The sequence below is a fragment of the Protopterus annectens genome, chromosome 3.part0 (assembly GCF_019279795.1).
Source record: "Protopterus annectens isolate FY-2018-M chromosome 3.part0, PAN1.0, whole genome shotgun sequence".
In the NCBI taxonomy this organism is placed as follows: domain Eukaryota; kingdom Metazoa; phylum Chordata; order Ceratodontiformes; family Protopteridae; genus Protopterus; species Protopterus annectens.
Window position 1 is genome coordinate 1,615,694,873 of NC_056731.1, and position 72,089 is coordinate 1,615,766,961.

The following is a 72,089-nucleotide window of genomic DNA, read 5'->3' on the forward strand; positions in this document are numbered from 1 at the left end:
GTTAAGTGAGTTAGGGTTGGGGCGTGGGTTAGGCGTGTGTGCGATAATGACAGACTTTAGGGTTAGGGGCGGTTTAAGTGAGCTAGGGTTAGAGCGTGGGTTAGGTGAGTGTGCGATAGTGATGGAACTTAGGGTTAGGGCTTGGGTTAAGGTAAGTGGGTAGATAGTAGTGTATGTTTAGTTTAGTGTAGCGTTAGATGTAAGAATTTAAGTGTATGTGTGTGGTTGCTGTTTGTTTGATGTGCTTGTGTTGTGTGTATGTGTTTCGGAGCAGCGAATCTTTTCCATGGGAAAAAATTTGCTGTTCTGAATGTTCAATATTTTCATGTTTAGATGTTTTGGGGCCGATGAAATAGCATTCGCTATTTTCATCTTTTGATAACGTGATATAAACGCTAATAATCAATACACCCAAATTTTGAACTTGCTGATGTCAACAAAATAACATAAAAATAGTCAACATGGATGCTCTGAGATATAAACTCCCACACCTCGTGCTCCTTATATATTCCAAAGCTGAGACTGCACAATACCTGAGAAAGTGCATATTCCCCAACCCCAATACTGTAAAGATCGTGCCCTTCTGTCTACTAACTTTTCTATATTCTGTTAATGAAATTATGTTGACAAACCGGCTGACAGCTTTAAGTACATTTGACCATATTACTGGCTCTCATATCTATATCAGGTCACTCCAAAGCAAGTACAAATATGACTCCGTCATTGATCCATGCTGGTGTGAATGACCTGAGACGTACCTCCCTGGACTACATGAAAAGAGACATAGAGGAGCTCTCGGATTATGTAGCCCAGGCTGGTATGACCCCGACCCTGAGCAGCATCTTGCCCTCACCAAGAATGATACCCCAATACAAAGACAAGATGATCAGCTTTAACAATTGGCTCAAGTACTGGTGTCATTCTAAGGGGATCCAATGTCTGTCTGCCTGGGATGATATGTTGGACAAGCCACGCTGCTTCACAAGGGATGGCTTACACCTGTCACCACTGGGCTTCCGGATATTGGCTAAGGCTCTTGCCACCCCCATAGTGCCTTTTTTAGGCAAGGCTCAAAAGACAAACCCACCTCCTTAGAAAATAAAAATGGAAAAAAACTAAGGGTAATACTGCTCAACGCCAGAAGTCTAAATCTCAAGATGCAGGCACTTGATGCACTCCTCAGCATGGAGAACATTGACGTCTGTGCAGTAACTGAAACCTGGTTCAAGGCTCCTGAGAGCACCCCAGTGCTACCAGGCTATACCTCGTATCATGCTTTTCAGCCCCAAAACCCAGGCCGAACCACAAAGGGAGGGGGAGTGTCCATATTCATAAAGGACACCCACACCTCCAGGTTAGTAGCAACACATGAAGCATCAGAGACCATACAGGTGCAACTAACCATAGGCAAAACTGCTATACAACTGGTAGCATGTTACAGACCACCCTCCCAATCTCAGGAACCCCACTCAGCCTTCCTGAGGACATTGGAGGATATGAATGTATCACAAAATACCATCATACTGGGAGACTTCAACTACCCAAACATAGATTGGGTACATTATTCTAGCCCTAATACCCTAGACCAAAGTTTCCTGGAATTCATAAATTCAAATGCACTGGAACAACTAGTCACCTCTCCCACTAGCGGAGATAATATACTAGACCTGATCATCACAAACATGGGGACAAAATGCTCCACACCGGAAGTATACCCCTCACTAGTGAGATCTGACCACAAACTAATCACCCTGGATATACATATCCCACCTCCACCCCCAGCACAAAAGACCACAGTGTAAAACTTCTCAAAAGCAGACTTCACTCTTCTTAAGACTGATATGGTATCCTTTAAGCCCACTGTGCCAGTGGATACCACATCCCACAATGCCGAATCCTTCACAAATGCTTTCTATGGACATCTCCAAGAATGCATGGATCATGCAATCCCAAACAAATCCAAGTCCCTCTCCACCAAATGTAAGCGTCCTGTCTGGTGGACCTCAGCCATAAACAAATTGTATAACAAAAGAAGGAAGCTACTGCACGTCAGAGCGAAATCCCATGAAGGGAAGAGATCTCTGATCAACATTAGCAGAAAACTACATTCTCTCATAAAAACATCCAAGGCAAACTTTGAAAGAAAAATCGCTAAGGACACTAAAGATAACCACAAAGCCTTCTTCAGCTATGTTAGAAACCTGGGTGGAAACCCTCAGATATGCTCAGAGTTGGTTCACAACAACAAAAAATACACTGAACCCACAGATATTGCTAACATTCTGGCTGACAAACTAAAGAAAGCAACAAATTCCACAGAAAACTTGTAAAACAAACCACCGAAAGAACTGTGAGAGTCCAGAAACTGATGATAGTATTTTAGGACCTGGTCGTTGACCACTCAAAGACCACCAGGCTGAAGTTTAAACCACCAAAATTTATTTCTTGAAGCGCTTTTCGTCTGCTTCATAAGCAGACTTCTTCAGAATACATTAACAATCCAACCTACTGCATTTAAAACCTTAATTAGTCATCATCTGTGTAACTAATTGCTAATTAAAAACCTTAAAGGCAAAACACTAACTAAATACAAAAATAGTTCATTGTCAATGAATTTGACATTAGTCATATGATGTACATGAAAAGCTGACATACTATTTTGCAAATGTTTAAATACATAAACTACATATGTGCATCAGGTAAAAGTCGAATACATTGTATGTTGTCAATGTTTGAAATGCATACTAGTAAACCAAAAATAGTAAAACTGACAGTTTATAAAATAGAAACTATCCTTATAAAGAAAAAGCTTATAAACATACTAGTAAGCAGGTCTCAAATATAGTAAAATAAAAAGTGTGTAACAATCATTCAACTAACTGTTGAAACAAAGAAATGAACCCAATTCATGATGAATTTTCAGGGTACTGCATAAAAAATGCATTAGTCCAAGTACATTTTAAAACAAATGTAAATACATAGGTACAAATATGAGGGCATAAATACACGTAAATGTCCTTACGTATCACATATTCTCCTAGTTAAAAGACACAAATACAAAAATACAAATACCTACATCTACCTTTTAAGACTTATGATACTCAACAAACAAGATATGGAACATGCTTCATTAAGACCTGGGAAATGGTAAGCCTCCAACCTTATCTGCCAATGCAATTCAAGTGCCAACAACTTCAGTGACGCTGGGCCACCTCTATTGTCCACAACTAACTGGTCTATAGCAATGAATTTGAATTTATGGGTGGGGAAGTCGACTACGTGTTTAGCAAGGGCGTTGGTTAGTTTGTGTTTCTTAATAGCGTACTGATGTTCATAAATACGCTCCCTAAATTTACGTTCAGTCTTCCCCACATAATAAGCTGGACAATTTTGGCATGACGCTAAATATACTAACATCTTTGAGTTGCAGTTGTTCCTATGTTTCAATTTGTACTCTATGTTGTTGACAGTAAATCTACTAGATTCCATGATGTAGTTACAAAAGTTACAGGCATGACATTTAAACATTCCCGAGGATCTTGTGCTGGGAGGTTTCATCTCAAACCAAGACTTGAGATTCTTGTCTTTCCTGTAGGTTACTTTAGGGCATAGTCCTAATTTGCAGGACACCCCTGGGTCCGCCCTAAACAATTGCCAGTTCTTCCTGACTATGTCCCACAAAATATCACTATCTATAGCAAAAGTGGTAATGAATCTGGGTGAGTCCACCTCCAAGCTCCTATCCACAATACCTAGACTCACATTGTTGATGTCAGATGTCGGCAAGATAGGGGCAATTCTATCCTTGGTTGGTAAAAGTGGTACATAGACATTAGACCTCCTTTTAAGTGTAACTTCTTTAATTAGGTCATTGATGAGTTTAGAGGGATAACCCCGACTCAAAAACATCTCTTTAAGAGTTGTACATTCAATTTCAAACATGTCATCTCTACTAATAATTCTTGCTGCCCTTACAAGCTGTCCTTTAACAACTGCACGTTTCTGTGTGAAAGGGTGACAGCTGGTAAAGTGCAGCATAGTGTTAGAGTACGTGGGCTTCCTGTGTACCTTAGATGTATAACATAAAGCAGTGCTGTCCTTTTCTAGTAAGATGTCCAAGTAAGCTATCTGCTTATCATTGAAAGTGGAAGTAAATTCCAAGAATTCTGTTGTAACATTTAGTTGGTCAACGAATTCGACAGCTTGTGCCTCATCTCCATTAAAAAGAATGAAAATGTCGTCAAGGTAACGTGTATAGAAAGCTGAATGTTTGCTGAACAAGGGGTGGTTGAAAACTAACTGGTGTTCCCACTGCACCATTACCAGATTCGCTACACTTGCCCCATAGGGCGAGCCCATTCCAACTCCCACTTTCTGTAAATAATAATTGTCCCCAAACATAAAAAAGTTCCTTGGTAGTGTTAAATCCAACAGTTCACATACTAAAGAGATGTCATAGGTACTGGCCTCCCTAGCTCTCAGTCTATCACCTACCCAGTCAATTGCTATATCCTGCGGAATGCAGGTATATAGATCTTTGACGTCCACTGTAAGGAAATTATAACAATCTTCGTATTTGATCCCATTCATTCTGGACAAAAAGGTCCATGAATCCTTACAGATCTGTGTCTCCATGACGATGTATTTACTAAGCACGTGGTCCACCACTTTAGCACATGCGTAAGATGGTGAACCTCGGCTATCGATCAGGGGACGCATAGGTGGATTGATTAAATTTTTGTGGATTTTGGGTATGCCAAAAAAATAGGGAGTCCTGGGGTGTGAAGTTGTCATGTAATGGTATAGGCCTAGGTTGATCCTTGATTCTAAGAACATTTCCTCAATCTGGTCCTTGATGATTCTGTAGGCACCATTAATTTCATTTAAAGAACTCAATGCATACGAAGGGGTGTCTAATAATGCTGACATACGATCAAAATAGTCGTTATTGTCGAAAATCACCACCCCCCCTCCTTTATCGGGTTTACAGATACGTAAATTGTTGGAGCGCAAAACCTGTATACAATCGATTTCAGAATTGTTGGTAGTGTACCTTCCGCATGGTTTCGTATAGGTACCATGTAACTCTTTTTTTGATTTAATACATCTTATATCAACCTCACAGACCTGCTCAAAGGAAGACAACAGAGGGTGGAGAGGGGGATTGTACGTACTAGGTACATGTAGTGGATTAGGTACATCAGTATAAGCCCCCCCACCCATCATAAGTCTAAAGTTGAGCTTCCTAGTGAAGGTTTTAACATCAATTATGGCTTTCACCAAATCAAATTTATGCTGTGGAACGTATGTATGGCCTTTGGCCATAAGGTCTGCCATTTCAGGGGTAATAAGAGTATTAGAAAAATTATAAACCTTGAAATCACCCAAGGTATTGGTACTGATGACTGGACCTTGTTGGCCCTGGTCCTCATTCGTGCTATTAAGTGGTACAGGAGACAAGACCAATTCCTCACTAGACACTTCCTCTTGTGTAATGGGAGATAAAATATTAGGTGTCAGTCCTACTAACGATTGGTCCTCCTCTGGTTCATTTGATTCGACCATTGACGTTGAGATTTGGGTCTTGCTCCTAAAAAATTCCCCTGTGCGTTGACATTGTTGTTACAATTAGTGTTGTTCCTATTCTGTAACCTTTCACTCCTACGTAGCTCTACTAAAGGAGTACACTCATTAATCAAAGTAGAGTCTTCTTGTGTGATGTTATCAAAGTTGTCGTTTACAATCACGGTTTCACCTACATTAGGAGGAACATTGTGGCTAGTGATATAAGACCTAGGGTTGACCCTTCGTACCTGCCCTAACGGGGGATTAGGATAGGCAGACCCTTCCCTATAGGCTTTAGAGTCCCTTTCCAATTTTTTAACTTTCACTGCTTTTAGTTTAACAAGGTAACTATCAATGCTACTAAACAGTCTAGTGTAGTCAAACCTGTACCGGTCAAAGGCCACATCAGCCTTTATAACATTATCCAAAGCATTGGCTTCCAAATTAAGCTCATCAACCTGTAATGAATAAAACTTGATCATAATATTGAGTAGCTCGAACCCATGCCTATCGTACATAGAAATCAATTCTTGGTGGAAAACTGAATTAATAACCAACCCTGTTGGATATTGAAAGTGCCTTAAGCCCTTTGGCACAATTTTCCGAGCTAAACATTCATTAAAGTAAGCAATTTCGAGTTGTAATTTTTTAATTTTAAGCATGATGTTATCCAAAGTTTTCAACTTACTGGAAATGTCATGTTCAGAAACAGTACATTGGATGTGTGCTGTTGTAAGTTCAGGCTTGAAAGATGGATTGACACAAACCCAGTTGGCTAAATCTGGACAGTTTAAGAAATTGTTACTCACCGATGTCGGTAGATTGGTGGTCCCTGCAACTGCAAGGTTAGAACCAGAACTTTCATGTTGACGGATCTCATAAAACACAGAGTTAAGGCTGGATCCTTCCTGCTGATTATTGTTGACTGTATTATCTGCAAGCAGTCGGCTACTATCCGTATTTAAAGCCCTTGGATGATGGTACGAAGAGCTCTTAGTCTTAGCATCAAAAGCTGGTAAGTGAGGTAGTAGGTCGTTCGCAAGTTGGGAAGAACGCTGTCAGTTAGAGGATAAGTCCAAAGCGTTGTTTTGCTGGTTAACGTTACATCCGAACACCGGAGTTCTCCTCTGCCCTTCGTTTGAAGTGACACCCAAACCTGCTAGTTGTGAGTGAACGTTCGATTCAGGAGCCGGAATTCTCCTCTGCCTTCCTGCTTCATCTTCAAAACTCCCCACATTTGCAGAACCTGTAGCCGGAACACTGTTATCAGGAGTAATGTGCTCCTGATGCACCGGGTTAAATCCGTCATCCATTTCTGGTAAGAGTGTAGCGTTCCTCAGTGGAGCGTGTGCACGGACACCAACAGAAACACCATTGTTAATGATTGTGTTACTAGCCGGTAACTCGAATGTCCCATGCAACAAAGTACACTTAGTTGAAGGATCAGTTCTTGAATACAAATTAGGTTTAGCGCCTTGCGCCTTTTCCAACAGGTCTATTCTATGTAGAATAGAATCGATTTTACTGAGTAGCAAGTCCAAAGATTTTGAGTTGGAACTTAAAGGATCATAAGGTTTTAAAGGTTGGATATTAAGTGATGTAGAAGATGGTTCTTGGTTACCTGGCGAGCCCGATCTAAGGAGCTCTGGTATACCATTTGGAAACTCACTAGCTGGTTCAGTGACAGGATCAGACGACATACTAAAGAAAGCAACAAATTCCACAGAAAACTTGTAAAACAAACCACCGAAAGAACTGTGAGAGTCCAGAAACTGATGACAGTATTTTAGGACCTGGTCGTTGACCACTCAAAGACCACCAGGCTGAAGTTTAAACCACCAAAATTTATTTCTTGAAGTGCTTTTCGTCTGCTTCATAAGCAGACTTCTTCAGAATACATTAACAATCCAACCTACTGCATTTAAAACCTTAATTAGTCATCAGCTGTGTAACTAATTGCTAATTAAAAACCTTAAAGGCAAAACACTAACTAAATACAAAAATAGTTCATTGTCAATGAATTTGACATTAGTCATATGATGTACATGAAAAGCTGACATACTATTTTGCAAATGTTTAAATACATAAACTACATATGTGCATCAGGTAAAAGTCGAATACATTGTATGTTGTCAATGTTTGAAATGCATACTAGTAAACCAAAAATAGTAAAACTGACAGTTTATAAAATAGAAACTATCCTTATAAAGAAAAAGCTTATAAACATACTAGTAAGCAGGTCTCAAATATAGTAAAATAAAAAGTGTGTAACAATCATTCAACTAACTGTTGAAACAAAGAAATGAACCCAATTCATGATGAATTTTCAGGGTACTGCATAAAAATGCATTAGTCCAAGTACATTTTAAAACAAATGTAAATACATAGGTACAAATATGAGGGCATAAATACACGTAAATGTCCTTACGTATCACATATTCTCCTAGTTAAAAGACACAAATACAAAAATACAAATACCTACATCTACCTTTTAAGACTTATGATACTCAACAAACATGATATGGAACATGCTTCATTAAGACCTGGGAAATGGTAAGCCTCCAACCTTATCTGCCAATGCAATTCAAGTGCCAACAACTTCAGTGACGCTGGGCCACCTCTATTGTCAACAACTAACTGGTCTATAGCAATGAATTTGAATTTATGGGTGGGGAAGTCGACTACGTGTTTAGCAAGGGTGTTGGTTAGTTTGTGTTTCTTAATAGCGTACTGATGTTCATAAATACGCTCCCTAAATTTACGTTCAGTCTTCCCCACATAATAAGCTGGACAATTTTGGCATGACGCTAAATATACTAACATCTTTGAGTTGCAGTTGTTCCTATGTTTCAATTTGTACTCTATGTTGTTGACAGTAAATCTACTAGATTCCATGATGTAGTTACAAAAGTTACAGGCATGACATTTAAACATTCCCGGGGATCTTGTGCTGGGAGGTTTCATCTCAAACCAAGACTTGAGATTCTTGTCTTTCCTGTAGGTTCGGTGGTTTGTTTTACAAGTATTCTGGCTGACAAGTTCAGTGCAAATTTCTCACCTCCTTCAACCCCAAAAGAAGAAATACTTATCCCAGCTGAATGTAATCTCCCTGTCATCTCAGATGTCCAAGTGAGAACCATCCTAAACAAAGCAAAAAACACAGCATCAATGGGACCTGACTGTATCCCGGAGTGCGTGTTACGTGAACTCCAAGAGGAGCTAAACCCACACATAAAAATGCTATTTAACCTTAGCCTTACTTCGGGATATGTACCTGAACACTGGCGTACAGCAACAGTGGTCCCACTCCACAAGGGGGGTGCCTCTACAGACCCGGGAAACTACCGCCCCATAAGCTTAACTAGCCTGGTCTGCAAAGCTATGGAAAGAATCATTATGGAACTCATAAACAGAGAAATAGGGGACCTACAGACACTTGACCCCACCCAGTTCAGCTTTGTAAAGGGCAGATCCTGCCTTTTAAACCTGGTTGACTTTTTTGAAACAGTCACTAGAGCCATAGATGAGGACAAAGCAGTCCATACAGCATACCTGGACTTGGCTAAGGCCTTCGACACAATACCCCACTCAGGCATCATAGATAAGCTAAACATCTTAAAAGTAAACCCTTATGTCACTAGATGGGTTGCAAACTGGCTAAAGGACAGAACCCATAAAGTTAAAATCGCTGGAGCAATGTCAGACTCAAAGCCAGTCATAAGTGGTGTCCCACAGGGATCTGTCCTGGGACCCCTCTTGTTCGGCATTTATTTCTCAGATGTTAAAGCAAACATGGGAGGGCTGTGGCTGACAAAGTTCGCAGATGACTGCAAACTAGGAGCCATAGTTGATACACCAGCAGACACATACATCCTACAAAAAGGCCTCACTGAAACGGACAACTGGTGCCGTAGTCATGGCCTTAAACTAAATGCCAAAAAATGTATAGTCATCCCTTTTGGAAAAAACAAAGTACCCACAAATTATCACATAGACAGCAACCCACTGAGTATGGAAAAAGTAATCAGAGACCTAGGGACCCAAGTAGACAGCGACCTCTCATTTGACACCCACGTTGCCAAAGTGGTTAGAAAAACATTCTACCTTGCACACCTCATCATGAAGGGATTCACATCCAGATCTAAGGATGTCATTGTACCCCTATATTCCTCCCTCATCAGACCCATGATTGAGTACAATGCCCCATTTGGTATGTACCTCACCCGGCACTTGCTACAGCTGGAGAGACCACAAAAGTACCTCACCAAAAGGATCAAGGGTCTCCAACATATGTCTTATTCCGCCAGTCTAAAGAAACTTCAGCTCTATTCAGTAGCATACCGCCTGCTCAGAGGTGATCTCTGCCTGACGTACAAGGCCATGTCCAATCAGGATCTGATGGACATGCTCCACCTCAAAAAATCCAAATCCATCAGGACCACGAGAGCTAAAGACTTAAACCTCGGCACAAGTATGAATATTCCATTCAATAAAACAACTAGAACATTTATTGAGTAACATTAAGCACTTTTGTTCTAGTACATCGGACTTCTTCAGAATACTAACCACAAAAAACATTTATCTTAAATACAATTCAATAACCAATATGAGTGAAACATCCATTAAATAATTACCCAATTAATAAAACCAGTCAACTTGTTTAAAGAGACATGTATAAAAATGTTGGAATCAGCTAGTGTATTAGATTTGTCCATGTCTGACATGTTTAAATACAAAAATTAAAAAAAAATGAAGTGAAAAACAGATAAAACAGGGAAGTCTAACTTGTCGCAATTTAGCAAACCTCATTTTCAAAACAGGCAGTATGAAAATGCAATCATTTAGGCCAGGGGGAGAAGAGGCGTCTAGCTTTATCTGCCAAATCAGGCCCCTATATTCAATTCTATTTTCCTACTGTCCCTTTCTAACATCCAAGGTTATTTTTTCAAGAATAGTAAACTTGAATCTAGAAAAAACATTGAATTTACAGGAGTGTCTAAAAAGGGCATTGTCTTGTTCCCTTTCTGGATATCATATATATATATATATATATATATATATATATATATATATATATATATATATATATATATATATATGTGTGTGTGTGTGTGTTTATATATATATATATATATAAATATATATATATAAATCCTACTGCTTAATTTACACTCAGTCTTCCCCTCATAAAATGTCTTACAGGTGTGGCAAATTGCTAAATAAAACAAACCTTTAGTATCACAATTACTTTTTAACAAAACAACTTAAGAAGCACAAATATTCTCTAAAATAATATTTACCTTATTGTAAATGTATTGGCAAGAGTTACATTTCCCACATTTTATAGTGACAATGTCTTATAGTGACAATGTCATTTGTCCCTTTAAAATTTCAATCATCTCTACTCCTGTCACTCTCAAGTATTACTTTAATATTTTTATTAACTTTGTAAATGAATTGCGAGGTTTCTCCTAATGTATTAATAATGTCATCATCAATTTTGAAAATAGCCCAGTTAACTCTTATAACTTTCTTGACCAGTGTACCCACTTCATTGAATTTAATGGCCATAGAATTGGTAAAACTAGGGAGTGGCTATATAAGAGTAATTATTTCAATGTCTTTTCCATGAGACCTTCCTAATAAGGGGATATATCTCATCCCTCTATCCCTAACTACTTCCTCCTGAATATTAAGAAGCAGATTCCTAGGGTATCCCCTTTTTGAAAACATATCAGCCATTACATTTAATTCATCCCTAAAATCGTCATCTCTATAAACCATTCTGGCCACACTAATGTACTGTCCTTTAACTAAATTCTTCTTACAGTACCATGGATGGCAGCTCATATAATGTAAATAACAATTAAAGAAAGTATTCTTCCTATACATCAAAGAAACAAAAGTTCCACTCACCACTTGTATCTTTATGTCTACGTAATGCACAGTCTGATAAGAATATTTGTGAGTAAACATTAAGAAGTTAGTACTGTTAAAAATGTAGTTTAAAAAATTTTCAACTTCTACTACCTCATCTTTCCATATAAAAATATATCATCCAGATATTGACAATATAGGCTCCAGCTGTTGTAGAAGAGTGATGACAAAACTTGAGTTTTTTCCCATGTCAGCATCACTAAATTAGCATAAATGGAGGCACAAGCTGCCCCCATAGAAACCCCTTTAACCTGCCTATAAAATTCCCCCTCAAAAATATAAAATAATTTTCTAGAATCATCTCCATCAGGTCCATTATAAGAATCAATTATTTTGCATCTAATAACTGACAGTCTATAAGGGCCTCTCAAAAATAGTGCAATCCACTTACCCTTTCATTTATTTATTTAACATTTGTTTACCTCTCAAAAATAGTGCAATCCACTTACCCTTTCATTTATTTATTTAACATTTGTTTACCGGGGAAGTCTGACTGGGCAAGTTTGCCGATTTTCAGCAGAGGCCCGGGGAGAAAAGCTCCACATAATAACAACATAACAGTCAGTATTTTAAACAACAGTGAAACAATCAGAGAAATGATAGCAATAAATCACAAAGCAACACATATTATCACAGTAAACGTTAGTAATAAAGCTAGCAGGATCACTTAGTAACACATATTTTGGCAGTTACACTTAGTAACAAGAAATCATTCAGTGGAGTAGTGTCTCAAGAGATACAATAGCTTAATATGGAATGGAGTAGTGTCTCAGCTATGCCTGTTTGGCACTGTAAATTGTTATGCTTTATGTTGTTATACTTATAATCATATATGATCAGTAAGCAAATAGAGATATATTGAAAGTGGAGAATAGGAAGAGAGAGGGTGAGGATCCACTTGATGTGGAATGCTTGAGAACAAGTTGATAACATCCACAGTTAAAAAAACATTGTAATCTTTGCAAAGATCTGGGGTTAATTTCCCCAGAAAAATCCCATGAATCTTCGAGGACATGAGGATAATGTCTCAGGATATTTTTTTAAATTCTAGTCTATGTATAGAGCTAAAGGGTACATCTTTGACCCCTGGGCTGACAAAATCAATCTATATGGGGGGAGGAGGGTTCAACAAATCTTTGTGGGGGTTTAGGTATTCCAAACAGTGCTGGAATCAAGGTGTGCTTATTTAACAAAAACTCCAAAAGATCAGGCATAATTCAGCTATGTAACAGGACATCCTGCAAATATAAATCTGTTATATAAGCAATATTTATTTAATTCTTAGAAACCACTGTATATGTGGAATCATCCTGTAAAATATTAAAAATCCTGCTGACATAATCAATCTGATTGACAATAACAATCCCTCCACCTTTGCTGGGTTTCATCACTCTTACAGTTTTATCAAAAGTTAAACTATCTAACAAGTGACACTCTTCACATGTTAAATTCAGAAACCTCTGTGTTTTTCTTTAAAAACAGTGTATAACTCCTTTCACAGGCTCTTTCAAAAAGTGAAATAGTTTTATGAAGAGGTGGGTTGTATAAATGTCTTAAATACCTGAGTATTTAACATTTCACTCCTTGTCAGGGTCATTTTCCTCACATACAATTTCATATCCAATATTGTATATGCTATATTAGATTTCCTAGTAGGGAAAAATTTAAACTCCTTTTCAAACAAATTAAAAAATGTATATCAATAGAAAGAAGGCTGTAGTTAAAAATATAAAACCCTTTGTGTTTGCCAACTCCACGTAATACATGCTCTGAAAAGTAACCTTGGAAGATGCAATTAAAAAATGTTTTTTTTGTGTGTGTTGGGGGGGAGATAACCCAACTGGACTCCCCAACCCCAATACCCATGCTAATTACACATACCAACTCTGAGATCATACAATACAAGGGAAAGGGCAAATTTCCCAATCCTGGTATTATACAGACATACATACAAATATTTCAAGCATGGGCATTAATGCTCTTATAGCTTGCCAATATACCAAAACACTTGTTCCCATAATAAATGTCCAGGCTGTTCTTAAGAGTATCTAAACCAGTACCTGCTTTAATGTAATTTGGTAGTCTGTTGCAAGCATCAGCTACTCTATCAGAGAACCAATTAGTACATTTCTCATTCCTATAGAATCTTCTACATAGGTTATGTGATGATTCTCTAGTACTTTTTAATTACCCCAAATATTCCAGAGGTAGTTGTCTCTAAATACCCTATAAAATTGCCTATATACTTGAATAAGATATCTTAGATACCTGTAAGAAACACTGTACAAGTTCAGATATTTTAGTCTTTCATAATAACTTAGATTTTCATATCCATGGATGTCCTTGGTATATTTCCGCTATTCTCTTTCCAGTTTACTCATGCTTGTTTTCTTATAGGGTTTCCATATTGTTATTCCATACCCACGTTTGGGTCTAATGTAACTAACAAACAATGACTTCATCATTTTTGATTTCCTAGACTTTATAAATATTTTTATACAGCTTCTATAATTATCATTAACCAATTGGTTGATATGATTAGAAAAACTCATAGCTGAATCTACCCACATACCCAGGTTCTTAAATGAGTCTACAGTTTCAATCACTGTGTGCTGTATTAAATATTCACCTTTCAATTTATGTCTCCCAAATCTCATATGCTTAGTTTTTGATGTATTTTCAGCATATTATTCTCCTGTGCCCAAATGGTCCAAGGTAAAGTTATTTTTCAGACATGCTTTACCTGTAACACATGTAATCAGTTTACCCAATTTCAGGTCATCTGCATATAGACTGTAGAACACATCAGATGAAAAAGTTAGGTCTGAAAGATTCAACCTAAACAAGTAAGGGCCTAAGACAGAGCCCTGTGGGACACCCTGACTGTAACCAAGGATTTTGCCTGCCTTGTTGCTGTATGATACTTGCCATATCCTATTTGTAAGCCATGCAGCTATCCATTTTATCAAGAATACATCAATACCTAGTTGTACTAATTTATTGATCTGTGTTTTGTGTATGACCCTGTCAAATACTGAAGTTCAATCTTTATAAATTACATAACAGCACAACTTTTCATTCATAGCTGTTATTATATTGTTATAGAGCATCATGTTACAGGTGGTAATAGATCTGTTTTCAACATATGCATTCTGATATATGGTTTCAAGTCCCAACCTATCCAGTTCTGACAGTAACTTATCCAATATTACCTTCTCCATTATTTTTCCACAACATGAAAGTAGACTTAAGGATTGACTCTGGGATTGTCTTACTCCCCTTCCCCTTGAAGACAGGTTTAATAAGCTCATGTCTCCAATCTTGAGGAATCTCCCCATATTTATATGGCCTAGTGAATAATAGATATAATGCTACCGTAAGTTCTTGCTGAAGTGTTCTCAGATCATTGTTACTAATTCCGTCTCCTCCTTGTGTTTTGTTTGGATCCAGTTTGTGCAGTTCTTTTTCAATATAATCTAATTTGATTCCAGTATCTGGGGTTACCTAGCTATCACTAGGGCAACTTATCACCCCTTTTGTGGAGCCAAACCGTTTTGCATAAGATTTCGTAAATATATCTATAATCTGTTGTGTCCGGGAATAAATTTTAGAATCTGTACACAGTTTATCAATTTGTGTGTCTTTACTCCTTCCACATCTTATATATCTATAAAAAGGTTACCTATTATGCTCAATATCTTTATATAAATTTTCTTTTTCTTGATCTCACACTATGTTTAATCTGTTTGTCCAGCTTGTTTATTTCAGTTTTCAAAGTTGTAGTTTGACCTGTCTTCCAGTTCTTATAATTTTTCTCTCTCACCTTAATCATTATCCTGTTCTTATGGAAATATATCTCTCTGATGTCGTATGCCTAGATCCTGATGTTAAACATTTTTTTGATTTTTTGCACTCAAACAATTTCTCTTTCAAAACGTTTCACATTCCATCTGCAGATTTTCCACTGAACACCTCACTCCATTTAATTTTACATAGTGACAATTTTGCTTCCACATAATCTGTAATTAACCTTCTGTGTATTAGTTTAAACTTCAGTTTGTCATAATTATCTAGGAACAAATGAACCTTAATAACCCCGTGATTACTGCTCATCAATGGTGGTAAAACTTGACTTGAAGTAACAGTAATTTTTTTTGGAATGCAAACAATGTCTAGTATGTTCCGTCATCTGGTAGTTTTTTTTTTACAATCTGGAGCAATTGTTGTTCCTGAATATATGTTGTGAATAATTTCCTTACTAATGTTGTTGAATTAATATTATTCCAGTCTGTTTCTGGTAAATTTAAGTCACTAACTAATATTATTCTCCCCTCCTGTGTTTCATGCAAGAAATGTATGAATTCCTCTAGGTTATCTGCACTTGACATTGGTGGTCTATGCACTCCAACAATTGTTATATGTTCCAGGGTTGTCTTTATTGTCACAGTTACAAAGTCTACAGTGTATAGTATTGGTGTTTCACTGAATATGTAATAATTACAAATCTCATAATTATCTTTAATCCCTATCATTACACCTCCACCTGATTTTTTGGTAGAATGTCTGTTACAGTAAAAACATTTATACCCTGACAGAACTGGTTTCCAGTCATTGTTCTTTAACCATGTTTCATAAATAATAACAACATCAATGTTGTGGGAACATAGCAAATTTTCCAATAAAAAACTTTATTATTAATGCTCCCAGCATTAACAACCATCAGAGACGCATCAAATGTTGCTATCTGTGAAATGTTAAATTTTCGACCTGGCAAAAATCCTGCCTAGTGTTTGTCAAATATTGCAAAATATCTGTTGCAAAAATTCTCTTCCCTGATCTTGACAAATGCACGCCATCCTATCTGAACACGTGTGCCCAAAACTAGGCTTGGATGCTCTGCACATTTCCATTTTTTTTAAACAGGACATTTTTTCCATGTAGGTATTTACCCAAAAAATATTTTCATTTGCAGTGACCTGACTATCCCTTCTATAGGTGATTTGTGAAAAATACGTCCTAATACCAGTACAAGCTATACTATCCAAGAGGGCTGTGAGTTCCCTACTAACAGTCCGAGAATCCTTGCAGATGACATCATTTATACCAAATGAATAAAAACGGATTCCTCACATTAAGGCATTCCAAGGCTTGTCTCACATCTTCTATTTTTGCTCCTGGCAAGCATAACACTATTTGATGTTCATTATCTTCTCTGCAGATATAAGTATCAGTTCCTCTAATAATTGAATCTCCAATTACAAGAATATCTTTGCTGGCCAGCTCTGAAGAATCTTCAGCTTCTAATACAGCAATATCTGCTCTATCAGTTGTTATGAAGGATAGATCTTCATCATCTTAGTCTTATTAATCCCACTGTTTTCATTGTGTATTAAATTCTCATCCAGCTGATATTGTAAATCCACAGCTTGAGCCATGTAGTCAACATCTGTCTTTCTCTTCTTTTTTCTTACAGTAATTTTCTTCAATTCTTCCATGTTCAATTTTGATTTCTTCCTGTTCACTTGCCCCTTTTCTCTTTTTCCTACATCCTCTGTTGGAAAAATGATGCAGTTTCTGTAGACTGAAGGTTATCTGATAGAAAAATATTATCATTTCCTGTAACCCGTGTGTTACATAACAAAGCAGTGTCCTTTTTACTACTTTATTCTATTTCCTTTACAGTCATTAATCAGTTCTTTTTCTTCCTTGTTATTTGTTGTTTACTTCTTCCTTTCATTTTTTGTTTCCTTCTAAACAAACTGGATCCTCAGATTGCTGAATACTTGCATCCAGAATTCCAAAGCTGTCAGGGGCATCGTCTTGTTTCACAGGGGTTGAATGATCTTTGCAGTCAATAGATGCATCATTTCCTAAATGTGCTCTATTTGCTCCTTGCCTAACATTATTTATCTCATCAGTCCAGTCATTAATATATGAAACAAAGGTTCTCCATGCCATGCCAATTGCACACGTGCAATCATCATCATTTAGTCTAGATTTACTTCTAACAATGGTAAGCAAATCATCCAACGTTTGACACAAGGAACACAGATCACGAGTGTTATCAGCTGTTACCTTTAAGTATGCATAGCATTTATTACACTGTACAAGATATTTGTGCATTAGCAAATCATTAATTTCATACTCATTTAAGGAATCCTTATCCAGCTTCAAACAAATAAAATATTGTAATAGAAAAGAGTAATCAAAAAAAGTAACAACAGAATTCAAAGAGAACTTAAATCAACTTCTATGACAAAAAATCAAACCAGCAATATACAACTAAATTATGAATTATGTACAGTAAAACTGTTCTGAACATATAAGTTCTGAAAGCCAAACAAAAGTTGTAATTCCTTTACGTCACTATTGTTCACAGTTGCACTTCTTTTTAACAGTAAAGATCAATAAATCACAAACCAAGTTAGGATTGTTTACATATGCTCAGGATTTTCCTGTCTGCAGTCTGTGTGAATTTATAGCTGTCTAGGCCCCCTGGGGTGGCTAGAGCATGCCTGTCTAAAACCTATCCCTTTCTAACAACCAACAGTGAAGTTAAAGGTAAAAAAATAAAATATGAATCAAAGTAAATCAGGTTAACAAGCTATCCCTTCCTACCTACAAACAGTTAAAAGCAGTGAAAACAAATACACTATAAATTTAAATAAAATTGGTAGGATTGTTTAGATATGCTCGGGATTTTAGTGATCTCTCACCACTGTTGACAGCTTTCCTTTTGTTCAAATTGGGAGGGCAGTTAACCTGTCAACAATATATATATATATATATATATATATATATATAAATATATATATATATATATATATATATATATATATATATATATATATATATATATATATATATATATATATATATATATATATATATATATATATATATATATATGAAGAAAATCTTTTGATGTCACCCAGGTTATAGATAAAGGTATGTCATCCAGGTTCATGTAAGTTATAGGAACACTCTACTTAGCCCTTATCAGACCCATCACTGAGTATAATATCCCCTTTGGCATGTACCTAACCATACATTTGCAACAGTTGTAATGCCCACAAAGGTTTCTCACCAGGATTGTTCAGGGCATGAATAACCTGTCTTATATGGATCACATAAAGGCCCTTTCTCTGGATTCAGTATCCTACAGGTTGCTGAGAGGTGACCTATGCCTGGTTCATAAGATATCCCCAGATCCAGCCCTGATGGATCTTTTGCACATCTGCAAAACAAGCAGCACTAGAAACACTAAATCCAAGGATTTGAACTTCACTTGTGACATAAATAGAACATGCTGGAGGGATAGATATATGAATTAAAGGATCTCCATGTTATGGAATAGAGTCCCCATCCATGTGAAGCAGAGTTCATCCCTGACCCTATTCAAATGAAACCTTGACCATTGGATGGGAAATCAGAAATTCACCCCCAGTCTGGTTCACATGACTCTGATGGACAGAGGTTATCAGTAAGTAAAATATTCTCCAAGTAACATCCTTCCACCCCAAAAAGTCCCTTAGCTACCTCCTCATTAACATACCCCTCTTCCTAATAGATGCCCAAGGTACTCAGGGACAAACTGGGTTGGGGTGCACAGCTACGCTTATAAAGGCCATAGTGGTTATTAGCCCAGTAACAACCTATGAACCCATGTACATTCAACCAACTTAAGGTAACCTATATATATATATATATATATATATATATATATGTGTGTGTGTGTGTGTGTGTGTGTGTGTGTGTGTGTGCATCTGTTTACATATATATAGTTTTGAGCTGAATCCACAAAATGGCATATGGGTTGATGTCTTTTAGATGGAAGGGATTTCCAAGTTCGGGCCCAAGGTACAACAAACTGTGGTTCATGCAATTAAGTTTTGTAGCTGGTATGTAAAGTGGGATGCCTCAGTGAACTTGTTTTAAACTGTAAGAGGTTGCTTTTGAATGAGTTTGGCTACAAGACAAGAAATTGTGTTGGCATGGAAGATTTTAAACAGCTAATATGCTAGCAGGAGTTCAGCCCTCTGATTAACTGGTAATCATTTGACTTTGTCTATAGTGAGTCAGTAATTTGTTTCTTGGTGAGGTGGCAATGAATATAAGTATTTGTTTGAAATAAATTTGACTGGAATTGCCATTTATTTTGGAAGACTCAATAATAAGGAATTGGTTGTATTCTAGTTGCTTAAGTAAGATTCCTTTGCTAATTGCTGCTCTAGCAACATATGTAAGGAAAGGAGAGATGTTTTTGCACAAAATAGGATATAGTTGATTTTAGGTTCATAGGTATATGCTAGACTAAGGACCACCAAGGCCTTTATAAGCCTAGCTGTGCAGTCCAACCCAGTTGTATCCCTATTTATCATGGGTATTTATTAGGTGGGTGCATGTTAGTTAGGAAGTTTCTAGAGGTTATGGGGGTATGTTAGTTTGGGTATTACGGTCTGCCTCTGTCTATCAGAGACATGACGACCAAACCAGGGGTACATTTCTGATTTCATATCCAATGGTCAGGGTTATGCTTAAATAGGGTTAGGTGTGGACTCTGCTTCATGTAGATGGGGAGCCTGTTACAGAGCATGGGGATCCTCTGAGACATATATCTATCTCATCATGTTTTATTTATTTCGCAAGCAAAATTTAAATCCTAGGATCTAGTGGTTCTGACGTTGTTTGCTTTGTGGATATGCAAAAGGTCCATCAGAGCTGGATCTGTGGATGCCTTATATGCGAGGCATATATTGCTTGTCAGTAACCTGTAGGAGACCAAGTATAGAGATAGGGCTTTAAGGTGATCCATATAGGACAATGTATTTATACCCTGGATTCTCCTGGTAAGAAATGCTTGTGGGCATTTCAACTGTTGCACATGTCTGGTCAGTACATGCTGAGGAGACATTATAATCAATGACTCACTATTGAAAAAGAAGCTGTGATAATAACTGTGTTTTACGTATGCTGATATTTTGTGTAGAGTTAAAGCTGTAGCTGAATCCTGAACAACTGAATCGTGTGCCCTTAATGAACACCACAGTTCATAGTCTGGTAAAATAAGTTTATGGTGTGACATGATATCACTCCAGTGAGATATACTTTTCACTTATAATGACTGACTCTAGATGGAAACAGCCAATGAGATGCCACACATTTCAGAGTAAGCAGTTTTTACTGAAAAAAATGCTGTTTTGTAACAAATGAGTGATTTTATCACTTTCTCAGTCAGTAAGCCCTAAATTAACACAAGTTAATAAAATAATGGTAAATTCAACTGTGACCCATTTTACATTGTAAATCAGTTTGCCTGACCATCATGGTGGCAGAGTTTTGCACATGTTCAAATAGCATCAAAGCTTGACATGAAAAGTAAAGAAAAGTAGTTAAACACTATATTTCATACTGTAGGCAAATAAGTGGAAGCCATTTACAGCTCATTTCCATCTTCTGTGGGCCAAACTGTTACACACGAGTCATTAATAAGTAAGTTCAATGAAAATTTTGTGCAAAACAGAAATGTCATTTATGAAAGCACATGCTTTCACAGATGAGTTCAGGCTAAGTGAAAACCTATGGAAGAATTTGTTAGGTGCTTACATGGACTTTATTAGTATTTTGGCTTTAACTAGACAAAGGATGTACAGAATGGAGAAAGAATAGTGTTTTTGCTAGCTGATATTGAAATGTCTCAAAAATTACAGCTGGAAGTCAATTTAACTTTGAGAAAGGCAATTCAGATAGCTAGGGAGGATACGTTATTAAACAGACAAAAATAAAAATAGTGTAAGTTCAGTCAAAAATGTGTGTGAGATAAAACTCAAAGAAAATGGTAAATTTGGTAAAATAAGCATGATTATCATCAAAGAAAGAGAGTCCATGACAAGCAGCTTGAATACAAGTTGGGCAAATGCACAAGATGTTATCATTCACATAATGGGTCAGAGCAGCATGCTGCTTGCAGCAGAGTCACATAATGGGTCAGAGCAGCATGCTGCTTGCAGCAGAGTCACATAATGGGTCAGAGCAGTATGCTGCTTGCAGCAGAGTCACATAATGGGTCAGAGCAGTATGCTGCTTGCAGCAGAGTCACATAATGGGTCAGAGCAGTATGCTGTTTGCAGCAGAATGTGTAAGAAAAGCATCAGGATCAACACTTTGAAATCATGTGAAATACTAATCTATTAAAACACAGCAAATTGCACAAGAAGCATTTTCTGGGTTCATTATCTGCTATTCCCAACACTGAGTTAAACTCCCTGTACTTGGAACCTGTTACTCTAATCCAGGGTTTGGTGGCTTTTTTTTTCCATTTTACGCCTAAGTGTTTTTTTTGTTGTTAATATGATTATTGAGGTACCACTTTTCGGTGTCTTATCCGGTGATTTTCTCATACTTGGAAGCTCAGTAAGCTTTAAAATTGATAGAGGAACTGTTGCTACTGTAAATTCACATGGTACTTACAGAAGTATCTCAAAGTGTCCGGAGCTACATGAAAATGAAATGGAGATGTGTAGCCCAGCAGGTAAACTCAGCTGTACAGGAAGGTTCCTAGCTGTGCCTGACTGGAACAGGCACAAGTATGTGTTTTGGACTAATATGTTGGAAAGTCCGTATGTGAATTATCTTCTCAGTTGAACTGTGGTGTGCAACTTAGGGCTAATAGCCAGCGGAATCAAAATTAATTTTCAAGTATTTGGGGAAGATGGCCTACTTAACTGTGAGACAGTAAACATAAAGTTGAAGCCAGACACTGTCCTATACGCATTGACTACACCTAGATGGGTACTATTTCCAAAGCTCTCCAATGTACAGGCAGAAATCAGATGCATGCAAACACCTGCAGTGATTGAAAATTTAACTGAACCTACTCCAAGAGACACATAGTCAAATGCTAACAACCTTTATTATGATGACTGGAAGATTTTGTCTTAAAAGTTTGTCATTTAGCATGTGATCAATCTGTAGAAAAGGGCATGGAGGTGTTGTTGTTTTCCATAGATGATGTCTAAGTCTTTGGTCATAATAAAGAGACACATGGCAGAAGAGTAGCAGTAGTATTCCAAACCATTAAAAACTCAGGTTTAAAGCTAGAGGCAAATGCAGTTTTAGTAAGACTAAAATCCAGAATTTTGGCCACAGTATAAATACTAGTGGAATCAGACCAGATTTAAACATTGTTAATTCATAGCATAGCTAATTCATAGTATATCTAATAGATCCAGCATGTATAACAAAGAACTTCAGGCTCTGGACATGATAAATTTCTTGGTTAAGCTTGAAACCTGATGTGGCCAAGTGTTATGCTCACTGACAGATTTACTAAAGAAAGATGTACCCTGGGTATGGAGGAATGCTCAAACCCAAGCTTTCAGCAAATTTAAACAAATGCTGATGTCTACTCCACTACTTGATTACTATGATATCACCAAACCACCATGGTCAGCAGGTACTCCTTTACTCCAGATAGATGGACAAGTCATAAAACCTATTGCCCAGTGCTCCAAAATGCAAAGTAATGCTGAACAAACATATTCAGAAATAAAGAAAGAGTGTGTGTGTGCATGTCAGACGTTCCTAAGATATCTATTGGTGCTAGACAGGTTTGTTTTGCTTCTAACCCTCATACTGAAGCAGCATGTTTCTTGCTTGCTATTATAAATGTTATAGAAGAGCCAGCAAATGTATGTAACAGACTTTGCGAACACACGCAGAATGAATTACAGTGCGAGATGCACAGGCTGTGAATTTTTACTTGATGAATGATTGGACTCGGGGCAGCACAGTGGTGTAGTTGATAGTGTTGTTGCCTCACAGCAAGAGGTTCCCTGGTTCAATTTTCAGCTGGGATACCATCTGTGAGGAGTCTGCAAGTCCTCTCTGTGTTTGTGTGGGTTTCCTCTGGGTGTCCCAGGTTCCTCCTACATTCCAAAGATATGCTGTAAGTGGACTGGACTCTCTAAACTGGCCATAGATGTAAGTATGTGGTATAGAAGAACAGCCACAGCAGGGCTAACCACCTAGTGGTGTGAACCTTAGCTCTAGATGATTGTCACTGTTGAAGTGACACTCTGACCCCATGTGCAAAAAATTGGGAAAAGGGGTTGTGGATGGATGAATGGAATGATTGGACTGCTTAAGTTACAAATGTTACGCAGAAAAGGGATGAACATGGAAGACTATGCATGGCCTGGCATCCATATTGGTAGGCAGACTCTTGTTTTTTACATATTCATATTTGTATCAGAGTTAGGAGGGGATAATATTAACTTTAGGAAACTAAAACAGAAATGTTGATGATATATAAGATTATATACAAACAGCATGGCATACGCTTTTGTACTCCTGATTACCACAAGGTTGATTGGAGATGTTGGCCACATATGGTAGGCATCTGACAGAAAACTACACACAGAGGTATTCAGTGAAGTACTGCCATTTTAGCACAACCAGTGTATATGTAGCTTTTCACTTTGGTTGTTCACCTACCTAGCCATACAATCTACAACTATTTGCTAAAGCAGAGAAATGATTGTAGGACAAAACTGAGGAAGCATATCAGAAATTGCTGCTTACATAACAGCATGACTCCTTTGATGAGGGTGTATTCTCTACAACCAGGTTGCTTGTGTGGACAAATGTAGGGTGATTAATAGTAATGGGTATAAACATGATAGCTACATACCTCTCAACTGTACAGATTTTTGTAGAATGTCCAGCTTTTTGCCTTATATGTTTGGTCCGTTTTTAATAGAATTATGGCATTCTGAAAATTAGTGGCAAATCATTAAAGATTGAAGTTAGAAAATAATGACAGACATTTGAGTCTTAGACTCAAGACCCTTCAGGAAATTCATGCTAATACAAAACCTGTTATTCTATCAACTTTCTAAGTTTGTAAGAGCAATATTTCAAAATTGTCCCTATTGGTACCACTTTTTTATGGCTTTGTCCAGATTTCTTACTCTAAGAGGTTGAGAGGTATATCATTTTGTAAAAATCAAAGACATTATGAAGAATAGGCTTTCACATCTTTCCTGGTTTGTATTATCCTTGCTCTGCTGATAAGGAAATTAAGAAGAAATTAATATTAAATTCAGAATTCATCTGGTTCTGTGTTTCTGCACATGGCAGTGCAATTTCCTATTGGCATAACGGCTAGGGATTTGTTTTGTGCCAGCTTTCTGTGACATGAGAGATGAAGGCAGGAAATGAACTCAGAGCACAAGGCAGTTAACTGGTGCACATTCTGATCTGTGTTTAGGAATATGGATATGGTTGCCCTGAAGTGCAGCTTTTTCAGAAACTCTACAAAACTTCTTTTAAGGCAGGTAAAAACCCATACATCCTCAGTATTATATTGGCACTCCTCCAACCAAGAATATAAAAAAATTGTATTTTTTCAAGGAAATATCAAAAGTATAGCTAGTCTAAAGTTAACTATGTGATGTAAGTTATTGTTAGTAGCAAATTATACACTGCATGTATACTTCTTATAATTTATTATATTGCTTCTAACTTCATAGTGCATTAAACATTAGAAATACATAATTAAGCTTTTAATCTATGCTAAAAATGTCATTATTGTCTGTGGCCCAACAGGCATCACCCTCCTCTCTGATGGTAGAACATCAGAGGACTGTGTGATCTATCCCCCTCCTCACCAGGTGTTTGGACCCCTTTCCCAATACTGACATTGTAGCGCAGCATAAAAGGAATGTAACACTCCTAAACATGTACCTATCTGCTGAGTAGGTTGTGACCCAAGTGGATGTAAAAAAGTCTGTGGCACATATCAAAAAGAGTAGCAGAAATGCCCTGGCCAGATTTCACCTAATCACTATGAATACAACTTGGGTTTCCCCTGAAAAGAGGCCTCTAACCTAATAGGACTAACCTAGCCAACAAAGCACAAATAAATAAATAAAGCATATGTATTTTTAACATTAGTATCCTATTCAGTTATATGTATGTATTAATTGGGTGCACCAGCTAATCTAAATTTATTGTCATGAGTTAGGCCAAGGGGATACAGAGAGATAGTAAAGAAACAGGAGAGCAGGAGAGAGTGCAGCCTTGAAGGATTACTGCACCCACTGCAAGAATACCTGCACTGTAATTATGTTCTGGCAGTTTGGCCTGAGGATTGAACCTTTGAGCTATCATTCCTGTGATACAGGGTTTGATTCCATCAGTCCTCATTTTCCTACTGTGTAAACTTGGGCAAGAAACTTAACCAAGCATTGTTCACAGGCTGCCCCTGAAAAGGGACTGTGTGTCTGGTAGGGCTACCTTGTTAACAAACTGGTGTTATTTTTAAAGTGCAGCAAGCTTCTTAACTCCTATACTAAGGCACAATGTATTTACATACAATTAGATATCTCATGGAAACACTCAATACTAAGCTTATATGACTAGTATGTGTTTTGCAAAGTTATATTTACAGATAAAGTTAATACTTGCTCCATTATGTAAGTTTGTATTAACAGCAATGGAAGCCTTTAAGGTTTTTCTACAAAGATTTGCCATTTAAGAATTTATAGATTTTCCTTAAAGGTAGTTTCTCTAATACTGATCCGGAAGTGTATTCCAATACACAGATCACTGTCATTCAGATTGATTCAGGATATTTAAAAATATTTTAATACTCAAGACGTTTAGTGATTAGTTTTGGTATAACCATCACTTAGTGGGGCAGGGTATAGAGAGGGTCAGAAATAATGCCTCCATGTCAGTAACCACTAGAAATGTGGGGACCTCTAGAGTGAGTGAGTGCCAAAACATGAAGACTGAATGGCCGAAAAAACAACTTACTTACACTAAGTCCGAGATGGCCATTTCTCAGGATTTTCCCTTTTCTACAAAGTATGACAATTTAGGAGTTGGTATATATAAGTTTCACAGGTGTGGGGGACTAAAGAAGTTTAAAGTGAAGAGCAATATTTGAGATTCACTCTTCTCCTACAGTTTCATTTGTTTTGTTTCTTTGTGTCGGCACATGGCATTTTGAGTGCCTATATATCAACAGGGAAAGGTGAAACCACTTTCCACACTGGCCAACTGCCTGACATACTGATCATGTCACAGCTGCGCATTCTAAAGGAAGTGAGGAAGAAATACACTGCCATATTGACTGAAGGGTTCTGAGGATTCTTAAGCCAAATACATTAGATTCAGCTCCTTTAGGGGGAATAAAATGATGTTCTCAAACTGTATTCCTTGTTCTTGCAAGTTCAGAAAGTAAATGCATTTTATGGAGCTTCCAACTCCTGATTATTTTCTCTAATACAAAGAATTTGGTATTTAAAGGTTGTGTTGGAATGAGCCAGCCATAGATATTTAACCTCTTACACAGTTTCCAGTTCAGTACCTTTAAACCCAGTGTCATTCCATCTAGCTTGTTGGGTCTTGAGCCTTGATGACGTTTCTCGAGTCATTTTTTTCTCTTCAAGTTATTATGAGATTTGTGCACCTCAGAAAAGTGATTAATAATTTCTTTGCACAGAATTCTCCAAAACTGGCTATAAGAGACTAAAGAAATCCATATTACTCATTAAAGTGTGGTAGAAATGAGGCACCCCTGTTGTATTCAGTAGTACTGTTAATGAAGTAAAAGTACAACAATGGCCCAGTACTGATTCTTAGGAACGTCCCTAGGCAACACCAATTTGTTAAAAAATGAATTTATAATTTCCAAATAATCTGTTGAAGAAGGATTTTACAATTTCCAAATATAACAGTTTGCTCCACAGGTGTTTCTTAATCAAGTTATCAACCTCTCTGTGGCCTCTTTGTCATGAAGGTTGTTTGTAAGGCTGTGATAGCTAAGATTGCCAAAGGTTCTGGTCAGGTGAACAACAATAGCTGTGGCCTTAGGCCTAGCAGCCATGCTGTCTTAAATAGTGTCTATAAGACCAAGAATATCATTGCATGTATGAGACCAGGCCTATCTGTGCTAATCATAAAACATGATGCCATACGTATGAAACTATTCAACAGCTAGCTAGCACTGATAAGTAGAGGGACAATATTAGTCTAAAGATACTGATAGATTTTGTGTTATCCCCGACCCCTTGGAACCACAGTCTTTGAAATCATTTCCAGTCTTCAGTCAAATGCCCTACTGACAAGGATAACATAGGATAGTATAATGCTTAAGGTGTTTACCTTCTAAACTCAAGTGACAGGCTTTGATTCTCACCTGGGGTAACTGGGATAGCCTTAAAATGGCCTACAAGGGCAGTTAGGCTAGTTTGATCCTTTACATATAAAGATACTAGTGAATACATTGCTGAGTACTTCTATTTTAAGGTTCCAGAACCTATGGTGTCTACTCCAAGGTTCCGGAACTTATAGTGTAGCTCAGCTGCTCATTTGAGGGAAGATGGTACTGGAGGTTTTCAGATCTGTGGTGCAGTGATAAGTAAAACAAGAAATGGGGCAAATCTACTTCTGAGAAATGGATGACCTGGTCTTCCCATCTGATAGCACTGTATGCATACACTTGTCAAAGTATTCATATATTTTACTGTGAAGGGTTCAACTAGTACAATATAAAGTGTTACCATATTCTGTTACCCACCATGAGGCTGAGATCCATGTGCTCTGTACCTCTTCCTACCAAGTGGATAGTCTTTCTTTTTTTTTTTTTTTTCTTTTTTTTTTAAAGGAAGCTGGCTTATCAGGCATGAACTAACATTACGATCACAAATGCTAGTCTTACACTGATTAGTAAGGGCCATAAATCTAGTCTGTCACAGCCTTCATTCTTTGCAGGTGTATCATTTTTCACATTTATGAAATCTAATTTTTTAGTGAGCCATGTGTGTCCTTCACTTTTAACTATCCTTTGTTTCAAGGGGCAGTTATGATTCTGTTAACCTGGCAAGTACACTGGTCTGAAGACTCTTTTCAGGTACAACCTGGGCCAAAAGCCAAAAAGAACACTCTATTTTACATTATGATGAGATGCAAAGAAAAATACTATTAGTAACACAATAATGACACAATATTTATAATAAACTCTGATAATGAATTGTAAAAATGCTAATGAGGTTATAAGAAGGCTGAAACTTGCATGTCCACAGCTAGTGGTATTTGGCTTTGTTGGCCTGAATTTGCCCATAAAGACTTAAAAAGGAAAAAGATAAAAGTCATGGACATTCAGAAACCATTTAGCTGAATCACTTGATGTCCCTAAGGGGTCATGTGTATATATCCCATGGGCCTCTATTACAGGAGGTTTAAGGTATGACACAGTGAAAACTCCAGCTTGGCTAGGGTTTTCTTGTAGTTTTTTTTACTAATTATAGTAGAACCTCAAAATGAAGGAACATTGTATATAACTCAAGTAATGTAATAGATAACAATAGAGAATAGAATCAGGAATGTATTCGGAGATAAGCTGAGGTGCTCAGCAGCCTGAATCATATGTTGATATAGCAGCTCCAGTCAGGAAAAGGGCAGTTCATAGATAGCATTACTCTTTTGAACATGGACATGTCTGGAGAAAATGTTGATTTTTGCTAAACAAACAAAAAAAATTAAGCCTGAGATCACAATAAACGTGTTTCTTTTTTTTATTTTCCCTTCCAAGATGTAGTGATACATGAGTTAATTACATTAGTTAGGAATTTGTGTATATGTGTGACAGAGGTTACTGTCTCCCAAATGAAGAATGCAAAATCAAGGTTTGGTGGCTGGTGGTAGAAAATATTGCTTTTCTTTAGAAAACTTTTCTTCACTAGGCTATTGCCCTTAAAAGTCAATTTAATTGTGAAACAGTTGATCCCTTTGGGATCCATGATTGGTGACCTTTGCTCAGTGCTTAGAAGTCCTCCTCAAAAGACAGTGGTGAAATGAGAGCTGTTTTGTCTCTTCCCTGACTGAAGGCATACAGCAGGACAGTGGTCACAGATGGCCTTCAGGTCCTGATCATTCATGGTTCTTGGTTAGTCAGTGTCAATAACAAGTTGCAAAATCTCACTTCTTTCATACTTACTAATTAACACTAGTTATTTATGAGAACATATGTCACAGAAATAATTATTACACGTCTACAGCTTTCCCGTTAGCAAAAAAAAAAAAAATCTGGGCAGAATATAATACATGCACAGCTAAAATGTACTGATGATTCATTTTTTTATTTCATTTATCCTTTTGTTGATTGGGTGAGTCTCACTAGACTAGTAGCCCATTTTCAAGGAAGATCCAAGGTGTCATTTATACTACTAGGAGAATGCCCAGGGAATCAGGGAACTTCCCCTACTCATAGGATAGCGCTCATTCTATCCCTAGTGCAATGGTGGCTGGGCACTCTAGGAGTTCCAAGATGGTGGAGAGCACAGAGATGAATGCCAATGCAGTGTTTGAAGCTCTACAAGATTCTGAAGAGCTGTTTCACCAAAATTTGTTTGTTTGCTCCATTGGAAGGAAACGTTCAACACAATGATGTGCATGTTATTACAACCCTCCAGTTGGGAGAGTTGTGGGATGATATTTTGGGTATATTGTTGTTACAGAGTGAGCTGGAGAGTGGAACAGATGTTTTATGGGATGCAATTATGGACACAATTCAACTGGAGGAATCAGAAGCTATTTTGAAAGAGGATTGCCAGACAAAGAAATCATATGCCAAGTATATTAAAGAACGTGCAGGGAAAGTGATGAGAGATGAACAGAAGAAAGGAAATGTCACAATCAAAGGAAATGTATGGTGAGAATTCAGAAAAAAAAAATGGATGTGTATGACATTTAGGATAATGTAATGGTCCCATTGGGAGTAAAGGCTGAGGAGGTAAGAGCTTTTATTCTTATTCATACAGAGATGCTTTGTGGCATAATTTTAGTGACTGGTTCAGTTCTTGAAAGTTTTTAAGGAGTGTGAGGAGAAAAAGAACTGTAATCCATGGAATTCTGATGTGGTTATGGCACATCAAAGAGAAACAAAAAATAAAATACATGGTCAAATTTGAACTGAAGTTGAAAAACAGACTTTAAAGAGACATTTAAGCAAATTTGTAAAGAAGCTACAGACATTAACAAAGTCTATGCTAGCACAGGATTACAGACCTGGGGATGGGACTGTCATATTGTACTGAAAATGGAGAAAGAAAAAAAATGTTCATATCCTTAATATGATAAATGCAGAGGATAATAGAGGTGTTGTAAAATATTGAGGTCACCTGAAAACGTATTTTTTTTTCCTGTGGAAAAGATGATCATTTGATAAGTAATTGTAATTACAGGAAATGTTATATTTGTGGGGAAACAGGTTATGATGCAAAAAGTGTGAATTGTAATGTTAGAAATGTAACAAAATTGGGCATTTATAGATGGATTTAAAAAAAAAGGATGAAGAAGAAAACAAAACTGATGACAGTATATAAGGTGAAGAAACAGTCCCAATAAATGATAAAGAGGAAGTAGGGAAGCAGGTAGGGAAGCAAGATCGGGGTAAAAATAAAGATAAGGGTAAAGAGAATAATGAAGCAGAAGATAATGTAGAAGACGTTTCTGAAATAATTGATGAGAAAGCTGTAAACTGGAAAACAGTGAAAGGTAAAAACAATTCCATTGGCAAAAGAGCAAAAGACAGAAAAAGAAAGTTTAAAGAGATGTGTAAAAGAGAAAAAGAAAGTAAATGGATAATGCAAATGAGATAAATACTTCAAATTCACATAATTTCTGGTAAGGTACAATATAGACATAATGACAACTTTAGAGTGCTTTCAGTAAATGTAAATAGTATCAAAAATATAAGGTATCCTAAATTGGTGTAGTAAGAATGATATTGACATAATGATATTAGAAGATGCAAGATTTTTGACGCAGGAAGAGAGATTAGAAACAAAGGAACTTGGGGAAGGAGATACAATATGGAACCTAGGAAAAGAACTATGTTTAGGCAGAGTTGAACTTTGTAGAAAGTCAGTGAAAATATTGAACATTACAATGGCAATGATGGGGAGATTAACTACTGTAGATTTCAAATGGCACAATCAGGTATATAGAATTACAGCACTGCATACCTATCTTACAAGTAAAGAAAGGGACATTTATTTCATAACATTTTGGATTATTAGTAAATAATATGACTATAATATTAAAGGGAGATTTTAATTGTGATTTTATAGGAAAAAAGAGAGGAAGTAATGTTAAAAAATTTTTGAAGTTATAAAATGTGGCAATTTAGTGATTTGGAACAATTTGTAGACATAGTTGAGGTATATATAAGATGAAATAGATTATTTTATTATATTACAAGGTTTAAATACAGCTAAGGGAGCGACACTTGTAGCTGGCTTTTCAGATCACTCAACCATATGGATAGAAATGCAACAAAATAAGAAGTATATCAGTTTGGGAAAAAGGAATAAAAAGAATAAATGAAAAATTATAGGATGAAAGTGGAAAAAATACAATTGAAAAATTACATTTCAACTAGGGTGTGTTATAAAACTGGTCTGAAACGTGGCTAGCTTTGAAAGAAAAGTATAAATTATATGTTTTAGAATGGCTGTCAGATGTAAGAAAAGCAGAAAAATAAAGTAAAAACTATGTGTATGGATGCTTTAAAAGATTTGAAAAGGAACAACAGAGAATATTATGTGATAGAATTAAGAATTTATGAAAAGAATCAAGAGAAAATTAAAGAATTATTATTTACGCAAATATATTATTTGCAAGGTAAAAAAGAAAAGGAATCAGTTTATTTGAGTAGCATAGTTAAAGAAAATACCAGTACAATGAGTGAAATGAAAGATGACCCTGACTATTGGATCAACTCTAAGGGGTGTGTGTCAATATGATAGCTAGCAGGGGTTCATAGGTAGGTACTAGGCCATTGGCCCTTGGGCCTATATAAGCCTAGCCAAACGGTACCCTGGCTTTCGCCACCCAAGAAAATTTATTTTCCTGTGCCCCTGTTGAGCAGAGCCACAGAAGTGATTCCCAGGGTGAATTTCCTATCTCCCATCCAATCATCAAGATTTTTCTTGAAGAGTGCTAATGAGGAACTTTGTTTGATAAAGATAGGTAGTTTGTTCCAGAGTATGGGAAGTCTCTGGGACAGGACTCTATCCCTCCAGCATGTTCTGTTTATTGTGGTGACAAGGTTTAGCTCCCTAGAGCATGTAGCTTGGACAGACTGGGATTTCTTTAAGTGGAGCATGTCCAACATCTTTGGGTTGGACATAGCTTTGTATGTTAGGCAGAGATTGCCTCTGAGGAGGTGATATGCGACAGAGTAAAGCTGGAGTTTTTTGAGACGGTCTGCATAGAGCATATGTTTGAGGCCAGTAATCCTCTTTGTGAGGTATTTCTGTGCCCTTTCCATTTGTTGTAGATATCTTGTGAGGTACGTAAAGTGGGCATTGTACTCTATGATGGGTCTAATGAGTGATGAGTAGAGGGGAACAAAGACCTCTTTTTTCCTGGATGAGAAACCTTTTTTCGATGAGGTGTGCCACGTAGAAGGATTTCCTGACTACTGTGGTGATGTGATTATCAAAGGAGAGACTACTGTCCACCTGTTTCCCAAGTTCTCTTATCACACTTTCAGTTTTAAGTAGACTACTGCCTATGTGGTAGTTCATGGGTACAGAGTTTTTACCAAAAGGGATGACAATGCACTTTTTGGCATTGAGCTTGAGGCCATGGCTTTGACACCAGGCATCTGTTTCAGTGAGGCCCTTTTGTAGGATGTCCACATCATTAGGAGTTTTGATTATGGCTCCTAGTTTGCAGTCATCTGCGAACTTCATTAGCCAAAGACCTTCTGTGTTAGCCTGTACTTCAGAGAAGTAGATACCAAACAGGAGAGGACCCAGGACTGAACCCTGTTGTACTCCACTTGTCACTGGTCTGAAGTTGGATTTGGAGTCTGCTACTTTCACAGTGTGGGTTCTGTCAGTGAACCAGTTGGTAACCATCTTGTGACATAGGGATTTACACCTAGTTTAGTGAGTTTATCTATAATTCCAGAGTGGGAGATGGTGTCAAAAGCCTTGTCAAGATCTAGATAGGCTGTGTGAACCACCTTAACATCATGTATGGCTTTGGTGACTGCTTCAAAGAAGTCTATCAGGATTAGGAGACATGATCTTCCTTTTACAAACCGGAACTGGGTGGGGTCCAGAGTTTGGAGATTACCAATGTCATTGTTTCTAAGTTCCATGATGATACATTCCACAGCCTTGAGACCAGGCTCATCAGGCTAATGGGGCGGTAGTTCCCGGAGTCCGTGGTGTCTTCCCCTTTGTGGAGTGGGATAACCGTTGCTTTTTTCCATTCAGTGGGCACAAAGCCTGAGGTGAGGCTATGACTGAACATGGTACTTAGGTGGGGTGCCAGTTCGTTCTGTAGTTCATGTAGAACGCAGCCCGGGATGTTGTCAGGTCCCATGGATGCTGTGTTCTTGGCTTTGGAGAGTGTGTTTTTTACCTGTGCAGCCGTGATTACAGGAACTTTGCATTCTTCCGGTATAGAGATGAGCCCTTTAGGGGGTGAAAGGGGGGAGTAAAGTTAGCACTGAACCTATCTGCCAGGATGTTGGCAATATCAATTGGTTCTGTATATTTAGTGCCGTTGTGCTGTAACCCAGAGCAGATCTGATTGATTGCCATTGATATTCTTGACATAGATATAGAATGCTTTGTGGTTGTCTTTAGAATCAGTGGTGATTTTGTTTTCGTAACTAGCTTTGGAGGATTTTTTGATGGATCTCAGCTTCTTACTGAGACTGACCAGGGAGTTCCTCTAATCATGGGATTTTACTCTTTTTTGCAGCAGTTTCTTTCTTCTGTTGTAGAGTTTGTTTATGGTAAGGGACCCCCAGGTTGGCTTCCTTTTTTTGGAGGATAACATATTGGTTCTGTTAGGGATTGCATGATCCATGCACTTGTATAAGTGCTTATAAAGTGCATTTGTGTAGGATTCAGCAGTTGTACCTCTATTGTCCATCAGTATGGGTGTCGTGAAGGTTGCCACTTCTGTCTTAAAAAGCATGAAGTTGGCTTTGGAGAAATGTTTTACTATGGTTTCCCTCATGGGGGGTGGGGGCTGGATGTGGATGTCTAGGGTGATTTAGTTGTGGTCTGATCTGGCCAACAAGGAACTGACCTCTGGTGTGGAACACCAGTTGCCCATGTTGGTAATGACCAGGTCTAGGATATTGCTGCCCCTAGTGATGTTGTGGATAAGTTGATCCAAGGCATTGGAATTTAAGAATTCCAGAAAATGTTGAGCACAAGAGTTGGCGCATGAGTAGTTTTCACAGTTAATGGTAGGGTAGTTGAAATCGCCCATTATTAAGGTATTAGGTTCTACCCTAATATTTTCCAGTGTATCAAGAAATCAGGAGTGGGAATCCTGGGGCATGGTGGGGGATCTGTAGCAAGCTACAATTTGGATTGTGGTCTTGCCCAGTGTTAGTTGCACTTGGATAATCTTGGATGCATTATGCTGAGCAACTAGCCTGGAGGTGTGGCTATCCTTAATGAATATGGACACGCCTTAAGTGTTTCAGTCCAGGTTAGGTGGCCAAAAGGGATGACATGAAATATGAAATATAGCCGGGTAATGCTGGGGTGCTCTCTGGAGCCTTGAACAAGGTCTCTGTCACTACACAGATGTTGATGTTCTCCATTTTCATGAGTGCCTCGAGTGAGTGCATTTTGAGGTTTAGACTTCTAGCATCGAGTAGCATTACCCTCAGATTTTACTTACTTGTACCTGTTATGGTGTTGAATTTGTCATTTGAACTGTGACTAAAAAAGGTGCTATAGGGGTTGCAAGAGCCTTTGCCAGTATCCAGAATCCCAAGGGCGACAGGTGCAGGCCATCTTTGGCAAAGCATTGTGGTTTGTTGATCATGTTATCCCAGGCAGACAGATACTGGCTCCCCTTAGAATGACATCAGAAGCTTAGCCAATTGTTGAAGTCAATCATTTTGTCCTTGTACTGTGGTATCATTCTGGGTGATGGGAGGATGCTACTCAGGCTAGGGTCATACCTGCCTGGGCTACAAGATCAGACAGCTCCTCCATGTCTCTTTTCATGTAGTCCAGGGAGGTATGTCTCAGGTCATTCACATCAATATGGATAATGACAGAGTCATATTTGTACTTGTTGTGGAGTGACCTGAGTGCGTGCATTATGTGGCGGATCCTGGCACCCGACAGGCATCTGACAGTAACTTTCTCCTTGTTTAGCCTGATGAGTGGAACATCAGTGTGCCTGACTATAGAGTCACCTATGACTAGAGTGTTGGGGTACGTTGTTATGCTTTATGGGCTGTGGTTGAGTGGCACACTGAGTTTGTGGGCTATGTGTCATTTGGGTTGTGTTGGGGAGTGGAGGTTGCCTGCGTTTCTGCTTTGGAGGTCCTTGTTGCTTGAGTAGATTTTTATTGAGAGCCTTCATGAATGTAGGTGTGTGTTTTGTGTTTCTATGTGTGTGGTTTGGAGGTGTAGATTTTGAGGGACTATGTGATGAGTGTGGTGTGGTGCAAGTGTTTACATTCTCCTCTTGACTCTCTAGTCCAGTCTTGGGTGAAGTGAGCTTTGCTTCCAGTTTGGCTATATAAGTGCATCTCTCACAGGTTGTAGTGTTGGGTGGTAGGAGGAGAGGGTTGTCTGTGTACATGAGGCAATTGCTGCATTGCCCCAAGATGCCCAGATTCATGAGGTTGACAGGAGAAAATGCCGGGAGCTGACCCTTAGACATGCCTGGATAGGTGCTTATTTATTAAGTACTAAAAACTGTTTCCTCTAGACAAGTGAGGATAGCTGAGTGCTGTAGTAATTTGTAGATTATTTAGTGCTTACAATGAGTTCTGAACAAGTGCTGAACTCAAAGAAACAGATCTGAGTGCTGAAACTAAAAAACTGGCTAGTTCTAAGAAACAAAATTAACCTAGAAGTCTTCCCTCCAACACAGAAAGGCTTGCGGGCTCAGAAGCTTAGAAACAGTCCTGGATACAGCAAATATGTATCTGGACTAGACGACTTACAGGAAAGGCAGGAAACAAGCTTAGAATTTTTTTTTGTAAAGTGCAAAGGGGAAAGGAGGAGCAGAAGCTAACTGAGTTGGCCTTCTCAAATGTTCTCCCTGGAATAGGTAGAACGAGGTAATGACACTAGACTGGGAGGAGTGTCCTAGATCAAATTTACAGTAGGGGTGGGCAACTGCAAAGCCACCAAGTATAATAATATGATACACTCCTGGATGACTTCCCAAAGGATACATTATGCATTTCTTGGCATTTACTTTTAGTCCATGGCTAAATGGAATTGACTAATACCACATACAGAATACCAATTTCATCAGAATTTTAAAGACTGGTAGAAAAAGTACTTCTTAAAAGTTATGAATCAGTGTTTATGGAAGATAGCATGTATAGTTTAAAGTGGAAATTATGTCAGGAATTATTATTCATAGTAAACAGGATTGACGAGACCAAGATCATGATAGGAGATTCAAATAAAGCTTTTGATACTGTACACATGAACTTTTGTGGACAATTATGGAAGAGTATAACATTAGTAAGAAAATTAAGAGTTGTGTTGTTCTGCATATGTTGTTGTTGTTTGTCTTTTCTGCTTTTCCCAGTTAGAGGTTACCACAGCAGAACTCTGGTCCGTTAATGATTGGCAGTAGATTTTTATGGTGCTGAGTTGCCAGCCTGATGCCCAACCTTCAGCGAAGGCACGCCCATTCACACATGTCTTTCGAAGGCCACTCGACCACAGGGAGGACATGCAGACTCCACACAGAAGGCACTCCAGCCAAGAATCGAACAGGAGAACCTCTTGCTGTGAGGCAACAATGCTACCACTGTACCACCGTGGCATGATGTGTTGTTCTGCATATAATAAATATAAAGTAAGAATTTTAGTGAATGGATTGTTAAGCAAAGAAATAAATACAACGAATGGTATATGTCAGGGATGTCCTATGAGTAATATATATATATATTCTTTGCATTATTTATAAATGTTTTAGTCAAAGATGTAAATTTGCACATGGGAGGTGCTAATTATATTACTAATGAAGGGATAAAAATTCCAGTTATGTTTATTATACTGATGATAATGTTATATTGATTATGAGGAACAAAGTCTGGATTGAAAGAAATTATATGGTATATGCATCAATGTTTAAGTATAATAGGCATGACTTTAAATAAAGAAAAAAGTAAAGGACTGTGTGATATAGTAAAGATAGGAGGACTATCTTTCTCAATGAAAGAAATCTCTGTTAGGAATAACATTTGGGGGTAAAATGTAAGTAAGGAGCCGTGGAACAGAATACGAGATGAAATAAAGGAGCTTTTTTGTTTTTGGAAAACGTACAAGCTATCTTTTAATAAAAAGGTTTATTTGATTAATTCAGCTATAATGGGAGAGATTGCACATTTAGCTAGTGTCTATAGGTTGCCAATAATCTATGAAAAGAAATACTACAAGTAATTTTTATATGGGGTTCAAGATTGAATCCAGTGAAGAGAGGAGTCTTATACATGGACAAGGAAGATGGAGGTTTAGGATTAATAAACCCAATTGTTTATGCTACTTCTTCAAATTTGTATAAAGTTTTGTTTTGGAGAAATGATAAAAATGAAAAGTTAGTAGTAAATTTACTAAAGTACAAATATAAGCAGCATTGGTATTTGTTAAAAAATTCAAAATAGGAAAAGATGTTTTAAATGAAGTAATGAGATGTTAGCAAGAAAAAAAATATTTTATGAAAAATCAAAATTGATGAAATAGAAAGTGAGATGAGCTGATCCTAGCTTGGTGTAGCTCTAGTACACTCAAGCTCACTTGGCTCCCCTACCCTACCCCCAATCCCACCCACCCCTAATCAATTACTTTTATACTAATCATAACTCCTCCCCCTCACCGTCATTACCCAACCGACACTCCATTTCCAAATTTCTACCATTTAACACCTAGCTACTAATCATTGTTACACTAGAATGCTCTCTTCCCCAAACAGACTCACCTAATAAAATAATTAATATCTTCTATCTATCTATTACTCCATCTTATCCTGCTATAACCACACTACTGTCCCTAACCTCTTCTTCCTGCTCTCCACATCTAACTTCTTTTTACTGTATCATATTACATGTTACCACCTACACATTCTATCTTCATAATTTCCTTAACCATTTCACTCAGTATACTGACACAAGCCACATCCTCAAATGTACTTTAACAGCTACACCTGTAAGAACATCCACTTTGTCTTTATACTTTGAAGCACGCACAGCTTCTCAAATATATCTGCAAGCCTAACTGAGCTCAACCCTATACACCTTACTAAACACCAATTCCTTTCCTTCACTACTAAAACCAAATTAGAATTTTACACAACCTCGAAGCAGACTAAAAAATCCACCCAACTTAACCATTTCCTTAACTGCATCCTAAAACATTCCCATTGCAGAGATATTCATCCCAACCCTGGACCCCCACAATCATTCACCTCTCTTTAATCACCCCTCTTAAAAACCTGCTACTAGTAACAGTAAATATATGTAGTATTTGAAGCAAAATTAAAGAATTTCATTCATGGCTAACACAATACTCCCCAGACATATTAGCAGTTACTGAAACTTGGTTAAAACCTCACATTCAAAACACAGAAATAGTCCCTACAGGATTTAATATACTAAGAACCAACAGAACCCATAAAAATCAGGCAGAATAGCATTAATACTTTGTAACACCTTCACAATATTGCCCTTCTTCAAACCTGTCCCATCCTTTAGTAATGGAGAAATGTCTATGGCATCATTACAAATAAATAATACCAAACAAAATATGTATTGTAGCAGTGTACATACCCCCTGGCCAAAATATTCTTATATTAGAAGACTTTCTTTCCTGGATAACTGAAAACATCACCAGTGAAACAATTATCAAGGGTGACATTAATAACAATTTATTTATTATTTTATTTTTTACATTTGTTGAATGGGAGTGTCTGACTTAATAAAAGCCCTTTTTCAGCAGAGGCCCAGGGAGAAAAGCTCCAAACACATATATAGGACAATTAACAATAGTAATTAGACATTCAATATTAGAGAGAATAAATAATCAAGAATTATTTAGGTATACAAACATCATTACAATTCAATATTTGAGAAAAAGAATAAGCCAATAATTATTTATGTATACAATCATCATTACAATCATTTTCAAGTTATATAATATGTAAGCAAGCTGGATGACCAACAATTTAAGCGTGTGGTGTAAGAGGAAGTGGTTTGACAGGAATATGCTAATTAGAAGGATTTTTTGGCAGCATACAGTTTAGTAAAGGGATTTGACTGATAGTAAAGGAAGTAGGTTGAGTAAGGATCTAAATTGGTTATTTTGAAGCTAAGAAGGTAGGATTTTGGTCAGGGAGGGTGTGAGCAGAGCCAGGTCCAGCATTTTTTAAAGTAATCTTTGGTGGCTATTTTAAATTGTTTAGGGTTTGTCAGATTTCTTATTTCTAGAGGGGGTTTGTTCCATGCAACGGAGAGGTGGTAACTATATAACTTTCTAACAGTTTTGATTTTTGGTTTGTGAACCTTTAGTAAGTGTTGCACATCTGAGATGTCTGGTAGGAGAGTAATGTGAGATGAGAGATGATAGAGCTGAACAGAAAGATGGTTGATATAGAATGGAGTGGATTATTTGTAGTTGAGATTGGAGTAGCAGGTGGGGTAGTTCAAGCCAGTTTAGGAATTTAAGGGAGAGGCAGTGATGAGATTTACATGAGTTTTGGGCTGTGAATCTGACTACCTTATGATAGTTTGTTTCTAGTTTGGTAAGTAGAGATGAGTTTAGATTAGCAAGTATTTGGAAGCAGTATGTTAGACAGGGAAGAAGACATGGGTTAGAGTATGCCTAGCTTCAGTGGTGAGGAATCTGCTATTTCTGTACAGAAGTCCTAGCTTCTGATGGGTTTTCCTGATGCAATTGTTAATATATAGATCACATTTTAGTTGGTCATCTATGGTGATGCCAAGTAGTTTTGTGTTGGTATTGACTTCAATAGGAGTATTGTTTAAGGATGTTATGGTAAAGGAAGATTTGATTTGGTTAACAGATTTAGGGAGAAAGAGAAGAAATTTTTTTTTTTTAGGGCTGCGGATAAGCTGATGTTTTTTGAGCCAAGTCTTAACAGAGTTGAAGGATGTCTGGGTAATTGATAGGAGTTCAGATGGAGAGTTTGCAATAGTGATAACTGTAGAGTCGTCTGCATATTGAATGGTGGTGGACTGAGGACAAGAGGAGTAGAGTGAGTTGGTAAAGATATTAAAAAGTAGTGTTCCAAGTATGGATCCTTGGGAAACACCAGTTTTTACATGTAGGGGGAGGAAAGTGCAGAGTCCCATCTGACTGACTGCTGTCTGTCAGTGAGATAGCTGATGAATCATGCTACTGTATCAGAAGTCAGTGAGTTTGTTAAGTAATAGGGTGTGTGAAACAGTGCCAAAAGCCTTAGGGAGGTCAAGTAATAGGCAAGATATGGGTTTGTGATTGTCTTTGGCTAGAGAAATAGTATTGAGAAAGGATAAGACAGCAGTGGTGGTACTCTGCTTAGGACGGAAACCATGCTGGGTAGGAGTGAGAAGTATTCCTTGTAGGAGATGATGCATTTCTTGTTTGTGTATACATTTCTCAAGTATATTTGAGAATCAGAAGAGTATAGAACTGTTTGCAGATAGCTGGAACTTTAGATTATAATCACTGACTCACCATCAAATAGAATCAACCTTTATGGTTTCACACAACTTATCACCAGTCCTACTAGAATGCAAACTAATAATCACCTAGGAGCTACCCTAGACTGGATCCTGGTCTCTGATCCCCATAAATATTCCAATTCCAGCACACTTAATAGGGTTCATATATTCAGTATTATTAGTACTGCCCCCTTTGAGCCATTTTAAGCCTAGCCAGTTATCCCCTGTGAGATTCAAACCCTGTACTTTGTGTTTTCAAGGCAAACACCTTAACCATTAGGCCATCGTCCTATATCTTAAATGACCACCTACCAGCATATACTCATAAGACCTCCCTTCAAGTACCCAAACCCCATACCTATAAAACATCTAGAAATTGATATAACTTCAAATTATTTAATAACATCTTAAACCCCATCAACTGGTCTCCATTAAAAACATTACCACCAGACAATGCCATCAGCAACTTCAACAAACTCTTTTTGGACACCCTTAATAGCTTAGCCCCTGTTAAAACTAGAACAAAAACAAACCATACACCCTGGTTAACTAAATCCACAAAACAACTATTACAAACCAAAGATTGAGCTTGGAAGGAAGAATAAAAACTACACCAATCTACTTATATATAAGCAGGTACGTAATAAGCCAAAAAAAAATAGTCATTGCTGACAGGAAAAAAATACTTATTTCAACAAATGTCCAGCTACATAAATAACCCCCAAAAATTCTGGAAATCCGTCTCAGTGCTCTTAACACCTAGGTCCACATAAAACCCTTCACCTGCCCCAGATAAAGTACCATCCCAAAGAGATGACATGTTCAATGCTCACTTCAATGTTAGTATACTTTAACTTGTAAATCTCCTTCCAATACAAACTCTATCTCTACAGATAATCTTATTCCTCACCTCCCTGAAACATCCAATTACTATATTACCACTTCTATTACTATATTACCACTTCTACCTCCCCTTACCAAAGTACATACTTTTACATCTCCTACTTTCTCACTACAACCCTTACCTACTTCATTGGTACATAAGCTTCTTTGCAAACTAAAACCATGTTCTCTTTCTATTGAAATTTCTTCCATCAGAGTATCTAAAACTTGCTGCAGAAGCAATTGCCTACCCTGTCAGCTTTCTGATAAATTGATCCATAATGGAGTTTTAAGTCCGTAACCTCTGGAAGAAATCTATCATAATCCCTTTACACAAGGGTGGAAAAAACAAGGAACTAAGAAATTATCAGCCCATCTCTATCCTCTCTCCTCTATCCACATTGTTGGAGAAATGTATGCACGTACAACTACTAAACTATCTTGCTAATAACAATCTCTTTGCAATTAACTTCAGTAATCTTACTAGATCTGTCAAAGGCCTTTGACACAGTATCACATCATAAACTCTTACATCAACTTTCTACACTGGGTTGCTCACAATTCTCCCAGAAATGGTTTGCTAATTACCTAACCAATAGACAGCAATGTGTAAGGTGGCAAACTAGTCTGTCTCAATCCCAGGTTAACAAAACAGGTGTGCCACAGGGATCCATTCTTTGATGCTTACTGTTCAATAGTTTTATTAATAACCTACAGACTGCCTCCCTTCAAAGCTCACTTCTCCAATATGCTGATTCCACCATTATCTCCTCCTCAAACAACCTCTGACACCTTTTCAAAAAACACAAGATGCTTTTGCCTCAATTGAATCTTGGCTAAATGGAGCACAATTACTACTCAATCCCAGTAAGACAAAACTTCTATTTTTCTCACCTAAATCACTCTTATATGATTTCAAAATATGCTCACAAAGCAACACAGAGATTGAAATTGTAACTTAGGTTAAGCTATTGGGCATCACCATAGACAATGAACACACATTTAAACAACACATACCTAACGTAATTAAAAAACACATTTCAAACTAGGAAAATTATACAGACATAAACATTTCATGGATAAACACACCAAAAACACTTGCTAATACCTTTTTGCTCCCCTCCCTTCTGTATGGTTCTCCCATATTCACCAGCCTACATATGTTCTTAAAGAACATAGGTCGTGCTGTTATAAGATAACCAAATTTGCTACAGGTACAGCTTATCACTCTCACCACTGTTGAACTGGCTCAAATTCCTCCATCATCTTGACTTTTTACAACTATCTTTTTCACACAAAATAATATACACACCAGATAGCTGCCCTGCCTCAAAACCTATCTTACATTCCTAAACTCCAGCCAGAATGCTCCATTCCAAAAACAGCCTATAACTGTTTACAAAACTAACAAAAGAGCCAGTCATAGTCTTTACTCCTATAGTATTAAAAAACTATGGAATGCCTTACCTACAAATATCAGTGCCTTAGAAACATTTAAGACTTTCAAGCTTACACTAAAGCACTACCTTCTCGACACTCATATCTGCCTTTTGCTCATTACCAAAAGGATAACTACGTTTAATTTCCTAATCTTTCAACTATCTTCCTTTTCCACCTATTCATACTCTATCCTCACAACTTCTTAATACCTTACTTCCTCACCTCCTCTTCCTCTCTCACCCTTCTTTTTCTCTCCTGTCACCCTTCAATTCTGTTCTTGGACCCAGTTTCTATCTCCCATTTCTGCTCTTCTCCCTCCTTTTTCTCTGTTATTCCTCTCCCTACTGATTTCTAGAGCCATTTCTAGTTTATACACAAATTATAATTTACTTCTCCAAAAAGTAAATATTATACAGTGAAGTATTCCCAGACTACATAGTTCAAACTATCATGGTAACCTCTATTTTGTATAACTCTTATACTTGAATTTCCTTTTACATCTCCTATGGATGATGCAGTTGTACAGCAATTGTTGTCTCACAGCAAGAGGTTCTCCAGTTTGATTCTTGGCTGGGGTGCCTTCTGTGCGGAGTCTGCATGTCCTCCCTGCGTTTGTGTGGACTTCCTCTCAGTGCTCTGGTTTCCTGTCATGTTACAAAGACCTGCATCTGGAGCATTTCTCATCAGGCCTCTGCTGAAAATTAGCTCGTTCCCAGTTGGAATTTCCTGGTAAACAAATGTTAAATAAATAAATAAATAAATTGTATTACTCTTACTATCCTTAACTAACATACTTCCATACCCTTATTTTTAATTTTCCTCTGCTCTACCACCTTATGCTTAAACTTTTTTTCTATTCTCTTCAACGTTAATATAAAAAACATAACTACTACTTCTTCTTCTGGCTTTTCCCAGTTAGGGGTCACCACAGCAGATCACCTGTCTGCTCATGATTGGCAGTGGAGTTTTACATTGTCGAGTTGCCAGCCGGGGGCCCGACCTTCCACAGAAGGCACACACACACACATGCATGCACTCACACCTAGGGCCAATTTAGAGTGTCCAATCCACCTGCAGCATGTCTTTGGGATATGGGAGGAAACCAGAGCACTCAGAGGAAACCCACACGACTACAGGGAGGACATGCAGACTCCGCACAGAAGGCATCCCAGCCGAAGATCAAACCGGAGACCTTTTGCTGTGAGGCAACAATGCTAACCACTGCACCACCATGGCCGCCCATAAAAACCATAACTACTGATACTATATTATTATGTTTGACTATTGGATGTTTTTTTACTATTGTATAAAACCAACCTTTTGAATTTTAGAAATGTTTAAATGGCTGTAAAAATATCACTATTAACTAAATTTTATAAACTGTATAAAGTCTGTATTTGCAGTAGCTTTTCTCCCCTGGCCTCTACTGAAAATGGGTTCCTGACCCAGTCAGACTTTTCCGATCATCAAATGTCAATGAATTTATTTATTTGACATTTGTTAACCTGTATAGTCCATTTGAGCAAAAGCCCTTTTTCAGTGGAGGCCCAGGGTGAAAAGCTCTACAGTACAAGTAAACAAGAAAATTTACAAAACTGAAGATGAATGCAGTGAAAATTTACAAAAAAACAGTTAAACAAATGTAGAAAAAGCTCCACAGTATAATATACTAAGAGGCATTATACCATTGAAGAAAAAGCATAGCAAAGAAATATACAATAAAACATTTGAATGAATTTACATAACACAGTGGGTTATCTTCAGATGGTAACTGTGCAATACAGAGCAGTTAAATGAAGTATGGCAGTAGGGAAGGGAGGAAGAGAGGATAGTGGAAAAAAAGGGTGGGTTCATGTGGGATGAGTACAGAGGCAAATCCATGTGCTATTAAGGTACATTTTTTAGAGTTTTCTTGAATTTGTGGATGTAGGAAATGTTTCTAAGGTTCATGGGGAGCTTGTTCCATGCAAGAGCAGGGACGTAGCTGTAGAGTTTCCATCTAATAGATTTTTATAGGTTTGTGAATTTGTAAGAGACATTGGTTAGAGCTTTTGAGGGATCGAGGAATGAATGAATGAATAAATAAAGTGTGATACAAAAATTTCATGATACAGTGTTATTATGTTAATTCTTGTGCTGAGCTACAGACTGAAAAAGTTAAAGCTATGAAAGTATGAAAAGCATAGTGTAATAAGCAAGTAAAATGGCAAGATTTTTTATGTAGAAAATTATGTAAATAAAATTTCTTTGAAAATATAAAGGAAGTAAATTAAATAAATATGGATATGATTATGTATAGATAAGATTAAGGAATATGTTAGTTGAATAGATAAAAGATTATTTTATGTTGTGTGCACCATTTGGAATGAAAGGCTAAATTAAATAATATTTAATGGCAAATAGCGACTATCAACAATTTTAAGAAAAATGAGATAGTGGTTGTGGGAAAAGAAGTGGGGCTCTACTAAAATACTAAAGATAGAAGTTTAACATAACAATGAAAAGCAAAATATCTATGATTGTATGACAATAACAGACAGGAATGGAAATATGTACACTGTATAAATTTGTAAATATGCAAATATGCAAGTCTGTAAATAGTATTGTACATAATGTTTTTTTTAAATAAAGAACCCTATTTTCAACAGGTGCCATGGGATCTTTTACATCCACCCGAGATACTAGTAGTTCAAGCAGAGGGGACCTCAGTTTCGCATCTCATCTGAAGGATGACATACTCAGTTACCCCCATATGTTGCACTGCAGTGCCAGCAATCCATCTACCTGATGTGAGAATAGAATGCGCAGCCTTCTGCTATATCTTGCACCACTGATACTAGTCAGAAACAATTTACAAAAAAATGTGGGCATGAACATAGGAACATATTAGGCAAGTGGAGCATAGGGACCATAAGATATCTAGCCATATGCACTTTTAAGGAGACACGTTTTCAAGCACTTAATAGCACTCATCACCCAAAACATGGAGCTGTACATGACACCCCATCTGTAAATTTATGTTTACCCATCTGATCATCAAGACCAGCCTTAAAAGTAGCCAGAGTAGTACTTTGTTTCATATGCAGTGGTAACTTACTGCATTGACTAGGAGTATGTTGAGTTAGGAACTAACCATTACAGTGAGTTTTGTTTATTTGTTGATCTAGATTTATGTCCTTAGTGTGAGTGTTTGTAGAAACACTGGTTTTGCAGAGAAATAGGAGGTCAAATAGGACAGGGTTTTTCATGGTATAAAAAAGCAAAACACAGGTCATCTCAAAGTGACCTGTAGGCTACCAAGTATAAGGAGAGTCATGCTGATCTGCTGGGGTAGTCGAAACATTTAAGACCTTTTATTTTTTTTTTATAAATCTTTGGGGCCTTTACAATTCAGCAATATGCTTGGATTTGTACATACCTAAAGGGCAATTTAGTCAGTGATGGGACTGATAAGGAAAGATTACAGTGGTAGGATTACTTCTTTGTGTCTTGAAGATATTCCTTTGGAAATCAACTGGGCCAGACAGAAGGGTTTTTTTGACTATGATGGATACATGATGATTGAATGAGAGACAGTTATCTACAGACGTACGTAGGTCCCTTTTGACTGCATCTGTCTGAAGAGGAGTACTATTTATAGCATATAAGGCTGGAAAAACCTTTCAGCCAAATGCTACTATGCTACATTTTTTAATTTAGTTTGAGACCTTTTTTGATACACCCTGTATGTGCATATTCCAGCCTTTACTGAGGTTGTTTTGTATCAGTGTATGAGTGGATGGCAGAGCTCAGTTTGCAGTCATCAGAAACTTGGTGAACCTTTCTTATGGAATATTGTCTTGGATGTCTGCAAAATAAATGCCAAAGACAAAAAGGTCCTAGAAGTGATCCTCATGGCACACCACTAGTTACAATGTTTTATTTAGAAAGTGAACCAACAACTTCACAGCTTGAGTGCCATCGGATAGCCAATTTGCAATCCAGTAGAGAACATAGGGATTTACATTAAGCCTGTCTAATTTTTGAATAATGCCAGCATGGGGAATAGTGTCAAAAGCCTTGGCTAAGTCAAGATAAGCAATGTGCACAGTATGACCACTGCCCACAGCACCTGAAACCGTTTTAAAGTGGTTTACTAGGTTCAAGAGACAAGATCTGCACTTCAAAAAAAAAAAAAAATGGCTGGGATCTAGATCAGTTAAGTTGCCTATGTCTGCATAAATGAGTTCTGCTCTGATATGTTCCATGGCTATGCATATCAGGCTGTTGAAACTGCTAGATCTACAATTACCTGAATCTGTAGAAGGACCACATTTGAGTAGGGGAGTCACAGTGGCTGTTTTCTAGGTATCAGATACAAACACTGTAGATAGGCTGAGGTAGAGGCTCAGACAGTGCAGACTTATCACTAATGAGAATGCAGCCTGATATGTTGTCCGGTCCCATGGTAGTATTATTTTTAGCCTTTTACAGGGATTCTAAGACTTGTTCCAAAGTTATTTCAGGGGAAACTAAATTCTCAGGGACTGTGGGTGGCAAAAGTGGAGGTAGGAGGTGTAACATTAGCACTAAATGTTTCTGCTAATATATTAGCTATATCCTTTGGATCAGAATGGGTGATACTATTATGGATGAGCTCAGTGCATTGTTGAACTTTATTCCTTAATATTCTAACATAACTGAAGAAAGATATGAAGTGCCCTTTGGAGTATGTGGTACCCTTGAGTTTATATGGTACTTTACATTTTCTAATAATGTTTTTCAGTTCCTTCCTGGAATGTTTCGGCTTAATCCTCAGTAAGGTGATGGGGATTTCTTGCACTGTTTCATTATTTTCCTCCTTTTTCATACAGTTAATTAGTATAGGAGTTGCACCAGACAGACGTATTCCAGAATTTACCATTATATTTAGGGTGGATGGGTAATGGCTTTTTTATGCAACTGTTCAGGTGTTGGTAGAAGTCAGAAGTGAATGTGGCAGTCCTCTCACCTGGATCCATTTTCCATGAGTGTATTGGATTAAACCCTAAGGGGCCTTGTCTAAATCAAAGGGAAGCATGACAAAGTGCTATAATAAAATGCTGGCATCAACCTTAACTGTTTGTCCTGTACTGTAAAGGTGCAAACATGGAACATTAATTGACGATATTGTGGGATGAATGCATGGGAAGGAATGTGTATACATAGGTTCATAGGTAGGTACTAGGCTATGGGCCCTTGGGCCTATATAAGCCTAGCCAAAAAGGTACCCTGGCTTTCACCACCAAAGAAAATTATTTTCCTGTGCCACTGTTGATCAGAGCCACAGAGGTGGTCCCCAGGGTGAATTTCTTATTTCCCATCCAATCATCAAGATTTTTCTTGAAGAGTGCTAATCAGGAGCTTTGTTTGATATAGATAGGTAGTTTGTTCCAGAGTATGGGAAGTCTCTGTGACAGGAATCTATCCCTCCAGCATGTTCTGTTTATTGGGGTGACAAAGTTTAGGTCCCTAGAGTGTGTAGCTTGGAGGGACTGGGATTTTTTTAAGTGGAGCATGTCCCACAGCTCTGGGTTTGACATAGCTTTGTGTGTTAGGCAGAGATCGCCTCTGAGTAGGCGATATGTGATGGAGTAAAGCTGAAGTTTTTTGAGACGGTCTGTGTAGGGCATCTGTTTGAGGCCAGTAATCCTCTTTGTGAGGTATTTCTGTGGCCTTTCCAGTTGTAGATATCTTGTGAGGTACATACCAAAAGGGGCATTGTACTCTATAATGGGTCTAATGAGTGATGAGTAGAGGGGAACAATGACCTCTTTTTTCCCTGGATGAGAAACCTTTTGTGATGAGGTGTGCCATGTAGAAGGATTTCCTGACTACTGTGGTGATGTGATTATGAAAGGAGAGACTACTGTCCACCTGTGTCCCAAGGTCTCTTATCACACTTTCGGTGTTAAATAGACTACCACCTATGTGGTAGTTCATGGGTACAGAGATTTTACCAAAGGGGATGACAATGCACTTTTTGGCATTGAGCTTGAGGCCATGGCTTTGACACCAGGCATCTGTCTCAGTGAGGCCCTTTTGTACGATGTCCACATCGTTAGGAGTTCCGATTGTGGCTCCTAGTTTGCAGTCATCTGCAAACTTCATTAGCCAAAGACCTTCTGTGTTTGCCTGTACTTCAGAGAAGTAGATACCAAACAAGAGATGACCCAGGACTGAACCTTGTGGTACTCCACTTGTCATTGGTCTAAAGTCGGATTTGGAGTCTTCTACTTTCACAATGTGGGTTCTGTCAGTGAGCCATTTGGCAAACCATCTTGAGACATAGGGATTTATACCTAGTTTAGTGAGTTTATCTATAATTCCAGAGTGGGGGATGGCATCAAAAGCCTTGGAGAGATCTAGATAGGCTGTGTGAACCACCTTACCCTCGCCTACAGCTTTGGTGACTGCTTTAAAGAAGTCTATCAGGTATAGGAGATATGATCTGCCTTTTACAAACCCAAACTGGGTGGGGTCCAGAGTTTGGAGATGACCAATGTCTTTGTTTATAAGTTCCATGATGATATATTTCATGGCCTTGCAGATCAGGCTTGTCAGGCTAATGGGGCGCTCGTTCCCGGGGTCCATGGTGGCTCCCCCCTTTATGGAGTGAGATAACCGTCGCTGTGCACCATTCAGTGGGCACAAAGCCTGAGGTGAGGCTATGATTGAACATGGTGCTTAGGTGGGGTGCCAGTTCCTTCTGCAGTTTGTGTAGAATGCAGCCTGGGATGTTGTCAGGTCCCATGGATACTGTGTTCTTGGTTTTGGAGAGTGTGGTTTTTACCTGTGTAGCCATAATTACAGGAACTTTGCATTCTTCTGGTATAGAGATGGGGCATTTAGGGGATGAGAGGGGGGATAAAGTTAGCACTGAACCTATCTGCCAGGATGTTGGCAATATCAGTTGGTTCTGTATATTTAGTGGCATTGTGCCATAACTCAGAGCAGATCTGAGTGTTGTAATTGAGATTCTTGACATAGCTATAGAATGCTTTGTGGTTGTCTTTATAATCAGTGATGATTTTGTTTTCATAACTAGCTTTGGAGGATTTTATGAGGGATCTCATCTTCTCACTGAGGCTGACCAGGGAGTTCCTCCAATCATGGGATTTTTACTCTTTTTTTGCAATGGTTTCTTTCTTCTGTTGTAGAGTTTGTTTATGGCAAGGGACCACCAAATTGGCTTCCTTTTTTTGGAGGATAGCATTTTGGTTCTGTTAGGGATAGCATGATCTAGGCACTTGTATAAGTGCTTATAAAGTGCATTTGTGTAGGATTCAGCAGTTGTACCCCTATTGTCCATCTGCATGGGTGTCATAAAGTTTGCCCCTTCTAAGAAGCGTGAAGTTGGCTTTGGAGAAATTCTTTATGGTGGTTTCCCTAATGGGGGGTGGGGGAGGGATGTGGATGTCTATGGTGATAAGCTTGTGGTCAGATCTGACCAATGAGGAATTGACCTCTGGTGTGGAACACCGGTCGCCCATGTTGGTAATGACCAGGTCTAGGATATTGCTGCCCCTGGTGGGGGTGTGGATAAGTTGATCCAAGGTGTTGGAATTTATGAATTCAGAAAACATTGAGCAAAAGAACTGGTACATGAGTAGTTTTCCCAGTTAATGGTGGGGAAGTTGAAACCACCCATTGGTGTTGGGTTGTACCCTAATATTTTCCAGTGTATCAAGAAATGAGGAGTGGGAATCCTGGGGCATGGTGGGGGATCTGTACCAAGTTACAATTTGGATTGCAGTCTTGCCCAGAGTTAGTTGCACTTGGATAATCTCAGATGGATTATGCTGAGCAACTAGCCTGGAGTTCTGGATATCCTTAATGAATATGGACACGCCTCCATCTTTAGTGTTTCGGTCCAGGTTAGGTGGCCAAAAAGTGTGGTATGAATTATAGCCTGGTAATGCAGGGGTGCTTTCTGGTGCCTTGAACCAGGTCTCTGTCACTGCACAGATGTCAATGTTCTCCATTTTAAGGAGTGCCTCGAGTGAGTGCATTTTGAGGTTTAGACTTCTAGCATTGAGTAGCATTACCCTCAGATTTTGCTTGCTTGTACCTGTTATTGTGGTGAATTTGTCATTTGAACCTTGCCTAAAAAAGGCACTGCAGGGCTGGCAACAGCCTTAGCCAGTATCCAGTATCCCAAGGGCGACAGGTGCAGGCTATCTCTGGCAAAGCATCGTGGTTTGTCGATCATGTCATCCCAGGCAGACAGATACTGGATCCCCTTAGAATGACATCAGAAGCTTAGCCAATTGTTGAAGTCAATCATTTTGTCCTTATACTGTGGTATCATTCTGGGTGATGGCAGGATGCTACTCCGGGCTAGGGTCATACCTGCCTGGGCTACAAGATCGGAGAGCTCCTCCATGTCTCTTTTCATATAGTCCAGGGAGGTACATCTCAGGTCATTCACACCAACATAGACAATGACAGAGTCATATTTGCACTTGTTGTGGAGTGACCTGAGTACATGCGCTATGTGGTGGATCCTGGCACCTGACAGGCAGCTGACAGTCACTTTCTCCTTGTTTAGCGTGGTGAGTGGAACATCAGTGTGCCTGACTATAGAGTCACCTATGACTAGAGTGTTGGGTACGTTGTTATGCCTTATGGACTGTGGTTGAGTGGCACACTAAGTTTGTGGGCTATGTGTCATTTGGGTTGTGTTGGGGGGGTGGAGGTCGCTTGCATTTCTGCTTTGGAGGTCTCTGTTGGGGAGATTTTTATTGAGAGCCTCCGCGAATGTGTGTTTTGTGTTTCTATGTGTGGGTTTTGGTGGGACATAATGGCAGAACAAACTGATTTCTTTTGACTCAATGTCCTGAATTCAAGTAATTTTATGTGTTGTTATATAAGTTATTTGGACATTCTTGTCAAATGTTTAACTTTTGCTGGAATAGCTTCTTGTTTTTATACTTATTACAAGACATTCTTCTGTGTATTGCATTTGAAATATTCCAATATTTCCATTTATATAGGCGGCAAACCTCTTGTTATATATCACTATCCAGTCCTTGTAGTCATTATACAAACTGAGACTTTCACTGATGATTTTGTTTTTGTTTAGTCACTATTACACTTTATTACTATTCTTTATTTTATTAATTTGAACCTAATAAGTTTACAAATCAAGCATATCTCTTTTTTAAGAGGCTGCCTAGGGAGCTCTTTCTTGTTAGTTGAAATGCTCAGAGTTATATAGTTTTGGGCTTCGAGACAGAGGGGGTTCAAACCTAGGCTCACAGGGTGAAGCTCATTAGAGACACATAGTTTTAACCCTCTCTGATGATATAATGATTCTGAACACTCCTATTGATTAGAAAAGCATAGAATAGATTTAATATTATTTTATACATACACGTAGTGCTCGATGTCCATCTAAAACTACATCACCCAGCACAATGGCATGTTTGTAAAATCACTTTAAGGACACTGCTCACTCATTATTTTGCATATATATGTTATGGTTTCTATCATATGTTAAACAGTGACCCCGTGTAGTATAATGTTTTCACTTTATGTGTTCAAATCACAAGAAACTTTCATAACCTTCAGTAAAAACACAAAACAGTTTTCTGCCTTGCTATATACAGCAGTTTTTGAACTATTATTTTACAGTTAAATAATACCATATGTTATATATGTGAACTTTGTTGTCTGAGGTCTGTTTCTCAGGATATTTTCAAAAGCCTTGGCTTGCTTCAGTGCCATTGACTTTAGCTGTGTGAGTTATTTCCTTATAATCTAAAATGTGTGAGGTGGAGTTAGGCAAGGATATATTGTGGCTGACAGATCAAACAGCACAAAGGACCCGCATGTATATGCAACCAATTTATTTGAAAATTGGATTATGGCTCAGCTGGTTGAAATGAAGCTTCCAGCATCAACTGATGCAGCACGATGCAAAGAGACTCAATATGCCACAGAGTGAAGTCTCGTCTATGGAGAGATGCAAATGCAGTGGCATTATTACCAGCTAATGCCACAACTTATCATATCATGGAATTTAGTTGTCTGCCTTCAGCTGAAACAATACCAGAGCAATCAAGAGAATATGCATGCAGTTTACTTTAAAAACCTTTGGTTAAAATAGAATTAGAACGTGGGCATTTCGTACTGATTCATATTTCATAGGGCAAGGTCACAGTGAATTCTTATCAGAAGCAGTACTGCTAGATGCTTTCATATGTTCATAGGTTTGCTGAACAAGATGACAGAGACCCCATGCTGCAACTTACTGGTGTCCATTTTGTCATCCAGGTCATTCTTTAATGTATGTATTGATGGTCTGGGATTAACTGTGAAGGGAAGATTATTCCATAGGAGTAGGAGTCTTAGAGATATGAAGCTGTCATATTTCATGGTATGGTTGATACTAATTTTTTCTGAAGCTGACTGGAGTTGACTGAAGATATTATAAGCAGAATTTCAAACGGTAAACATTCTTTTAGTGTTCTGTTCTGCTTTGCTTGAAAAATGTAACACAGTTCAAAACAGAGACCTTGCTAAGTACAGAACTTGACTACTTAGTGATAATATCTAGACGTATGTTTTAAAGATGACATGTTATATTTAGCTGCATAGGGACAATACCTAAGAAGCTAGTCATATTAATGAAATAACAGATGTGTCTTTATGTGTATCCCTATGACTGGTACAATATACACCATACTGCGTTTTCTTAGACACAAAGAGCAGAGTTGTAGCTCGTTCACCTAATGCACAGAACCATTACCCATTTTGGTGCCCCTGAACTCTGTGAGTTGAAAAAAAAAAAAAAAAGAAAAGAAAGTCTAATCCCATGATGCTAGCACTCCTGACGTCAAGAACAAGCCAGCGGACCAAGGCCTATTTCTCTGTTAAGAAAAAAAAAGCCATTCACCAGAACAACAGCAGCTGAGTGTTCCTTTCTATGAGGAAGAAGAAAGGGTTCTTTCCTTCTAACTGTACTCTCACTTGCTACAAATGTAACAAGTTCCTTGCTACAGTTTAAATGCCATGTGGAAAACTGAACAACTTCAGCTCTGACCGCTAAAGGAATATCATTATTAATTTCTGAACACTGGCAGTGCACTATGCCTGATCACATCCCCTGACATCTAGCACTCAAGGTGGTTTCCCTCCTTGCCCTACCCTAGCTATGCCTCTCACAAAGAGACCACAAGCTGCTGAAAAGAGTAGAACTAATAACAAGTCATATATGATAAATAAAATGCAAGATTATTGTTGAGGAATGGAGAGAAAAGCTATATGGGTAGGGAAAATGCTGATTTGAGAAAATTATCAGTATAGTAAACAAGAATATATTTTCATGCATGAAAGACAGAGTTTCACAATTTAGTGCAATATGGAACCTTCTGTGCTTCCTGTTCCTTAAGTGTACAAAAGACACAACAACAAACACTATTATGTCGTTTTGGTATGATAAACTGAAACATATCAATAAAGGGGAAATCAAGGGTCTTTGGCTCACTAAGTTTGATAATAACTGGAAACTCAGGTTCATGGGTTCGCATGTAAGTGCTAGGCTAGCTGACGTTGTCGGCCATTTTAAGCCCAACCAATTTCCCTTTTTGTGCTCAAAATAACCAATCCTATTTGGTTGTAGATTGGCTTTACGCATTCCATGGTTGATAATTATATATTGCTCCTAATGAGAATAACTGGGAACATACCACAGATAATTTGAGAGGACCCATGCATGGGATAAAGCATTTAATAGGTGCATCTGTAAGTCCTGTGGTAAATTTTCTGTTTCTCATCCATAGATCAAAGTTGTGCTTGAAAATGGACAGGAATTAACTCTTTTTATGTGGATGGGGAGTCTGTTCCACAACAGTGGTATCCTCTGTGAAATATACCTGTTCCTCCAAACCATTTTAGTAATGCAGTGGTATAGCTGGAGATTTACATTTTGTACTCAAATCTAATGTTGTTTCCACCACTACCCACCTATCACTTTAAAAATGCACTCAATCTTCAAAATGTTATCCCCAGGTATATAGCAAGAGGCCATGTTATTTTCAACTGTTACCGTTTATAGCCATAAAAAGCTACTTTTAGAGGTGTATTCCTTTTGCACAAAAATTATTTGTATACCTCTATACTGCAGATACTCATTTACACAGTTCTAAAAATTCTGTGCTTTTTGAGTGTTGACATTTCCAAGGGATGCTCAGAAAAAAATGTACTCATTTGAGTGCACTGAGTATGTCTAGCTACACCTTTGTGTTAATGTTGTGGAAGAGGTTTAGATCCCTAGACTGAGCATTTCTGATGCCATTTGACTTGCTGATGTGCCGTAAATCCATCATTAATGGCTTGGAGGATGCCTTGCATGCCAGACACAGGTCACTTCCTAGCAGTCTGTAGGTTACAGAGTATAGTGATAGGGCTTTGAGTCGTTCCATGTAGGACATGTTGTTTACACCTTCTATCCTTTTTGTAAGGTATGTCTGTGGGCATTTCAGTTGTTGCATGTGTCTGAACTGATACAAGCCAAACAGGACATTATATTCAATAGCTGGTCTAATGAGGGCTGAGACAATGACATCCCTAGATCAAGACACAATATTTTTGTTTCTAAGCTATGTAATATAGAACGACTTTCTTACAACAGTACTCACATGTTGGTTAAAAGGCAGGTCACTGTCCACATAATTTCCCAAATCCCAAACAACTGGGTCAACTCTTAATGGCATATTGTCAATGTGTTTTTTTCCCTGGGGTAGATAACTTCCCAAAGAATGCAATAATGCCTTTTTTGGCATTTAGTTTAAGCTCTGATTTTTACACCAGTTATTTATTTGAGACAAACCTTCCTACAGGATGGCTAATTCATTTGTTTCATTTGATTTTAAATGTTATCAACTCACCAGATGGCACTCACATCCTCTTGAAGGTACTAACCCACACAAACTCATTGTGTCAGGACTACAGATTAAAATGTTGCACCAAGATACAGATTAAAATGTTGCACAAAGATATGTAGTACTGGCTTTTCTGGGAAACAAGAACACCTCTACACCTACCGCATAAATGGTACCCACCTCAAATGACATACTGTCATTAAAGATTTAGGCATATTTACGGACATAATTTCTCTTTTGAACAGCATAGCTTGACAATTGTTAGGAAATCCTTTATTTAAGTCAACTAATTATAAAGGCTATCTTTCTTGTCCACAGAAGCAGCTGCCCCCTCTCTATTCCTCCTTTCACAGACTCATAGTAAAGTATAATGCCTCCTTTGGCAAGTATCTACCAAGTCATATTGCCCAGGTAGAAGCACAATGCTTGTTTACCATAAAGATCTCAGGTATGAGCTTCCCGAACTACAGTGAGTGTCTAAAGACCCTATCACATTACTCCATCTCTTACAAATTTCTGTGTAATGTCCTATGCCTAATCTACAAGACAGCAAATGGCCATGTCTTACTTGACATCTTACATGTCAATAAAACTAGTAGCATCCCAGATGTTCATTCTAAGGTCCTGAATCTATTTTATAATATAAATAGAACCTATTTGTGTGGTACATTTCTCTCATAAAGAATACCCTACTTATGGAAGATGTGACTACTCCATAATAAACAAAGTACGTTCTTAACGCTGTTTAAAACCAGGTGAGATGAATGGTTAGGGATCCACATGTCTAGTTCATCAGACCTCATGGATCTGTGTGAATTGCAGTGTCTGACTCTGAGTGGTGCACTAGACTATTTGACTTGCATACACTGATGCACCTATAAATGCTGCAGGAGAAACTTGAGTTACACTGTGGGATGTATCATTAGGAACCACATAACTAGACCTTGTTTTAATTATTTGGATAGCTGTGCTTGTCCCTTTTCAGCCACAATTTGAGTGCAGGGTACAGAAGTAGCTTGCATACAATAGTGGTTTAAAAGCAAAGCACAAAGCAAGTCCAAAAAAACAGAATCACATGCAACAGAACATTCATAGACATGAGCACACGTACATGTAATAAGCAATGAATAACGACAAAAAAAAATTGCACACAGACACACACACACACGTATAAATATATATATATATATATATATATATATATATATATATATATACGTATATATGTATATATTAATATATGTAAGACACATAATGTAGTTATAGTCGACATCTGTTTAGTTGTCACAATTTGTTTGGCTAAACAGATGGTTGACAGCTGTGCAAGATTGTTACATTACTGTTGTTGGGAACTATCCCCTTTCCCTGGTATTGTGCGATCTCTGAGTTAGTGCAGTGTATATATAGTTAGCAGGTGGAGTGGAGAGACGCAAGACAAGCATGGAAGGCATGGAATAATGACCTCACTCCTAGCAATAGGTAACGGTATATCCAACTCAGAAACCTCACAAAACAAGCAATACAATGACACAAAAGCCAACATATGAAACAATTTTAAAATTCTTAGCTAAATCATGTCAATAGCTCTGGAAAGAACTGAATTGCCTCACAGGAAGGAATATTGAAAACCTACCAATAGCAACATATACATTTTTTCCCTGTAATTTCCTCTTTGAATTCTCTACCGCTTCTCTCAAACACCCACACTGAAACCAGAACCACCTCTCTACATCCCTCAATTTTACTTTAAAGAAGTCAAAATGAGAGAATTTGAACCTGTTCCGCAACAAATAAAAAATGACAGCCCACCAGATGCAGATGGCCTCTATCAATGGTTCATATGCTCCCCCACCCCGGTAATACATCTTTAGTCTCTGCCTAATACAAAATAGCATGTCAAATATATCAAACTTAGCCACTGTCAGTCCAATTCCTAAGCAATCTAACTCCACAAAAACGTATCAGTACAGTCCAATCTCTATCCATTCCACTTTAGACAAAGTGCTTCAAAAAATTATCTTTGTTTATCTCATCCTGTACATCACTATCTACAACTTCCTCTCCCATAAACACAGGTTCTGGTCCAGTCATAGTACACTCACAGTTCTATGGACCCTAACTGATGAAATAGTGCTAGCTATGTACAGAGACCAGCTCACTGGTGCCATCTTTATCAACCTTACAGAAGTCTTTGGCCTTGATGACCACAACATTTTCTTCTATTATCTACTACAAATAGGCATAAATCACAGTTCCCTATCTTGGTTTCAAATCATGACTTCTCTGACAGAATTCATGCCTCAGTTTCCCAAACAGTCCCCACTGAAAATGGAGTACCACAAGGTTCTATATTGAGTCCTCTGCTATTTTCCATCTTTATAAATAAACTTCTTCCTGACCTACCACATCCTCCCATCCCTTCCTTCTCTTCAAGGAGGACATTGCTATTTCACACAAATAACTCAGTCTCCAACTTCCAGTCAGCACTAAAAGCAAATTTCCTAACCTTAATCCACTAGATCTCCAATAAAAATGCCCTTCTCACTTTCAAGAAAACCAAAGCTATGATTTTTGGCACCAAACAGAAACATTAAAAGAAAACACAAAACTCTTTGCATATCTATGCCACAAAAACACCTCAACAGAAAACACTATATCTTTTAACTGGTTTACTATGGGAATTTCGAATCAACTTCGGTTGATCATGTACAATGTTGACCTGAAATGGTGAATCCAAAATTCCAAATAGTGAACCACAATGAAAGTAAACACATCGACCTCCATGGTTCGATGTATTCAACATAGCAGGAGGTGACGTCACTCACCTCCTGCTATGCACAGTAACGTACCGTTGAACTCTACATTCAACGGTGTGTTAATTGTACTATTTTGCAAGGATGGCTTGCCATGGGGGGCTGCACCCCCACACCCCCTGCATATTAAATATACCAACTCCGAGATCGCACTACAGTGAGGAAATAGGCCAATTTCCTGTTCCTTACTGAAGCGCAACCTCCCTCCACAGTCTCGGTACATTGCTTGCCAAAAGGTCGAGTGCACCATGCAACTTGACTAAACTTGGTCGACCTCTGTTGGTTTAATTTCTTGCCCCTTGGACACCTTGATTTTGAACATCAGCCATTCGACTGACTGCCATTCGGGTTAAGTCCTAATAAACCCTTTTCACCACCTTGGCATTTAGCATGTCGTATCCCTTAACTTCTCTCTCTACCCTGGCTACAGGAGGAAAAAAAGTTAAACCCACTTCCAAAACAAACCAACCCATTCAAGTCATCATATTACTGCCCAATTTCTAGTCTCCCAACCCTAGGAAAAATCCTAGAGAAACTCATCTGCACATAACTAACTGAATATAGGACAGAGAGTTGCCATATTAGTTTAGCTGCTAAGGGGAAGAATGTTTTATTCTATATAAGTTTGAATAGTTGGGCACCTAATAGGAAATCTTTTTTTTTTTTTTGCTTGGCTATAGCAATTTTGCTTTTTCCAAGGTTTTGCAGTAGTATTTATACTGAGGGAAGAGAGTAATGAATCAGCAGGTTTTATTTGCAATTGATTGTATGTGTTTGGCATTCGTCTTTAAAGCAGATGCTACCAAAGGGAATTCTTTCTTCAGCTGAGAGAAGGGGATACCTTTACTGATGGCTGACCTGGATACTTTGGACAGAAATGGATGTGCTGCTTCCTGACCAAAACATGTTGCCTTTGTGAAAGAAGATTGTATCTGCTGTACATATACAATCTATATCAACTCTGTGTTTAAAAAAAAAATATTTCAGTTTAGATGTAGGAATTAGCCATTCATTTATTTTTAGCTTGTAGAGTCAAAAAAATGATATGGAAGAATGTGCCCTAGTGTGACCTGAGTGCACTGGTGAGAGTGTTTGCATCAGGGTTAGGGTTGTTTAGCTTTAAGATGAAAGATCAGTCTGTGTTGGAGAGAGCTTTTTCCAGTGTTTTTTTTTTTTTTTTATGTTTGAATCTGTCTTAGGCCTGAATGAGATTAATTTGGGGGAAATGTTTGTTGTGGGTATATGTATTGTGAAGCTTACTGTTCAATGGTCGTTATTTAAAGGAAGGTGTATGATAATGTCAGAGATTGGACAGGGGTTGTCACTGATGATTAGAAGGAAATGATTGTGACTGATGAAGTTAGATCATGTGGACTGCTGCAGTGGTTGTTTAAGTTTGAAGTCAAGTAGAACGTTATTGATGTCATTCTGGACTGAAACATATTTAATTTGAAGTCACGTAACAGGCTGTGGCTGCTTTTGCTCCCTAGCTAGGAAATAATTTCTTGACTTATTATTTGGAATTTAGCAGGTCTGGATGAAGTCTTCTTTTGCTTTTGTCCCTAGTTAGCGGCGGGTGGAGGTGGTCGACCCCGTAGTCGGTACACTGCTGTGAGTGCCACTGGATTCTGGACTTCCTTCATTATGCCTTTCCATGCACTTCAGTTCATGGTAATGTTTCTACCCTCCTGTAGGTGGAGTCACCAGCCTATCAAATCCTCTTCAGCTTGTTTAACCCACATTTTCTTTGGTACAGTTCACGGGACAGTCTCTCCATAATAGTCTATTTGGCAAGAAGCGGATGTCCACCCTGCACACCTGTCCAAACCAGCACAGCCTCCTGTTCTGGATATGTTCACTGATCTTTGGCTGCTGATCACATCTTTTCCAGATGCTCTCATTTCTAATGTGGTCACAAAGTGAGATTTCTAACATTTGGAAAACCTCAAGCTTGTTCAGGTCTGGGTTGAGGCGGATCCACTTTCCAATCCATAAAGGAGAATTGGCAAGATCAGTGCCCAGAAAAAAATTAATCTCAGCAGTGAGAGAGATGTTTGTCCTCTTCCACAGACACTACTTGAGTGAAACAAATGTTGCAGTGGCTTGCCCAGTCCTGCTATGGACTTCAGCTGTTGATGCCACCTTCTTCTCCTGGACCAGTGAGCCCAGATATTTGAACTCTTGCATTTGTTCAGTCTGAACTCCCCCAAGGTGGACAGTGGCTTATGACCCATCAGTTGCAATTTGGTCTTGTCTGTCTTTATCCATAGGCCATACAATTAAACGATGGGGTTGATGTTGTAGAGGATATCTATGGTCTCAGCATCACTGTATGCGAAAATGTTAGTCATCGGTGATCATCAGGTCAGTCACAGAATGCATTTTATCATACTGGACTCTGCTCCTGCCCTTCATAGCACTCCTGCAAGAGTCTCTGGCTGCAGTCATTGTGTGGAAAATGCAGAAAGATTTAACCCTCCTCCATACACCACTTTTGTGCTCTAAAACAAACACTTCATTTTCCTTTGCCAGCCATGATATCTCACCTAGAAGAAGTAGAGGTAAAATGGCAGATTGTGGCACAGTGCATGGCACATATGAGAACAGGTGTGGGTGGGAACTTAAAGTATCTCACTTATGTAGCAGTGGTGGGCAAGGCTATTTACAATGGTTCAAAATGGCACTTTAAGGTGTGAGACATGTATCCATTTATATGCAGTTAAGAAAGCAGGAATTACAGTGTCACTACTTCTATAAAGTTATATGTGGAATTACAAATCTCCCCCTAGAGGCATGGCATACACCACACATGCACAGGTACCCTGGTGTGTGCATGGCACTGAGCAGAACTGAGTGCAGTGCTTATAAAGTTATCTCAGAAGACTTACTGGGTGATTCAGAAACAATAAGGAGCCCTAATATGCATAACCACCATGCCCAGATAATCAAATTTGAACAATATAAGTGCGAGGAAGGCACTGGCAATCATCTCACTGAATTATAATTTGTATAGCAGCAACTTGGAAACTTACAAAAGGTAAAGCTCAAACTAAGCAAACTAAATCTCAGCCTGTACAAGTCAAGTGCTACATTTTACAAATTTTGTCATGTATGGCTACTGTTAACAATTCGTATTCATCTACATAATAAAATTGCTTGGGCAGTACTTTTAAGTGCTAGTAAAAGGTGTATTAAGAGGAGTAATGAAAGGGTAAGGTAATTGTTACGCTGAAGAATTGTTAGGCAAAGTGGAAAACACACCCGTCAGCAGGCCTTGTATTGTTGGGGGAGGTATTTACTCAGGAATGGCATGTGCCCGACATTATTTAAATAGTATGAAAAGAGATATATGACTATCAGAAACACCAATGACTTGCTGTAAGAGCAAGGGGGAACTGGGGGATGTAAGAGTTTTCAGGGCCAGACACAGATAACATGTTAATATAGGCTCACGGCAGTAACATTTGTTGGTAAGTATCGCCTCACCATTGTCTCCTGCTCCACTCAGTCACCATCTTTCTTCACAGTGCAGGCATGTGTCATATGCTATTACATTTCTATTTGTTCTAAGACTGTGCAGAACAATGAATAGGCTTTGTTAGTGTGCTGTATTTGTATCAATTTCATTCAAATTGGATAAACTTTATGAATGTTCAGCCTGTACCCATTAGCAAGTATGTAATGTCAGTTGCTGGTGTTTTCATATATATAACACTCTTCTGACATACTGGTTAATCCTATGGTTTATGTGGTGCTTATCAGTGTAGTGCTATGTTATGACAACTTGCTGTATACAGCTCTATATGTACACTGTATTACTGTGGTTCTCAGTACACCTCCTGATAACCTACTTTCAACTTACATTCATAGATTTTCTTACTGTCTTTCTTCTCTTACACTTTCCCCATATTTGCTGTGACTCACTGTGGTCCTTTCTCTGTCTCTTCTTATAATTAGTAGTAACTTTACTGTCTCAATAAAATATGATGGTTTAATCGAGTTTTTCTCTTTTATTTCCTTTAGGAGATTGCAGTCACTACATCCAACCCCAATATTTCAGGAGCTCTGCCACAAAGCCCAACTCCCAAATGTTTTCATTGAGAATTTAGTCATTGTTCAATGTAAGCAAATGAACTTAAAGAACCTTGCTGTATATTAACTTCATCTACTCAAATACATGCCTGCCCTGTGTTGGAAAGTGGCTTTAACATCCCTCCACCAAAAGATTAGCCCTTGTCCTCTTAAAAAAACACTTACTAAGTTGGCCACTGTCCTTTCTCTTAACCAGTAGGTTACACTGTATATGCCAGTTACTTAGTCTCCATAGCTGCCAGGTTTATGCATTCAGGAAATTAAAGAAAATCTGTTCTACTTTGTGCCAATTTGTTAACTGCTCTGTACTGGCTATAAACTGATTAATCTCTGTTATAATTTTATCTTAGGGTGTTCTCCCAAATAATTTGAGAAAGGTCAGTATTGCCTAACATTACCTTCCAATTACTACTAATAGCACCTGTTAACTATAGCTGCCAACTGACATTTTAGGCCCTGCAGTATGGTAGGTGATAAATGGTCTATCGTGCAGGGCTTGCAGTGTGGTAGGTGATAAATTCTTTATTGTGCAGGGCTTGCAGTGTGGTAGGTGATAAATGCTCTGTAGTGCAGGGCATGAAGTATGGTAGGTAATAAATGTTTCATAGTGTAGGCCCTGTGGTACATTAGGTAATAAATGTTTGGTATTGCAAGCTGTGCAGTATGGTGGGTGATAAATGTTCTGTAGAGCAAGGCCTGCAGTATGGTAGGTGATAAATGCTCTACAGTGTAGGGTCTGCAGTATGGTAGGTGATAAATACTCTATAGTGCAGGGTCTGCAGTATGATAGGTGATAAATGCTCGATAGTGCAGGGCCTGCAGTATGGTAGGTGATAAATGCTCTATAGTGTAGGGGCTGCAGTATATTAGGTGATAAATGCTCTATAGAGCAGGGCCTGCAGTATAGTAGGTGATAAATACTCTATAGTGCAGGGGCTACAGTATGGTAGGTGATAAATGCTCTATAGTGCAGGGCCTGCAGTATAGTAGGTGATAAATGCTCTATAGTGCAGGGGCTACAGTATGGTAGGTGATAAATGCTCTGTAGTGCAGGGCCTGCAGTATGGTAGGTGATAAATGCTCTACAGTGTAGGGGCTGCAGTATGGTAGGTGATAAATGCTCTATAGTGCAGGGCCTGCAGTATAGTAGGTGATAAATGTTCTATAGTGCAGGGGCTACAGTATGGTAGATGATAAATGCTCTATAGTGCAGGGCCTGCAGTATGGTAGATGATAAATGCTCTACAGTGTAGGGTCTGCAGTATGGTAGGTGATAAATACTCTATAGTGCAGGGCCTGCAGTATAGTATGTGATAAATGCTCTATAGTGCAGGGCCTGCAGTATGGTAGGTGATAAATGCTCGATAGTGCAGGGCCTGCAGTATGGTAGGTAATAAATGTTAGGGTACAACCTAACACCCTAATAATGGGCGATTTCAACTACCCTACCATTAATTGGGAAAACTACTCATGTACCAACTCTTGTGCTCAACGTTTTCTGGAATTCATAAATTCCAATGCCATGGATCAACTTATCCACACCCCCACCAGGGGCAGCAATATCCTAGACCTGGTTGTTACCAACATGGGAAACCGGTGCTCCACACCAGAGGTCAATTCCTCGTTGGTCAGATCCGACCATAAGCTAATCACCCTAGACATCCACATCCCTCCCCCACCCCCCCCCATTAGGGAAACCACAGTAAAAAATTTCTCCAAAGCCAACTTCACACTTCTTAAGACAGAAGTGGCAAACTTCAAGACACCCATGCTGATGGACAATAGAGGTATGACTGCTGAATCCTACACAAATGCACTTTATAAGCACTTACATGAGTGCATGGATCGTGCAATCCCTAACAGAACCAAGATGCTATCCTCCAAAAAAAGGAAGCCAATCTGGTGGTCCCCTGCCATAAACAAACTCTACAACAGAAGAAAGAAACTGTTGCAAAAAAGAGTAAAATCCCATGATTGGAGAAACTCCCTGGTCAGCTTCAGTAAGAAGCTGAGATCCCTCATAGAATCCTCCAAAGCTAGTTATGAAAACAAAATCGCCACTGACTCTAAAGACAACCACAAAGCATTCTATAGCTATGTCAAGAATCTCAATGGCGACACTCAGATCTGCTCTGAGTTACAGCACAATGGCACTAAATATACAGAACCAATGGATATTGCCAACATCCTGGCAGATAGGTTAAGTGCTAACTTTACCCTTCTGTTATCCCCTAAAGGGCCCATCTCTATACCAGAAGAATGCAAAGTTCCTGTAATCGCAGCTGCACAGCTAAAAAACACACTATCCAAAGCCAAGAACACAGCATCCATGGGACCTGATGACATCCCAGACTGTGTTCTACATGAACTACAAAACGAACTGGCACCCCACCTAAGTACCATGTTCAATCATAGTTCACCTCAGGCTATGTGCCCACTGAATGGCGCACAGCGACAGTTATCCCACTTCACAAAGGGGGGAGCCACCACAGGCCCCAGAAACTACCGCCCCATTATCCTAATGAGCCTGGTCTGCAAGGCTATGGAGCGTATCATCATGGAACTTATAAACAATGACATTGGTAATCTCTAAACTCAGGACCCCACCCAGTTCGGGTTTGTAAAAGGCAGACCATGTCTCCTAAACCTGATAGACTTCTTTGAAGCAGTCACCAAAGCCGTAGATGAGTGTAAGGTGGTTCACACAGCCTATCTAGATCTCGCCAAGGCTTTTGACACCATCACACACTCGGGAATTATAGATAAACTCACTAAGCTAGGTATAAATCCCTATGTCACAAGATGGGTTGCCAACTGGCTCACTGACAGAACCCACACTGTGAAAGTAGCAGACTCCAAATCCAGCTTCAGACCAGTGACAAGTGGAGTACCACAGGGTTCAGTCCTGGGTCCTTTCCTGTTTGGTATCTACTTCTCTCAACTACAGGCCAACACAGAAGGTCTTTGGCTAATGAAGTTCGTAGATGACTGCAAACTAGGAGCCATAATCAAAACTCCAAAAGATGTGGACATCCTACAAAAGGGCCTTGCTGAGACAGATGCCTGGTGTCAAAGCCATGGCCTCAAGCTTAATGCCAAAAGTGCATTGTCATTCCTTTTGGTAAAAACTCAGTACCCATGAACTACCACATAGGTGGTAGTCTACTTAACACCAAAAGTGTGATAAGAGACCTTTGGACACAGGTGGACAGTAGTCTCTTCTTTGATAATCACATCGCCACAGTAGTCAGGAAATCCTTCTATGTGGCACACCTCATCACAAAAGGTTTCTCATCCAGGAAAAAAGAGGTCATTGTTCCCCTTTACTCGTCATTCATTAGACCCATTTTAGAGTACAATGCCCCTTTTGGTATGTACCTCACAAGACATCTACAACAACTGGAAAGGCCACAGAAATACCTCACAAAGAGGATTACTGGCCTCAAAGAGATGCCCTATGCAGAACGTCTCAAAAAACTGCAGCTTTACTCCGTTGCACATCGCCTACTCAGAGGCGATCTCTGCCTAACACACAAAGCTATGTCAAACCCAGAGCTTTTAGACATGCTCCACTTAAAGAAATCGTAACAAAAAATGTTGGACCAACACAGTAAAATACCTTCGGTCACACCAATAAGCGTAATGCTGCTATTTAGTCGAGTAAAATGCTGGACAAACTTCAATAATCCACTGGTACCCAAATAGACTCACAATTCACTTAAAGAAATCCCAATCCCTACGAGCTACACGCTCTAGGGACCTAAACCTCATCACCACAATAAACAGAACATGCTGGAGGGATAGATTCCTGTCCCAGAGACTTCCCATACTCTGGAACAAATTACCTATCTATATCAAACAAAGCTCCTTATTAGCACTCTTCAAGAAAAATCTTGATGATTGGATGGGAGATAGGAAATTCACCCCGGGGATCACTTCTGTGGCTCTGCTCGACAGTAGCACAGGAAAATAATTTTCTTGGGTGGCGAAAGCCAGGGTACCTTTGGCTAGGCTTATATAGGCCCTAGGGCCAATAGCCTAGTACCTACCTATGAACCTATGAACCTATAGTGTAGGGGCTGCAGTATGGTAGGTGATAAATGCTCTATAGTGCAGGGGCTACAGTATGGTAGGTGATAAATGCTCGATAGTGCAGGGCCTGCAGTATGGTAGGTGATAAATGCTCTATAGTGCAGGGCCTGCAGTATGGTAGGTGATAAATGCTCTATAGTGTAGGGTCTGCAGTATGATAGGTGATAAGCGCTCTATAGTGCAGGGCCTGCAGTATAGTAGGTGATAAATGCTCTATAGTTCAGGGTCTGCTGTATGGCAAGTAATAAGTGTTCTATGGTGCAGGGCCTGCAGTATAGTAGGTGATAAATGCTCTATAGTACAAGGTCTGCAGTATGGTAGGTGATAAATGGTCTATAGTGCAGGGCCTGCAGTGTAGTAGGTAATAAGTGCTCTATAGTGCAGGGTCTGCAGTATGGTAGGTGATAAATGCTCTATAGTGCAGGGCCTGCAGTGTAGTAGGTAATAAGTGCTCTATAGTGTAGGGACTGCAGTGTAGCAGGTAATAAGTGCTCTATAGTGCAGGGCCTGCAGTGTAGTAGGTAATAAGTGCTCTATAGTGTAGGGACTGCAGTGTAGCAGGTAATAAGTGCTCTATAGTGCAGGGCCTGCAGTATGGTAGGTGATGAATGCTCTATAGTGCAGGGCCTGCAGTGTAGTAGGTAATAAGTGCTCTATAGTGCAGGGCCTGCAGTGTAGTAGGTAATAAGTGCTCTATAGTGCAGGGTCTGCAGTATGGTAGGTGATAAATGCTCTATAGTGCAGGGTCTGTAGTATGGTAGGTGATAAATGCTCTATAGTGCAGGGTCTGCAGTATGGTAGGTGATAAATGCTCTATAGTGCAGGGTCTGCAGTATGGTAGGTGATAAATGCTCTATAGTGCAGGGTCTGCAGTGTAGTAGGTAATAAGTGCTCTATAGTGCAGGGCCTGCAGTATGGTAGGTGATAAGTGCTCTATAGTGCAGGGTCTGCAGTATGGTAGATGATAAATGCTCTATAGTGCAGGGACTGCAGTACGGTAGGTGATAAATGCTCTATAGTGTAGGGCCTGCAGTATGGTAGGTTCCTGCAGAACATGTGAGATAAAAATGGGATGTTATCAAAAGACTGTAGAAATTATTGGGACAGATTCTACAGGTCGAAAGCTGATAGCATGCTAAATAGTCCAGCATGAGTGAAGTTTAATAGTTATTTTGAAGGATAACTTGGTGTAGAACAGGAGCAGAACCTCGAGCCTTGAAGGTGCTGTTTAAGTTGTTTTTTCAAGGTTTGTTACAGTTGTTTTGTTTAATTTGTATAGGCAAGTTATTCCATAATCCAGAGACATAGCAGGAGTATAAATAATCACAGGCAGAGTTGTTAAGGAGTGTTGCATAAAGAAGTAGCTTGTTTGTGGAGAGGAGTGGTCTGGTTGTGGAGTATGTTTGTATTATATTTCTTAGTGCTGGAAATTGTTCAGGATTGTGGATAAATTTGTGTACCATTATTAGCTGTGAGAAAGATATGGAGTGAGATGGCTTTAACCAGGAAAGGTGTTTCAGGGCAAAGCAGTGATGGGCTTTCTAGGGTATATTTGTGGCAAACTTTGTAACATTGTTGTAACATTGTTTAAGAGAGTTTGAGTGGGAAGTCTGTAAATCAACAAGGATTGGAGCAGTGTAAAGGAGGACAGGGATTAGGAAGGTTGAGGTAACATGTTTCATTGAGGAATAGGTTAAGTAGGGTGATAGTCTGTACAGAGAACCATATTTTAATGTTTTTTCCTTACTATTTCTTTTATAAGATTATCAAATTTTAGATTTTTATCAACTGTAACTCCTACAAGTTTTGTATGGGATACTAGCTCAATTTTGGTGCTATTTGATGAGGTTATGGTGAATAGAGTTTTGTGGTTTGAGAGTATTTTGGGGATATATAGTATTAAGTTTGATGTTTTTGGCATTGAGGAACAGTTGGGAATCAAAAAGCCTGGCTTCATTAGTTGTGAAAGATTCTTAAGTTAGTTTTTGTAGTTCATGTATTTTTTTTTGCCTAACAGATCAGTGTAGCAACATTAGCATACTGTATAAAGGTTGCATGTTTGGTGGCTGCATGGAGATAATTTTTAAATAGGTTAAATAGAAATGGTGCAGGAATAGATCCCTTGGGCACACTGACTGTGATGGAGAAGGGGAAGGAGAATGTGTTTTGCAATTTTACAGCCAGTGATCAATTTGAAAGGGAGCTTTTGAATCATGATACTCATGTTGTATCAAGTCCCAGGAGACCAGTTTTTGTATTAGCTTAGAATGAGAGCCAGTGTCAAATGCTTTTGGCAGGTCAAGAAATACGGCAGATGTCAGGTTACCTGCATTTCTATTTTTGTTTATATTGGTGATGAAGCTGAGCAGGGCAGTGGTTGTACAGTGATGAGGGTGAAAACCATGTTGATTGAAGGTTAGAAGGTTATTGTCAGTGATATATTTAAGTAGCTGGGATTGATTATGTTTCTCTAGCTCTGTAATTATGGTTAACAGTCTGGCAATGGGTCAATGGCTGCAACAGTTAATAGAGGTACATTATTTGTGTAGTTGAAGAATGTAGATTTTTTTCTGTAATGTGGGTATATGATTTTCTTTTATGGAGCAGTTGTTTAAGATGAACACTGAATATGTCAGGGTGTCTACTGCTAGTCTGATATATTTTGCAAGTAATTTGTCTGGGACAAGGGTAGTTTTTGACTTCAGAGGATGGGACAAGATTAAAGGAGAAATATTTACTAGTGCTTATGTGGGTTGGGGATGGAAGTGGTATTGTGGTTCTGGAATTTGTTAGTTGGGAGGTAACTATTTAAATGAAATGCGGGTTGAATTGGGTTGCTATGCTTTCAGTTTTTGAAACTGTGGAGAGGGCTGGTCGTGTAACATGTCCTGGGTATAGGAGGTGATTAAATGAGAGCCAGAAGAGTTTGTATTGCTGTGATTCTTGTTTTGGAGGTTTATATAATACACTCTTTTGACTTGTTTAATTTTGTGTTTGATATTGTTCCTGAGGTATTTATAGGTTTATATATTAGCATCAGTTTTGTTTTTAACCAGGTTTTCCAAGCTTCGCCTCTGTGCTTCATGACGATTTTAGTTTCTATGAACAGCCAGTTGTTGGTATGCTTTTAATATCTTTAGTCCTGACAGGGGCATGGAGGTTTAAGCCATTTAAGCAAGCTGAGTTAAATAAGGACACTGCTTCATCTATTAGGATGGTATGTAATGGGTTCCAGTTGAATAGTTTAGGATTGGAGGTGGAAATGTCTTTATTGCAATTAGATGAGTTTCTTGCTTGATTGTAGCAATATATGTATGTTTGAGAGATCTCTAGTGATGCAAACTGGTATATGATTGCTTAATGTATATGAGAGGGATCCACCTGAAGTAATATTATTTGGGCAGTTTGTCAGAAACCAGTCAATAGTAGAATTCTGTGTTGTATTCTTATTATATCTGGTGGGGGTACAAATGAGATGACTGAGCCCCTATGGGTTTATGACATTGTTTGATGAAGTATTATTTACTATTTGCCATCTGGAAGTTGTGTCAGTGTTTTGTGCTTGATATGGTTGGCCAGGGTTTGAGTGCATTAACCCACATAGGGTTAATTTGTGCTGAAGATAAAATATTACATTAGCACTTGTTCTTAGATTTACAATTAGGAGTTTGTTTGTGAAGTATGGAGTTTGTTTGTAGGTGGATTTCCTTGAAGAAGTGAATGAAAGTAGTCAGCATGTTGAAAAGAGAGGGATGCCGGGTGTTAGCCAGGATGTAAATAAGAGAAAGAGATGGAGAAAGAAAGAGAAGGAACTGGAGGGACAAATGGGGTGTAAGGTTTGGTAGTGGTCTGAGATTAGATGGTATATAGGGTGGAATAATGGCAGAAGTAAGGTCTGTAGGAAAAGCATAGTTATATAGGTAATGGGGGTGTGGTGGTGGTGTGTTTGATTGCGCAGTGGGAGGGGATGTGAATGGTATAAAAAGTAGAAGTAAACTATGTTGCTTGTTTTGGTGGTGAGATAATGAAGAGTCAAACAAGTTGCCTATGAAGGGATAACCCTATTAGGGGGAGGAGAGAAAGAATCAGTTATGTATGGTGGGTGGTAGATTGTGATAATGGGTGGGGATAGCAAGCTTCAAATGTAGTGCAGGAGGGGGTTGGTGAGAATTAGTGTAGGGTTGGGGACCCCAGTGAGACTGAGCACAGCAAGAGTGACTGTAGCAGGACTGTACACAAGAGGAAGGTGATTCAGGATGCAGTGTAAGTGTAAGCACATGACATCTGCACACATTTGTCCAAATAAGTTATTGATAAAACTAGACAGGAGCAAAGGCAATTATCCCCAAAATAGGGGAAAAGGCAATGAAATTGAAATAGGGAAAACGGATATTTTAATACTTGTAATAAAAGTCAGAGAAGTTTAATAATGTTTAGCAAAAAGTCAGAGGAAAGTGGTAAATGAAAGAAATAAAATTTGGAGATATAGAATAGGAAGTCTAGAGATATATAATTTTGGTAGCAAATTATTCAGGAGAGAGAAATTGTTTAGATAGCAAAGAAGAAATTATTCAGTTGTAAACAGGGAAAGAAAGAACTGTGTAAGTATTA